Source organism: Heterocephalus glaber, unplaced genomic scaffold, assembly GCF_053883595.1.
Source record: "Heterocephalus glaber isolate CG9 unplaced genomic scaffold, H.glaber_assembly_v1.0 deba00000347, whole genome shotgun sequence".
Lineage (NCBI taxonomy): Eukaryota > Metazoa > Chordata > Mammalia > Rodentia > Bathyergidae > Heterocephalus > Heterocephalus glaber.
In genome coordinates, this window is record NW_028258143.1 from 61,973,946 (window position 1) to 62,034,893 (window position 60,948).

At 40.0% G+C, this 60,948-nt stretch overlaps 1 protein-coding gene across 2 annotated transcripts; it reads right to left on the reverse strand.

The window, feature by feature from the left end:
• Window positions 1-15,396: 15,396 nt before the first annotated feature.
• Frzb (frizzled related protein) lies at window positions 15,397-46,671 on the reverse strand. Of its 2 annotated transcripts, XM_021247140.2 has the most exons (6): window positions 45,879-46,671; window positions 38,549-38,596; window positions 24,709-24,774; window positions 20,158-20,362; window positions 19,685-19,748; window positions 15,397-16,323 (listed from the first exon to the last, which is right to left on the reverse strand). In XM_021247140.2, exons 1-6 carry the CDS (start codon window positions 46,345-46,347, stop codon window positions 16,207-16,209), a joined length of 969 nt encoding a protein of 322 aa, XP_021102799.1. In that variant the 5' UTR covers window positions 46,348-46,671; the 3' UTR covers window positions 15,397-16,206. The 2 variants fall into 2 exon arrangements, with proteins under 2 accessions (XP_021102799.1, XP_021102800.1); XM_021247141.2 differs by lacking the exon at window positions 19,685-19,748 and having other exon boundaries at window positions 16,120-16,323; window positions 45,879-46,481.
• Between the last annotated feature and the right edge of the window lie 14,277 nt (window positions 46,672-60,948).

The window sequence follows — 60,948 nt, forward strand, 5'->3', positions numbered from 1 at the left end:
GCATCTTTCCCAAATATTATGCAAACTGACAAATGTAATTTTTCATTCAAACATTTGGCTTAATAGAAATGGGACCCAGAAAAAAAAAGTTTTGATGGTTTAACATTTTTTAACCTCAGATTTTAAAATGCAACTGGGTTCATTACACATACAATTTTGGGTCTTGCTTTGTTCATTTATATTCTATCATAAGCATTTCTTTATTATTTACTCTTCAAAAACATTTAAGGGCTGGGGATATAGCTCAGCAGTGCAGCGCCTGCCCAGCAAGCTCAAGGCTCTAAGTTCAATTCGCAGTACCAAAAAAAAAGAATGCATTGACAAAAGCATAGTTGAAACTTTCCTATCAAGTGGATAAATCACAGGTCTTTTTTCCAATCCTCGCTGATAAAGCTAAATTTGAAATGTACAGGTTTTCTTACTTTAGCCCTTGAAATCTAGAAACCAATCAACGATACCTCTCTGAACTCATACCGAAAAAGCTATTGCAATCAGTAAATTACACAGCATGTCGCACTTGATCAATTTTTACCATATTAGCAGTGATTACACGTTTCTCAAGTTTCATAGGGAAATCAAATAATTGACCACAGCTGGCAATATTTTATTTTACATGGATCACCTCAGCTGGAGGAATTCCAGCCTAACCTTAACAGGGCTTTAATTGACTGCAAACATTTAGGGACGATGTCTTGTGCTGGCTGATTTTTCTCTCCTTTGCTAACCTTTCATTTTTGTGTCTATTTTCAGAAGTATTCAGAGGAGTTACACAGCCTTAGGCACAAGGAGGAACCAAAAGTCCTACAAGCTTTGTTCCAAGAATGAAAAGTGAACCCCAACCAAGCAAGATTATAACAGGAATACTCAGTGATGTTTTCAAACTCATTTTCAAAACACAATTTTATAGCTGCTTCAAATCATTAAGCAATTACTGTAACTTCAGAGAACGTGTTTTAACTACCAGTAATTGTTGCCATCCGATTTGTATAAGCAAGAATGAAATAAAAATAAGACAAACAGAAGAGAAATAAAAACTTCTATTACTAAGTTTCTAACCTCTAACTGGTAGTCACCATATTTTATTTGAATGAATCAATTAAATACAGAAGTGTTCTGAATCATGTGTGTATGAGATACAGCTTTGTTAATATTATATTTATTCATTCTACAGCAATGTTAATATGGTGCTGCAATAATTTTGGTATTGGAAAGAAATATCAAATTCATTCGCCTGACACAATCCACAAAATTTGAATTAACATGTTGAATGATTTAGACTTTAATTTTCCTAAAGATGATTAGTTTTTACTGGGTACTGTAAAAAAAATGGCCAGAGGAAACATTTCCTAAGACATATCCATGACTTACTAAAAATGGACACAGAAGCGAAGTCCAATCTTATTAAGCTGTTTTTTACTTGACAGAACAAAGAATGCTGCTGTCTACAGTGAAGGCACTTAGGGTTGACAGTTGAAATAACAAAAATAATCCTTTAAATTTTAAATAACTACAATATGTCATTCCCTAATCTTAAAAATATAATTAAGGACCAATTGGAATCAGCTGCATGGAAATATTTTCACTTAATAAATAACTGTAGGTACACATATACTTCACATAAACTCTAGCGTTCTGTAAAATAAGTTAATTATAAAATTTTGATGAAACAACAGAGTTTGTCTTTAAGTACCTAGCAAAGAGTAATTGTAAATTATTTGCAATTTTAAAATGGAAGCTTAATACATACTAATAGAATTTTTAATTAAAAAATAAAATCCACTCCCCTTAAATATAAAAAATAAAATGTGTTTTTACTACACAATATATAGTCTTCTGACTTTCTAAATAAAATGTAGGTTTAAAGTGTCTTTTTGTGGGAATGACTTTTAAATTTAACTATTTTTAGCAAACTTCAAGCTTTTGCTTTTAGTATTTTCAAAATCTTTGCTTTTTAGGGGGACCGGGGATTTAGCTCTAGTGGTTCTTCTGCCTGCCTCGAAAGCCCAAGGTCCTGAGTTCAATCCCCGGTACCGCAAAAAAAAAAAAAAAAAAATCTTACTTTTAGGCAGATATTGCCAAAGTGGAATGTGCCTCCAGTTTCTCTGGGTCATGTCTCATGGCCCTTCCTGGGACATACACTGCACCTCAGGGATCAGCGTTAAGGTATACGAATTCTCCTGGACACATTATCCGGTGAAATATGTCAACTCCTAAAACTGAGGTGTCATTTGGCACTTTGAAGGCTTAATAATTTTTTAAATGGCAAAGAATATGTCAAAATAAAAGTTATTAGTAAAAAGAATAACCACATAATTTTAAGTTTACACACAAGTTTATGCAACCATCGCACATGTAGCTGCCAGTAAACGCAGCCTTTGTTTTATTTTATTTTATTATCTTTTTTAACCCAGCCCAGATGCCTGCAGCGCTTGCCTTCCACCGCGTCAAACAGAGCTGTTGTGTTGGCAAAGTGTCTTTTGTGCTATCACGTTTGGGAATTTAGCAACCTTTTCAACGCCACAATTAGCAATAACAAAACGATATGTATTCACTCGGTATACATTCTTACCATTAATGGCTGACCAGGACTGAAGAAGTTATTAGACTGGTTCCTATCTGGCTCATTGTGTTTCCCACCTTGGTGAAATAAGCTTGCAGCGAAGGTTCTCATGCTCAAGGCTAGACGCCAGTTTACAGGGCAAAAGGCAAGAGGGCCATTTAACTTTTCGCTAAGTGTTTTTCCATTAATTGGGCCACACATTCTTACAAGCACCATTGCCCACAGTTTGGTCCTGAGAAGATTTGCAAGCGTTTTGTGTGCCTTTTGTTAGTTTGGACACACAGCTTACCCTTGATTTAGCAGAATGCAGCTACACAAGACCTTTCTTAATTGCTTTCCAGGCATAGTTGGGAGAAACAGCAGGCAGCCTTTAAGCGAGGTTTTGTGGCCTAAAATGGTAGCCTGAAGTGCCTCCTTTCCGGTGTTTATTGTTGACAGTTCAATTAGCATGCCAAAGCAGCTGTGGGCCTAGGAGGCAGGGCCAACCAGACTGCACATGCAACTAATTTTACTACCAGGGGAGCAAAATTAGCTGTGATGCATTTGTCTTACACATTTACTAAAGAACACGCCAGATGGGAGAAATCCAGCTGGTTTCCCCAAATGTAAATTCATCTTGTGAAAGTCTCAAACATACGCCGCTTTTCTTCTATTGGTGGCTGATGAAAAGTTACTGTTTTTCTCTTGAAACTTTAACAAACGCCAACTAGGCAAGAATGAGATAAAGACTTTGTATTCATTAAAAGTTTTCTTTGAGTGAAAAGTGATTTTTTTTTCAGCCAAAAAATTGCAAGCAGAACCAGGATCCTCTAAGGTTATTTATGGACGACGCAAGCAGCAATGGTATTTTGGGTAGGCACAGCACACCGAATGGTTCGGTTGCCCGTAGTAGTTCACAGGGAACTGTTGGGACAGACTCGATGCAGTTACTCCAGGTAAACTGAGGTACTGGAGGGACCAGCGGGAAAAGTTGCTAGAGTGGAAGGTGGGTATGTGGGTGGGCTCTGGTGCAGCTCCCAAGCAGAAGGTCCATGGCTGCTGGGGCAGCTGCTCTCTGGTGCCCTGGCCCGGGGTTCCTGTCAGAGCTCAGCAGGCGGGGCTCACTGTCAAGTATCTGGGCCGTGAGATTGGCTACAAAACCCATGTGCGACTGTCCAGCCTTTGATTGATCCACCAGACTCGGGTAGAATCACTCAAAAGTCCACACTCCTGGTTGACTTCCCAGGCGCTAACATTTACATTTTAATGACTTGCACCTGACTTTGGACCACACAGCTGGAGGACAGCTACAGAAAGTCTGAGTGGGAGGCAGAAGAGAAAGTATACAGCCTCTAAGGAATGAGCTGCGTGTGGCTACCTGCCCTGATTAGTTTACATACCCAGCATTCTACAAACAGGCAGAATTCAAGAGCTGCATCGCTTTTCTTTGCAGCAATATTGGCAAAGTCTCAATTTTAATCCTATCATAGTCTTCACTTCTTTTCCTGTCTTTTCGAAAACGTGACTTTACCGTTACTTTGTATTTCCTTACAGTTTAACACTCCAATGCCAAAAACTTAAACGTGTTATTCTTGCTCCTGAATTTCTTATATTTGCTTGCATCTTTTATCATTTTTGATAATTCCTCCCTCCTACCTTTTTAACTGGATTAGACTTCTAGTCAAATAAATACTACCACCAAATACATATGTAGACTTCAGAATAAATATTTCAGGAATCTTGTATATGAGTTGGTAGAGGACAGAAATGCCACAAAGATGAGACCTAGGGCTGAGGATTTAGCTCAGTGGTGTTGCACCTGCCTTGTAAGCACAAGGTCCTGAGTTCGATTCCCACTACCGCAAAAAAAAAAGATGAGACCCAAAAATCCATATAACAGCAACTGTCATCAAAAAGTAGAAAGGAATCAGCCAGACATAGTGCTGCACACCTGTAATCCTAGCACTCTGGGAGGCTAAGGCAGGAGGATCACAAGTTCAAGCCCCTGGGTAATGAAATCCACTGATAGAAAGTATCCTGTGGCATTGAATCCTAAGTGGACTCGGGCATTCTTCATACTGCACAGTTACACATGCCTCTCCTGAGAGCCTAGGAGTTTGCAGTCTCTTGATCTCCTCCAAATCCCAAAGTTATTTCAATACTGATGTACATATTCTTTAAAAGCCTATTGGAAACACTGCTTTAAAATAATACAGTTTTTATTGTATTTAACTACTTATTGTGTACACTGATCTATATTAAGGAAAAGCTAAGAATTATTTCAATACTAGCATAACAAATTACATCCCCATTATGCCATAATATTTTCCTTTCCCAGCTCTTTGAAATGATCTCTATTGCTACAAATACTATACACAAATACAAATATATCAGGAAATCATAGCCCCAGATCCTGCTTAATTACACTAAGAACTTTCAGTTAGACTTCAAAGAAATAAGAAAGCCAGATTAGCCAGTACTTCTCTTACTTGTTTATTTGCAAAAATTAGTTTTTAGCTCTGAGAAAACATCTCCTAACTGAAAGCTCAAAGTCTTAACCCACAGGCGCAATGCTGGCCACATTTCCTGGATGCTCCAGGAGCCTGACTTCGTTGATTGGATAATTTACTGTTGGTCATGTAATTGTTTCTCCCAGACCACTAAAAAATGTAAACGAACTCAGATAACGAAGTCTGATTTATGAGGATGGCACTGTGTACATATTCCACATACCTAATTCATTCCTGCACACTGGCACAGGATTAAATGATGCAGAGCCATCTCTAAACCCATAATCCTGCTTTTATATCACCTTCAAAGCAGTGTCCACGTTGAAGTGTTTACATGTGTAAGGCCAGATCTGTTGTAATATTACTAAATGCCCTGCTAGATATCCCTAATAAAGCTTTTTGTGACTGTTCTGATTCCCTGACAGTTCTTCTACCCAACCCCAGTATCCTTTACCAAGAATCTCACAGTTCCACTGAAAGTAACTCTTCCTTTAGCCTTTTACTGAATTCAGTTTAGAGGCTTTGTCCTGCTTTAATTCAATGATGGGATGTGAGACCAGTACTGAGAACAGTAGTAAGTACAGTAATAAAAACAGAAGTAGACACTGTACAGTTTAGAAATATGTTATGTTTACCAAATATCTGTTACTGACTCCTGAAATTTTAGTTTTCTCCTAAATGTAGACGCTAGGCTGACCAAGTATTTGGCATTTTCCTACTGAATACTGATAAGTATCTCAAATATATCCCAGCCAAATCCACATTCTTTAATCATCCCTACCCAATATTTCCCTTTTCCTGGGCCTTCCTCAGTGTAGATGGTAGTAGTATTACCAGCAATCCAGTGTCTCAAGTTGGAAGCCTGCTAAAAATATCTGACTTTTTTCTCTTCCCAACTGCCTACACCTAATCCACTAGCTAGTCCTGTGGTCAAAGCCTAATGTGTATGTGAAACCTGTCCACTTCCTTCCACGACTGCTACCAGCCTAATCCAGGCCACCTTATCACTCACCTCGAATACTGCAACAACCTCCTTTCTCTAATCACACCCTAACCCCGTATCATTTCTTGAAGTTCAGTGTGGGTAATCTTTGAAAAACATAAATCTGGTCATGTCATTCTCACTGAGAACATGCTAATGGTTTCACACATCGCATTGGTAGAAACCAACTCCCTGGTATGGCTTCCATGGCCCTGTATATCATTGCTGATAGTTCTCCAGTGTGTTCCTTACCTCTCTCCCACTCCTCATGCTCTCCATCCGCAGCTCCTCCAACTGTCTGGGCACATGCCATCTTCAGAATTAGCAAATGGCCTTTGAGCCCACCCGGACTTCTGCCGCCACACCAAACATGGCAGACTCCTTTTTTTTTTTTTTTTTTTTTTTGGTACCGGGGATCGAAATGGGGTCCTTGGCTTGCGCAGCAGGCGGCGAAACCACTGAGCTAAATCCCCGGCCCCCGGCAGACTCCTTTTAATCCTATTGGAATCAGTCTTCCCTAAACACCAAATGTGATTCCAAATTTTGTAAGCCCTGAAGCTTATATCATTTAAGAGAAACATGTTTATGGGATAATAATTGTTTTAATCTTTAATTTGCACATTTGGGGGGGGGGTACCGGGGATTGAACTCGGGTCCCTGAGCTTGCGCAGCAGGCGGCGAAACCACTGAGCTAAATCCCCAGCTCTGCAAATTATTTTTTAAAAAACATGACTGTGAGTATGTTCAGCCTTGGAAGAAGCCAGTACTGTGTAAGTGAAGGACCTTCAAGCTCAGCTTCATGAACTTCACAATGGTTCTAACTTTGCGACTACACTCCGGTAAGCAAGTTGACCTCCACCCCCTCTTCTCCCTCTCTCTTACTGCAGCCTAGTTATCCTTCCTAGCCCTTTTCACAGGCGGTCACCCACATGCTGTCTGCTCTTGGGCTGGGTTGTCTGTTCCAGCAGGCCAGGGTCTGCAAAGCCACCCACCCACCGTCCACTGCAGCATCTGACCCAGTAGCACTCGGTAAATTCTCATCCTCGAATGAGTGAATGATGCAGAGTCCTCTGAGATTAACAGTCCCAGAGAAAATTTTGAAATTTGCATATAGCGAAAGCAGCCTTGTTTCCCCTTTCTCTCATGGTTAGGAAGCAGCCGAGAGCATGGCACAATTCCAACCACAAAGGAAACAATGGTTGCCCCCTGTCTGCCCCAAGCCTCAAGGACTTTTAAAGCCCAAACCTAATTCCTGAGACCACAAAAAGCAAATGTCCAAGAGGTTGGGCCTGACAACCACACTCAGAGTCATTCTTCTCTGCTTCAGAGGGGACTCTGCTGCACCATCGCTCCCGGCTCCCACACAGCAGCCTGACCAGACCACCAGCTCTGTGTGGCGCCTGGACTCGCCGTGAGGGCCTCCTGCCTCCTCAGGTCCACCCTCACTCCTCACTGAGAGACATTCCCCACTCTCAGCTGCAGCCCACAGTCTGCTCACCGTGGTCCAAGGAAGCTGACCCCCCACCCAGGCAGCTGACTCGCTCTTTCCTCAATTTGGAGGAGAAAACTAAGACTTTCGGAGATGATATTCAAACCAAGTTTGAAATATTATCAAATTTGGTCAAAAGTGTTGAATAAGTACTTGAAAAAATAATAACTTTCATACTTACAGTTAAATACATCATGTAATTTGCCATTTTCTTGTGCTAAAACTTGCAGTGCAAATTGCCAATAGCAGGAATTATTGCTAAGCTTTAGAATTATCTACAAATATAGGTCATTACATGTCTTCCACCATACTTTTGCATAGATAAACCGCTATCTTACATAGTTTGTATTTGTTCTAAGACTAGGTAAAAACTACTAGGTTTTCAGTTCTAGAATGCTTCACAAATATTGTTTATCTTCCATGGAAAAATCCCTCAAAGTCCTTTTTTTTTTTTAAAAAAAAAAAAGCAAACTGTATAACTTTAGGAATGAAATCGGGGTTCTTTTGCACTTATGTGAACCAACTTCATGCCATTCAAGTGACTCAAGATCTACATCACCCACTTATTTGTAACAGGTTGAATAGTCAGCTGAAGTGTGTATTTTATGGTTAAATTAACCTGACCTAGGTTAATTATGGTAGCAATGGAACTTCAGTCCTATCCTTGCAGTCTGAACCTTAACATGACCATACTGAACTCTAAGCTACAGTGTATCAAACACAAACTTCTGATTGGAGCAGTTTCAGGATCAATTTACATTCAAATAAAAAGGCACTACAGCAAGAGCACATTAAGATGTTTAAATTATGGGGCATGCGGGATTCATCAAGTAAGAAAAGCAGTTGTACATCAAGCTTATGGTGAATGGGTTAAACACACAAGAGGGCTTTAGTGCTCTAGCAACACTTCTCAAGATTTTTCTTAGTTTTAGCAACTTAAATGAAAATCTTAAGGAAACAGAAAAGGTAAAAAAAAAAAAAAAGGGTTTTAAAAAATGACCAACCTGCAGTAAGACTGGGGGTTCTATCCCTAGTACTGCAAAGAGAACAAAAAATTCAAAAGTAAAAATGACAGCTACCAACTATCTTAATAATTTACCACTACCTCTGGCAGGCCAGCTTTAACAAATAAGTAAAAATGAGTGCTAGGGCCACAATTCTAGGGACCAAACTGGGATGAATGGAAGGGAGAGCAAGATTGAAATGGGACTAACAGTTTGAGGGATGTGAGCTACCCTTTGTTATTGTGTCTTGTGTAAATTCTGTTATCCAGGGTTATACATGGATTTTCCCTGGTAGATTATCCCACTCCACTTCTTGCCTTCAATTCCTAGTACTGTGCCTTGCACCAAAATAGATGTGTGTTGAATGAATATGCAGGAACCAAGTGGGCGCTGTCTAGGAATGAGCACTCTCCCCAGGACTTTGTCCCTAAAGAACACGCCCTTGCAGGAGCAAAATGTGACTGAGTGGCCTAGGAATAGTTTTTTGAGTAAGTGGGAGCTAATAGGTCTCTTTGGTGGCTGTTTCTCCCCCTTTCAGTCCTCATTTCTCTACTCCAGGCACTGTGAACTCTCATGAGGCTTGAAGTTAATAAGCTGGAGACTGGAAATGGTGACTTGATCTATTCCAGGAGAACTTCATTGTAAACAGATTTGTGATATGAAAAAAAATCTTTTCATCTAAAAGACTGAATCTTTAGTCGTAAGATTTCAGGCAAAGTCCCACTTCAGCACTAGCCTCACCTTTTTCAGTAGTAATGTTCCTTTTCCACCAAAACCACCAGCTAAGTCCAAAGAATGATAAAATAATTCAAAAAGTAAGCATTTGATTAGGTCCACAAGGCTAGGCAAACCACAGTTCATCCTCCAAATTCAGCTCCCTGCCTGTTTTTGTAAATAAAGTTTTATTGAAACATGGCCCTCTTTGTTCACACTTGTATTATCAGTGTCCAGTTGTGTTTTTTTTTTGTACCAGGGATCAAACTCTGAACCTTGTGCTTGCAAGGCAGGCACAGTGCCACTGAGCTAAATCCCGGGCCCTCAATGTCTACTTTTGAGCTTCAACAGCAGAGCTACATGACCCTCGAAACCTTAACTATTTACTAGCAGATCCTTTTAAGGAAAAGTTCGCTGACCACTGGACTAGATGGTTCCTTTTTCAGCTGATTTTATGGTTGTCATCTGTTTTTTCCAGTACAGACCAGTACAAGTCCTTTATGAGTTCACCCCACTTCCCAGTTTCAGTAAAAGCTGCCTCTGTTTTGAGAGCCCTCAGTGTGCAGCCTGGAATGCAGAGCCTGCACTTTTGGAACATAAACACTTTGTCTCGATATAATTTTAGTACTTCTGCAACTCCCTAGGAAATGAAAAACACTAAGAAGCTCTTCTGAAAAAAACCCAGCTCTTATCGAGAACACATCTTTCCAAGTGGTCTCCCCTTGCTGACCTAAACTATGAATAATAACCTTTTTGGGGAGCCAAATTTTTACAAACATTAAAATTGTTTTCCTTGGTTTGCTTGTTTCTGACACATAATCTATTACTTACAGTGAATAATGGTAAAGTTTTTCTTTAAAAGCCATTCCATGTAAAGGTCAGGGATTTAGCTCAGTGGTTCCACCGCCTGCCTCGCAAGTGCAAGGTCCTGAGTTCGATCCCCAGTACCAAAAAAAAACATTCCATGTAAAAGTTCAAGGATTAAATTAATTAACCTGGAAATTGACATCTATATGGACAGAACCAGCATGAAGTATTAAACATCCTATAAATTTACCATCCCCTGAATTTAAAAGTGGTTCTTTGGCTTCCAAAATAAATCATATTTGGAATAAAACATAAATATATCAGTAATTGAGTTCTATGTGGTTTGTGTAAAATCTTATGTTCTGAAAGATCAAATGAGTATTCATCCACTTTCCTGATCATGCTACTTTCTAAGCATTCCTGCCTTGCTGGAGGAAAGAGAAAAGTTTCAGTCTTCGACTTGTGGATGAGTTGAGAGAATTTTTTGAGTCTGGAATCTCAAATATGAAGAGGGCCGGGGATTTAACTCAGTGGTTCCGCCGCCTGCCTCGCAAATGCAAGGTCCCGAGTTCGATCCCCGGTACCAAAAAAAGACAATCAAAGATGGAGAAGAGAGAGCAGGACAGGGTGTAGGATCCCTGAAGAGCCACTTTCTCTTCCGGACTTGAGAAACATTCATTAGAGCCCTTCTTGGGGACTGTGTGCTGCACAGAGTGCATTTGGAAGTAACACGTGGAGCAATTCTGGTAATTTCTAAACTCCTACCAGGCTCCAGGCTCTGCTCAGTGGCCACCACCAAGCTCATCTCTCCTGATCCCGAAAGTTTCAGCATGCTGAACAACTGGGCAGATGCAAAGTGAGAATTTCAATCTAGGTATTCTAACTTTGAAGCGCTTTTCAAGATGCGGTACGCAGGTCATTTTGAGCGCTGGACAAGATGCTACCCCAAGGAGGAGTGTGGGCAGTTTTGTCCAGGTACTGGATGCCAAGAGCCGCTCGGGACGAGACTCACTGAGCTGGGGACCTAAAGCCAACCAGGGTGAGCTTCAGGGACTTAGATGAATGTATTTAAAGAACATCAGACTTCTCCTCCTATTTGCTTCATGCTCGATCTTCCAGCAGTTCTGAACACACTTACTGTAGGCACATGTTTGATTTAATCAGCCAAGCAAGAAGAGAGTAGAATAGGTGCAAGTCCAGTGGAGAAAGAGACAAATGCGTACAGAGAGGACAATGCAGTTTTTGTAGGTGCAGTGTTTTCTGAGCTTCATGATTCTCTTTAAAGCTTTGATCTATCACTTGAGCAGTGGGTCATAGGGAAAGTTTTAGAACATGGATTTTGTTCATATTGATCTCTTTTTTGGTCAGGTTAAATTATTCATCTCAAATTCTGCTTTTCAATGCTAGTAAACGGATACTATCTGTGGGAAGCCATGCTGCCCCCAGAATTACAAAAATAATGTAGAAATGAAGACATTATTGTGAATCCCACCAAGTTTACTTATTTGCTTTATTTACCATTTAGTATAAACAAAGAAATACTTTGTTCCCTGTTTCAGATTATTTCCTACCTCAGAGCTATTCTGTCCTGACTCATCCTTGCTGATAGCCTCAGTCAGACCTACAGACCTAACATCCATCCCTTCCATGATGCTGAGCGTAGGGATGGGGTGGTGGCTGTGTGGAAGGGGGCTCCAGTACAATGCCACTGCGTAATGAGGCGTCACTCCCCCCACTCCCTGGGGCAGTGGGTAGCTCTTTTCTGCGGTTGCTTTCATTTCCCGATCCGCCTCCTCACTAGTCTGTAAATCCTTCCCTTTTGGACAAACTTCCCTGAGCACATCACACCCTCTCGTCTATGGCCAGCATCTCATTCTCAACTCCCACCAAAGTGGGAACATAATGATGTTTGCATTTCACCCAAGGAAAGACATCTTCATTCATCTTGCAACATGTTGAATACTTGTCATAAACATTTCATAAAAAAAAACTACGGAAATCAGGTAATGGAGAATAGTCTTTCTATATTATGGGATACAGAGGACTAGAGTGGGAGGAGGAATAAGGAGAATGATCTAAAAATGAGAAATGGAGTTCCTAGTGGACAGGAATCACTCTGGCCCTATTTGTAATACCCAGCAAATTTTTTTTTTTTTTTTTTTGGTACCAGGGATCGAACTCGGGTCCCTCCACTTGCGGGGCAGGCAGCAGAACCACTGAGCTAAATCCCTAGCCACCCATCAACCTTTAACTTCAACTGTCCTCCAGGCCTTGCTTAACATTATTAATTTCATACTTTTCTCCAAAGACAAAAATTAGAAAATACTATTTTTTTTTACTTAGAATCACATACATTTAAACTATTACCGTCAAAAGGAATGCTGCTTATCCCTGACTACTCTGTATTCATTGAAATTCTGATTTTGTAAGAGGACAACTGAAGAGGTAAAATGACAGAATTTGGGGTTAAGTTGGGACCGTATTATATCAGCTTTCTGACAGTCGATAGACCTCAGTTTAAGAAATAAATAGGAATAGCTGCCATATGCCATGCACTATACCTTTTTTAAAAACAATGTTAGGACACATTTACCTTTTTATTTATCTATCCAACCCAGAGCCTCACACATGCTAAAGAAGTGCTCTATCACTGAGCTACATCCCCAGCTCACCAAATGTACCTTTTTATCAGCAAGTACACAGATAGAAAACATGTAACTTGGGAAATAGATTAAGAGGGTCTAAGGCCCAGCTCTGATACTTATATATCTCTGAGGTTCTGAATCTTCAACTTTTTTTCATCTATAAAATAGGAACACAACAGGGGTCAGAGATTTAGCTCAGGGGTGCCGTGCCTGCCTGGCAAGCGCAAGGTCCTGAGTTCTATCCCCAGTTCTACAAAAATAAATACATAAATTTAAAAAATAGGAATAACAATACTTCACAAACTTTCCAAGAATATGTAACACATGTGAGTGTTTTATATAGCACTTTGCCACTGTCAGACATAATTACACTAGAGATCATCAAAGGTATGAGCATACTGTTTTTCTTAATACTAATACAGCTGGGAACCATATTTTTCAACTCTACAGGATGGATTTCAGTAACACTGTGTGGAAATCTCTGCTTTATTTCATTTTAACCATCTTCTTGAATGCCTGTGTGTATTAAATGTTAAAATTCATAGAGCTAAATAAATATTAGCCTTGAAATGATATTTTAAGTCATTTTACTTGTTGAAATGCAACAGCAAATAATTTATTGGAGAAGGCAGTAAGTATGGCTATTTACTCACAGTGATTGTGACTTTTGTGTTTGCTTTAACAGGTACCAGATGTGGAAAGTCATGGGTCTGTCCCACCCCACCCCCAAATGCTCAGTGCAACATATGTCCCTGAATCAGATTACACTGCATGTGACACAATAAAATACTCGTGTTTATGGAAAAGAGAATCCAAGTTTGCTACTAATTTTTACTAGTTTACCCAGCATGCATCTGGCTTTTAAAAAATATTTAGCTAACAAAATTAAAATCCTAAAGATAAATTGAATGAATAGATCTCAATGTTACTGACAAGGATGCGTGTATATTAAATGTTTAGTGGCCTTCGGAGTTAGTACCTGCAAGAAAAGCCTGCAGAGAAGCACTAATGAGATGTCTTTGCATTATGACAACCAGAGTAGATGGGGTTTTGCAGCTCGATTAGAAATGTTACCATCATGATAAAATCATGCCATCTCCAAGAGATCTGCACATCATTTAGGAAGATATTGCAGCTATTAAACTGAAAACCCACTTTGACTTTACTCACAGACCTTCATTAGAATTTTTAAATAACTGACAGAAACCTCTTAAGATGAGCAAAATCTCCAGTCCAGGTCATTCACAAGGAAGATGGTAAAACATTGTTGAAAATAAGAATCTGGCTCTCTTTGTTTTTGTTTATACATACCACAACTGTGTATGTATTAAGCATAAACTGTGTCAAATCCCTAAATAGAAACCAATTATAATTCCCCTGCCCCTCACAAAAGAACATTTCAGGTGCTGGAAACATCCACATCTTTGATTGTACATCAGAGTATCTCATCAGTAGGGTGAAAGCACTCAGAGGTAGAGACCTGGGTTTCATTCCTGAATGTTCTTATTATGCTCTGGAAGAGTTGATGACGTTTTGGGGATGTGAGATATTGGTGCTTTGAAGTCTCCTGTGTCAATTCTTGCCCTTCTCCCCAGAGTTAATATGAAAAGCTCCAAGGGAAACACGACAAGGTGAAAGTACTCCGAAGTGCAGAAGCTCAAGCTGAGGCATAAACACCAGCAAGAGAGATTCTGGGGCACATCCCCCAGCTGTGCCCCTGCCTACACCACCCAAACTCACCTTGTTCAAAGCTAGGACAGCAGCACCTAGAAGGAGCTGTCCCTGCACTAGCTTTGGAGAATATAGTTGGAAGAGCAGACAGTAAACTTATCACAAAGCGACCATGCGGTAGACCAAAGCCCACACATCCTCCTCCAAGTGAATCTGGGACTCACTGGGCAAGCTGGCATTTGGAGATAACCTCAAGATGGGAATGTGCTATTGCTTCTAACAGACAGAATTCAGATGAATTACTATTTACCAATTTAGGAAGATTTGGTCAGAAGTGAATTTATTCCTTGTATGACTGTCCTTATAGAAGAAAATAGAGCCCATTTCTGCATTAGTGTTTCATTTTCAGCACACCATAGCTTAGAAATGTGCAGGAACGAGACCTGAGAGTGACTGGCACAAACCCCAAGGAACCATGCTGGAGGAAGGAAATAAAAATACCACTGCTGCTGGGGATCTAGCTCAGTGGTTCCGCTGCCTGCCTCGCAAGCGCAAGGTCCCAAGTTCAATCCTCGGTACCAAAAAAAAGAGTAAGATTCTTAAAAAATAAATAAATACATAAAATAATAAAAAAATACCACTTTCCCACATCCCTGGGCGTCTTGTTGCAGCTTGGGTAATGAGAATGCATATTTGGTTCAAAAGGCTGAATAACTTTCTCCTGAAAACCAAAATTCCTTTTATTAGAAAATTCTGAGCATTAAACAGCATAAATCCAAATGATCATGACCAGATCCGTGCATAAGCCTGTAATGTAGTCCAACTTGAGTAAGTGCATACACATACAGGTACACAAACACAGCCACAAACACATAGCAAAAAATATATATTTTTGCACATTTCACTGTCTTGTAAACAATGGCATTTTGTAAGCTCTGTACCTTTTTAAAATAACACCCTGAAGCTCATGTATGCACGCTTTTCCTAGCCAATACAGAAGTCCAATTTATTATGAAAGAAGAGAGCGAGGGGAAAGACTTTCACCAATGGGTTTATTTAGAAGGAAACAAATTAAACAGAACTAGGGTGACAACAGCAGATGTCTAGTTATAAGTCACCTCCCTAAAGCCGATCAATATATTCATGAACAAATCAAATATACTTCGAGAAGAAAAACGCTACTGTAAACTCCCCAAAGGCTCCTGGTTTCACTTGTGCTTCTCCATCAGGCAAAATGTTCTTTCCTCAGCTACCTACACTATTTATTTTGCTTCCTGCCAATCTTGAAAACAATTCATCTTGTGTGTCGTTTCCTCATAAATGCTTCCTGGTGCTTGATTGCTTTGCCTGTATGGCATCTGACTTCAAACTGCCATTTTACCTTTATAAACATTTAGAACTGTCTCAGCATGAGAATACCCAAACGGCATACAAAAATAAGGCTGTAATTAGATCACCAGAGTATGTTTTACAGCGTACCTGGCTTTCTGCATATACCAGAAATCTCGCCTTACATCCAGAATTGCATTCCCAGTCTGAGTGCAGATGAAATTAACATCAGGGACTCCAGCAAAGAGGCCCTAGTATCAACAAGTTCAATTTATTATTATTGCAAAATAACGGTTCTTCCGTGATTAGTGAAATAGAAAACACATATTTAGAGACTTAAAAGGGGGGGGGGGGGAGGGAGGAGAAAAACAGAAAAAGGGGAGAAATATCAGTTACCACATGATTTTTGTAGTAAACAATAGAATATGACGTGCAATAGTGCAATTTTCCTTTGCTAGTCCAGCAATGCAAGTCTTAGTAGGAAGGCCACTGATGTCACTCTTCGCACTTCAGGGTTTAGGTACGTGCTTGCCGGGGGTTAGAGGTCCTGCCGGACTTCTGATTCTGAGCCGGATCGCTGACGCTAGAGTCACTTTTACTCAGCCCGAGATGACGGAGCTTCACGTCCCAGCGCTGTGAAACACAAGAGAGAAAACAGCCACACACAGGGATCACCAGGGTCACCATTTCCATGACTAATGGCTGGCTTAGTCTGCCCAGTCAGATCGTTAAGGCATTTTACTGCGTTTCCAAAGGTATAAATTTATCTACATCCTAGGGTAACAATGAACCTGACACCACAGAAACACAATGCTCTAATTTCAAAATGCACAAAGCTGTTCATCGCTAATGTAGTCAATGATGCTTTCATATCAAACCATAAAACTAAAATTTCTGTCTGTAAATGATCCAAGTATCTACCAATATCTGTGGGCATTTCCTGAGATAACATACAAATGGAAGTTACATAGAATATTTGAATAAAGGACACTGTTGATCGAACTCGGGTCCTTGCACTTGCGAGGCAGGCAGCGGAACCACTGAGCTAAATCCCTGGCCCTTTAATTCTCTCTTAAGACACAAAACAAGATAGCCTTTTAAAACCTGTTTGAGGACTAGGGATTTAGCTCAGTGGCGCCACACCTGCCTGGCAAGCACAAGGTCCTGAGTTCAATCTCTGGTACTACAAAAAAAAAAAAAGAAGGCAGGATGATGTCCCTAATATATTTTTATAATTAATAATATCTATTAAGTGTAGCAAAGAAAACAGACACTGATTCTGCCCTTATTCTGAGGTTTTTTTGGTACTGGGGATCGAACTCAGGACCTTGCACTTGCAAGGCAGGTGGTGGAACCACTGAGCTAAACCCCTGGCACCCTCATTCTGAGCTTTATAAAGCAAGCATTGCAATGTTTTTAACAGCTAGTCACTTTGAGTAATATTTCATATTAACAATAACAATATTACTTGCATGTAGTATATGAAATTAAATGGAAATTATGTTATGGAAGTGTAGCTAAGTGAATAAGAATGATAGCTATAGTTCTCAAGATTCAATGACAGAAAACACTTGTAGATCTTGTTAAAAATGTAGGCCAGGGATTTACCTCAGCGGTTCTGCCGCCTTTCCTCATAAGTGCGAGGTCCTGAGTTCGATCCCCGGTACCAAAAAAAAGAAATGTAAATTCCTACTCTGTAGGCCTGGGATGGGGACCTGGATTTTCACAGCTGACAGGTCCCATGTAGCAGCCCTGTTGCTGGCCCAGGACCACACTTCAAGTAGAAAGATGCTAATATCAGATGGCCCAAGTTCAAATTCTAACTCCATAATTTACCCTGCAACATTTCTTGAACAGATTTGTTTTCATGATTTCTACATTGGAATCAATAATAAAATCTACTTATATGATTGCTCTGAAGATTGAAGAAAAATGAATAAAGTGTATAATATACTATTTTTCTATTACTGAAAGTCTATTTTAGCACATTTTATTCCACAATCTTATTGTTTCCATTTTCAAAAACAATCTGATTTTCCCCAAGGTAATCCAAATAGCTTGGTTTGAACAATCTGCTATAAAAGAGACTTAAGTAAACTATCATTTTCATGGAAAAACCATAAAAATGTCTTCAAGTACTTGACCTATCTACTTACAGCAAAATACAGCTGAGAAAAGCAACTTTGATTAAATAAACGACTAACATCCTCCATAAAATTATTTTTTACATTCTCCAGTTGACTAGAAAGCTGAAATAAGGATCTCAATAATTCTGGCCAAAGAAAGGTTTTTCTATCCAAACACTTTGGCCCTGAGTACGTACATACAAATTAAAAATTGTTCCAGCCATTAGTTTATGTCTTCCCATTATTATGTTTAAATCCAGACTGAGAATGTAAATGATTTCACAGTAACTGTGAGTCCCCTACAGAAAACAATGGGAAACATGTCCACTTACTGAAAAACAAGACAAACAAGCCATGTGTCCCGCTGACAACACAAGCAGTGAAGCTTGTTGCATGCTCTGCAGCTAAGATTCTGAAAGCTCTTCCAACTGATACAGGAATTTAGGACAAATTCCTGTTCTGCATTAGCAAGTAGAAAACCAAATTAAAAGGACAGTAAGACAGTCCAACATCCCAAAGAAGAGCCACTTCTTTAATAAACACCAAACTAACTGAAGAGGGATGGAAATAGAGAATGCCCACGAGTCTGCACTTACAACGCAGTACATTTTAATAAATATACTGGGGGGGGGGGTGAGGAACTTACTGGCGACAGTTTCTCCCTCCAAAGTAATGCCCTCTACATTTCTATAGGTCACTTAATTTCAAATGTCGGCTGTGTCAAGTGCCAGATGTATAAAATCAACTGCCCAAGGGTGTTTAACTTATCCCGTAAATGTTTCCCAACCCTTCAAACTGGCAGAGGGAAGAGGATGTATTATGTTTGGTGCAGTTCCCACTCCTACCCCACTCGGAACACACATCCTTTGAGTTTCTTTATCCTGCGTGCACTTCCCCCAACATTCTTTCCCTTAAACAGATTCACTCAGTGCAGTAAGAATGAAACCTTCGATAAGGTAGTAATTTACTACTTGATTTTTGTTAATGTATGTCCAGAATCCAAGAGTGAATGGATTAAAAATAAAGCTACATAATTGTTCTAAGGATGTAATTTGGTCAGATCTCTTATATAGAGATATTGTGGCTGCCCCTTGTCTATAGGAATTGGTGCCTGTGCATCGGACTTTTTCCCTACCCACTGTTTATTTTCCCCTTCTCACAGAAGTATAATTTGTTCAAGGAAACAATACACCTAGCTTTAAAAACAAAACCAAAAAATATGTCATTTCCTAGCCTCCTTTGCAGCTAAGAATGGCTGCAACACTTAGGCTCTGCCCAGAACTCCTAAGAAAAAGTTGCTAGATGGAACTCTTGGAAATCCCTTTTCCCTTCCCTTCTTTCTGCCTGAAGTTAAGTGGAATGTTGGCCGTAGAGCAGCCTTCTTCTGACCTCCAAGGAAACATGAGGACAAAAGCGGTAACTCACAAACTGACAGAGTAATACTCTATCAGAAGTTACAGTCCTATAATGTAAAAACCACCCTATTAGAACTAGACAAACTACTGCTAGACTTATTATAAGAAGTCCGAGCAACTATATTTGGATCCTGATATGCATACAGGGAACTCATTCCTTGAAACAAAATAAGCATTAATGAAGGGCTGGGAATTTAGCTCAGTGGTGTCACTGCCTGCCTCAAAAGCGCAAGGTCCTGAGCTCAATCCCCAGTACCAAAAAAACAAAAACAAAAAACAAAAACCAAAAGTTTCCAAAGCATTAACGATAAACTCAGTTCATGGAGTATTATGTATGAAAATATACATAGTCTCATGTAGTTGAGGGTAGTTATTTAAGTGACAGTTGGCTGTATTCTGCTTTTGCTTTCTCTGTACTGTATTACTTTGAATGAAATATAGGTATGGGCTTACCTTTACTTTTTTACCAAGTCGATCTTTCCATTTCTCTGCTATGGAGCCTTCCACTAAGAGTAATCTGCATTTTTTTAAACAAGCAATCAGTTTTAAAAAATTAAAGCATATTATTGAAAAATACAAGGAATCAATGCCAAAAAAACCTTAATATGTTTATTCTAGAATAGAAGAACTAAGTTTAAAAGCAGTAACTTTTAGTAATTTGGAAATCAAGGACTCTTTTAAGGAACAAATGAAGCTATAATCTCTCTCTCTCTCTCTCTCTCTCTCTCTCTCTGGGAAAATGCATACCTCTAAGTTGTACATGCATAGTCTTCTACTCAATATATGAAGTTGAGAGATTCAATTAAAGCCCTCCTGTAATCTTCGAGAAAACAGAAAGATAATGTAAGATCTTACCACAGTAAGATCTCTACCGAGAAATGCAGTGGGTGGATAGGCAAAGAAATTATTCTTAAGGCATGAATTACCTGGAGCGTTCCTCGTCTTCATAGCCCATGATGATATATTCCTCATTAACGTTAAGTGGGGGACACAGGCAGCCAGAGCTGGTGTGGAGGTTGACAGTGTCCCTTGGGATGTTCACCAGAGACGCCTTTAGAATCTCCTTCACCTCCACTACTGCAGTCACATCATGGCACTTAGTCTTCAACTCTTTAACTTTAGCCCGAATGACTGCAATAAAAGACAGCATAGCTGGTTTAGTAAAATACACACCCCCATTCATGAAAGATGGGTAAGCTTCTTTCTAGTCAACTCCTGTCCACTTAATGTTCACTGATTGGAGGGCCAGGGATTTAGCTCAGTGGTTCACCCGCCTGCCTCGCAAGCGCAAGGACCCGAGTTTGATCCCTGGTACCAAAAAAAAAAAGACTCATACAATGTTCACTGATTGGAGAGGAAAAGTCAACCACGTATTTTTGCCTTAGATGTTAGTGAGTAAAAAACGAAGCCGCATACTTCCCCGCCAACGCTCAGCCCAGTCCCTTTCCAATTTGTGTGTCTGTGTATGCATGAGTTTCATTACGAGAAATCCACTTAGATAATCAAAGACTGAATATTTTAATTTTCCTCCAAAATTTCATTTTGGTTTCAGTGTGATATCTTTTTGTTTGTTTATTTGTTTGTTTGTTTTTTTCAGTGTGCTATCTTTAATACTCTCCTTCAGTTATACGAAATCTTCCTCTTGAATAGAAGTTATCACCACTGGACCTGTTCCCTCCATCTGCTTCAAAGTCACAGCTCCATCCACCGTGACCGAGTGTGTTCTAACAGTGCTTGCACCCTGCCTGGCTGGACGCACTCAGTTCGTCCTCCAAGAGTCAACTTCACTTCGCAATATAAAGATAAATTGGCTTCAGTTGCAAAGTCAAAATATTTGACTTAGAATCCAGGGAGAAACAGTACTGCTACTTTTCTGTATCTCTCCTTTGGACTTCTGGTAAATGAACTTTTTTGTTTTGTTTTGTTTGTTTTTGGTACTGGGGATCGAACTCGGGTCCTTGCACTTGTGAGGCAAGCAGCGAAACCACTGAGCTAAATCCCCCGCCCAAATGAACTTTTTAAAGAAAAATTTTTTTTCAATATTAAGAAAGAAGTAAAAATGTCCATTAGCAAGAAGTCAATAGCAGTGGCTCGGGAACCCTCACTGCAGCAATTCAATATCCACAGATGTTACACAGAGGAAAACACAATTTACCCAAATGAATACACTTTTTGAAAGCTTCTTATGTATGAATCTGCAGATCACTTTGTCTGCAGACCTCTCATGTGTTTTAGGAGTTTGAGACTTTGTAAAAAGGATTAGAAAAAGTACTCCACGAAAGTAGTTAAGTCATTTTTCTATCACTGCATCAACTCCATCACAGAAACTTAATATTCCACCAGTACAACATGCACATGACAGAAATTAAACTATGGATTCATTTTTAAATTGTTATGATAAAAACGTATTTTTGCTTCATAGGTATTTCAGTCTAGAAAACTAGTTGCCTTAAGAATGAGAACTTGTAGCAAACAAAATATAACTGCCTAGCTGTCCCTGCCTGTTTGGTTTTGCAAGTGGAGTCCTTTCCTATTGACCTTCTCTAGATTCTGTATTTTATTTTATTTGGCGGGGAGGGGACCTTGCACTTGCGAGGCTGGCAGTGGAACCACTGAGCTAAATCCCCAGCCCTAGATTCTGTATTTTAATAAGAGATAAGATTGTTCATTTTGAAACGTCATTTGGGAGAATCAAATGATAAATTCTTAACCCTGGCTAGCAGACATTTTTTTGTGTCCTGGCTTAAATGAATGTGTTTCACAGCATCCATCAACCACTAGAGATTAGTGAACTGTGTAAATGTTCTCAAACTAATGATTTATTTACCCAATGTGTCTACTATTTTTATTAGAAATTTTTAACACATGTACCCACTCCAAAATAAATATCTCTGTCTAAGACCTACTTTATTATTCAAGTAATTTCATTTAACTTCTAGTTTTTTAAAAACTAAATCTGAATGAGGCAAAGGTTTTATCTGAAATATTCAATTATTCCAACCCTTACTTTGTTTCTCAATAGATACATGCAAATATATAAAATAAAAATCAAATTATTTTCCAGGTAAAAATGTACTTCCCCTTCAGATTTTCCTTCTAGTCCATCATTTGAGTGCCTGCCCCCCCCCCCGAAGAATGTGCAAGTCCCAGACATGTGACAATCCTTAAATGATAGGAAACATGACTGTTTGGCTATAAAAATAATTTCTTCCTTTCTCATTTTATTTTACAATATTCCCTTAGCTACCTTCTCTAAGGTCTTCTCTTTCCAGTGACTTATAACCACTGATATTTTAACTTTTAACAAAAATAGCAGTACCAACCACTACAACATTAAAGGGGATGAATAAAATAAAATTTAATAGTAAGTTAAGTAAAATACAAATTACTAAATTTCTCTGACATAAAATTATGTTTGAACTTTGAACTGAAAAGTTCACATAGCATTCTTCAATCTGAAAAAGCTAATCTCCTGGAAATTAAGAGCTTTCTTTTCCCTGAGGTTTCACACAGCAATTTGCCTAAGGAACAGGTCTCCTGTTAAGCAGCCAGGCATCTTACTTCTTCAGTATATGTAACCTTTCCACCTTGGAAGGTTGTGTCCATTACTGACTAAGAGGGGCAAGGTTCCTCTTAAAATGAGTAGTAAGCCAAATAAATAAAAATTGAGCCCAGGGCTGGGGATTTAGCTCAGTGGCACTGCGCCTGCCTTGCAAGCTTAAGGTCCTGAGTTTGATCCCCAGTACGGGGCAGGGCAAGGGGGGATCGATCCTATTGAAGAAAACTTGGGAAATTAGTGGCATTTGTTTTAAAGAGATTTAATTATACCAAGAATTTTCTACTTTATATTTTTTAATACACAGTATTTCCAAAGACATCCAAGATTACTCTTACAGTCTTATCCATTTCTCTTTCCAATTCCCAAAAGTGCAGAAGTAGAAATAAATCTGCCCTGTGTCCTATATCTTCTAAAATAGGCTATACAAACACAATGAAATGTTCATTTAATGATAAAGTTCACTTTATAAGTCTGTTTGACTGCCACGCTCACTCAGAGTCAGCATCAATGGTCTTCTAAAGAGAGTAATGAGACCTTCATTAACCTCATAGATACAGGCTGAGCATTCCTAATCCAAAAACCTAACACCAGACACATTCTGAGCATCAGTTACACCAGAGGGAGAAAATGCTACACCTGACCTTATGTGCTGGGTCATAGTCAAAACTCAGGGGCATAAAAATATTGTATAAAATTACCTTTGGGCAATACGTATAAGGTCTCTATAAAACATAAATATATTCTGTGTTTAAACTTGGGTCCCAAACCCAAGATGTCTCATTACATATAAGTAAAACTTCCAAAATCTGATATCCAAAATACTTCTAGTTTTAATCATATTGAATCAGGGATACTCAACTTGTACTGCTAGGAAAAAAAAAAATCCAAAAACTGCCTATGGAATATAGCAAGTGAAACGTGAAAATATCTATAGAATACAGTAAATCCTGACTTGTTCCATATTTTATCAACTGGAAAATTAGTAATTGCCCCTTCTAAAAATGATGACAATTGACTTATAACACGGAAGCCCACTCGTACCCAAAAGTACATTGTGAACAATTAAAGAAGGGATAACTTAATGTTCAATATTCATTGGTAAATTCATGGTAATGCAGCTCATGGAGGGCTGAGAAAATTAGACAGTGTATGGAGACCACCCAGCGCTGACACACTCAGCAGGCTTTTCATCCTCCAAAGTTACAGCTACATTCAGGTTAGTAACTCTCCAGTTAATATTATGTTTATCAGAATATCATATTGTTGGGCCAAGCTAGGTAACAAAACATCTCCTCAACTGAACGCTAACCACTTCTATTAAGTGTTACTTTGCAAATCTGTTGATATTCTCCTTGGGCTAAACTGACTGAAGAAACCCAGTTGAGCCTCTTGACCAAACTCACACAATCTAGCGTACGCCCATGGAGCTCAGCGGACTGCTGCAAATACAAGCTCAGGTCTTCCTCAGTCACCCAGGTAGGGAAGAGCCCATCTGCCTGGAAATTTAACTTAACCTCTGCGCACTGAAGGGCATGGCTCTAACACGGCAACTGCTGCCGGAGAGACTCAGAATCCAGCATCTGTTAAGAGCCTTGCCCATGTGAACCATTTTAATTGACTTAAACAAGGTTTTTTTTTTTGGGGGGGGGTGGGTCCAGGGCCCTTACACTGAGCTACATCTCCAACTCTTTATTCTATTTTTTATTTTGAGGCAGGGTCTCACTAAGTCACTAAATTTCCCGGGCTGGACTTGAGCTTGCAGTCTTCCTGGCTCAGCCTTCCAGAGTACTAGGATCACTCAGGCGTGTGCCACATAGCTTAAGCCATATTCTTAAATTGCTATACTCATTTATATGCATACAAGCGTGCACATGCAGCACGCACACGCACACACCATTCTTTACACAAGTGTGCTTACCATAGTTGTAATTGTTCCGGAAATAGGTCTTCTGTGTAGCTCTGATAGGCTTACATTTGCAGCGTTCTGAAAAAATAGAATGCTAGGATAAGTGTATTCGAAGCAAGGAGTGATTTTTGGGGCCTTAAGGCCAATCTGATTTTCACTGTAATAAATTTGTTTTCATTTAAACTTTTACTGTATTTTTCAGTCATATCTCAGAAAATAGAAAATACATGATTACCTCAGAAAATAGTTGATTATATGTAGAGTTTTTCCTAAAACAGTATCCCTAAAAAAGCGCCTTTAAAAATCCAATGGTGTTTTATCTGTTGTGACACAGAAAAGGGAATAAAGAACAAACGAGTCTGAGAAGAACAGCTGATAGAAGTTGTGTTGAAACAGTGTTTTATGTTAGCATGGGAACAAATAATAAAAAGCTGAAGCTTTTGCTGACCACTTGCGATTGCATTTTCTAATTAAAACAAATCTTATTTCAGTTGAACCTGGAAATCAGCAGCAGCAGCCTCAAGAAGGCTGGCGTCTTACCGCAGGTGGGAGGCTGTAGAAAGAAGCATGTACCCCAGGAGGGTATCCCAGCAGAAGGCAGGGTTTCTCACGCTACACACAGCACCTCCCCTCCCTTGCTCTATGTCTCATTTTTTAAATGAGATCTCTATAAAGATCCCAATCCCATAAGCAATGGGCAATATCAATGCTTGTTGCTATTTTGAAGGAGGCTGGCTACTCTAAAAGTAACTTTCTTACTAGCAAAAGTAACTTTCCATTTAAAAGAAAGTGGAATGTTACCTAATTCTTGGCTTCTCATATACATAGCTGTTCTATTTTATACCAAGATGTTATAGTTATACACATTTTTGAAGATATTCTTAAGATGAGAATATTTCTGAAGAAATAAATGCTTTAGTCTTTGACTTACAATTTATCCTCCTATAGATATGGACTTGTTGTTTTTGTATTTAAAAATAAATACCAAAAATAACACCTGTTAGGGCTGGGGATTTAGCTCAGTGGTTCTGCCGCCTTCCTCGCAAGTACAAGGACCTGAGTTCGATCCCCAGTACCGAAAAAAAAAAAAAAAAAAAAAACACCTGTTGGATTTAGCTCAGTGGTTCTGCCACCTGCCCTGCAAGCGCAAGGACCTGAGTTTGATCCCCGGTACCAAAAATAATAATAATAATAATAATAATAATACCTGTAGCCAGGCGTTGGTGCCACACATCTGTAATACCAGCACTCTGAGAGGCTGAGGCAGGAGAACTGCAAGTCTGAATTCAGCCTGGGCAACTTAGCAAGACACTGTTTCAAATTAAAAATTTTTTTTAAAAAGCTGGGCATATGGATAGGGCACTGATTTAGCTCAGTGGTTCCACCACCTGCCTCGCAAGCACAAGGTCCCGAGTTTGATCTCCAGTATCAAAAAAAAAAAAAAAGGCTGGGGATAGAGCTCAGTGCAATGGCTCTACATTCAACCAATGCCTCCAAACAACAACAATAATAATACACGCAGGGCTGAGGATGTAGCTCAATGTCAGAGCTCTTGCCTGGCATGTGTGAGGCTCTGGGATTGATCCCAGCACCACAAAATGAATAAATAAAACAGTAACACACACAGAAAAATCAACTACACAATTTTAATTCTTCAGAAATTTACCCACAATCTAATAATAAAGTCTTTTGGCAAAAAAAAAATATAGCAACTGTCAATGAACTTAATCTAATTTGGTGTTGCTATTCATACAACTTTGCTTCAAGCATAAACAAATGGATTCCATAAAATTTCGCAGGCAGAGATTCTTTTAAAATTATATGTAATTTAGGAAGATTTCACAAAGGTATTCACATAGCTATGTATACAATTACGTCTATATAGATACGGTTTTGCCTCACAGCTAATGACCTAAGCAGTTATGGTCTTGAGACCAACTTTGGCATAACTGCAATGCACTCACTGTGCCTGCCGCTGTCTCAGGGGCAGTGGCAGGCTATACATATGCTGTTTATGGGGCCCTTTCTATGCCCTGGTCCTCAGCTATTGCCACAAGCAAGAACCTATCTAATTCATGAAAGTAACAGTTCAAGAAATTAACAGAGCACTAAGGAAGAGTAGAATTTTATATCTACCAAGTTCAAATGTGGTAGAACTTCCTCTCATTTATTTATGCTCACTCAACCCAAACACATCATCTCTGAAGGCATTCATGAAAAATGTATCTTAGATCAACAGATCTGAAGCATTATTCTTCTTCTAAATTATGCTTACACATTACACATGCATCATTCATTTCATTTCGTGTGTCTTGTCACCCTAAATAGACTGCAACAAGTCTATTTTTTCTTTACCACCGAGAATTGATTTCCTGATGTTCAGACTTTTCACTAGGCCAACAGCATTACCATCATTCCTAGTTTCACTTGACTTCTCCCAGCATGCCCATAGCCCCACGTGTTTAAGTTTTGTGTCCACAGTAGCAAAATGACTGAACTTTACACAAAAATTATTAGACATTGATTTTCTTATACTCCACTGTTGAGAAGAAAAGGTTACAAAGGAATTTGAGTCTACCGTGGTGCTTATCTAAGAGAAAAAAATATATTTAAAAAGTTAAAGGAGCAGCTTTGATAAAATAGACTCAGTAGTGACAAAGACAGGAACAGTCTTAACGTTAGCAATTCACCTCGCAGTCTAGAATTAGATGTGACACCCTCAGTTGTGGAACAGAGTGTATCGCTACACTGTGGAGCAACCATGATGTAGCCAGGACCCTGTCTCAGGCAGGTCTTCAACCCCTCCATCTCTTGCTCAATTCTTTCAGCCACTCTCCTAGCATTACTGATTTGCTACATACATCTCTGCTTATGAAGCTGAAGACTGTTTATTATCCTAATACAATTATCAGTTTATCACCTTTGTGCAGATTAGAAAAATTAGAGACCAGCATCCCACGGAACTCAGTCTACACTGGGGAGCTGGCTCTGTCACACTGCCTTGCAGGAGGATGAGGTGGCTCACGGAATCCACCCGAGGCTCCTGCTGAGCCTACTTCTGGAGGGAAAGAACACATTGCTCTTTGTTCCCCATAGTATTAGTCTCATTTAGGGCTGGGGATTTGGCTCAGAGGCACCGTGCCTGCCTTGCAAGCACAAGGTCCTGAGTTTGATCCCCAGTACTGCAAAAAAGAAAAAATACTAGTCTCATTTATTAAAAACACAAGGATAATAGTATTTTTGATACAGTTTATAAGATCTCAAGAATTCTAAATACCTACAATTCCGAATTGTGATACTGGATCTTCACGGACCGCCCCAGACTTGTGACACAGCTTCCTAATGAGCCCAGGCCCTGGCGTGCTGGAAACTGAATGCTTTCGATCTCATCCAGAGTTGTAAGACTAATCAACCTCACCTGACTCCAGAGGCGCCATAACCTTTTATGTACCATGACTTTGGTGGAATACTACCTTGGGGTGGGTCTTTTTCTAAGTTTCTAGGGAAAGATTTGAAGTCTGGACTCAGGATTTATTGTCAAAAAGTAGGAGATGGAATACAATTCCATTTGTGTTAAATTTCTATTGCTATTCTTTGGCCCTTTCCAATCTGATTAGAGTTTACATAGTTTTAATTTGTGCCAAACACGCTGTCTTGGCATTCGACTTGAGACCTACCTGTGCTCCTTCCCTCCATTTTAATACACATAGGAACAGACCACAATTTAAAAAAAAAATTTTAATATAAATGTTTGTGATTTGAAGATCTATATCCTTAACTCTGACCTTATTGAGATCCATGTCTACATAATCAACTGCCTAAAGAGGTATCAGGAGTATGTTCTTAAGTAATTTTTTTTTTTGGTACCAGGGATCGATGTTCTTAAGTAATTTTAAACATCTGCTAACATCTATCACACCACAAAATTGTCTTTCTTCTGTTGAAATGATAGCGTCCCCTGACTCCTCAACCCCAGGATATGTGCGCTCCTCTAAATATGAGATGGAAAAGGGAAAGAAAACATTTGTTGTGCCCTTTAAGTCACTCACATAACAATTCATTCAGTCTCCTAATATTTATGGGGCATCTGGTACATTCACGGCTTTGTAATAGGCATGCAGGACACACAATGAACAATGCAGACAGCCCAGAAGAGGATACAAACTTTGAATGAGTAATTACAAAATAATTTATTGTCATGTGCAGTATGTGCTATAAAAAAGTGTTTAATGAGAACATATAACTTAAACATATAACGTAACATAAACATAGACAGTGTGTAATGAGAACATATAACTTATGACCTAAACTGGTCTGGCCTGCACTGTCCTCTGAGGAAATGATACTTAAGCTTCAAACCTAGACGATGAGTTACGTTCATCTAGGCAGGAGCTACATCTTGATATATAAACTAGAGAAGAAGGGCCGGGGATTTAGCTCAGTGGTTTTGCCACCTGCTGCGCAAGCACAAGGACCCGAGTTCGATCCCTGGTACCAAAAAAATAAATAAAATAGAGAAGATAAAGTCCACAAAGGACACTGAGAAGGAGCTGCTAGTGATGTGAAAGGAAAAACAGGAGGGTATGGAGTTAAAAGGGCTGGAAATCCAAAGGGCATTTCAAAGGGAAAAGGTGGGCCAAACTGTGTTAAATGACCCCAACCTCAACTTAGATCACTCATAAAATGGGGATCCTTGGGGCCAGGGATTTAGCTCAGTGGCACCACGCCTGTCTCACAAGCACAAGGTCCTCAGTTGGATCCCTGGTACTGCAATAAAATAAAATAAAATGGGGCTCCATTGAGTTTAATTAGCAACGAGATGGCAGGACCCAGAGCAAAAGGAAGAGCAAGACCTTGAAAGCCTGGACCCTTCATCCACTATGATGGAGGAAAGGAAAGAGGGACGGATGCTGACAGGGCTATAAACTTGTTGCTGGGAGGAGGAGGGAGCTCCTTCCAACAGCTTTTACTTTCTCACTGCAGGATGCAATGAGCTCGTCTGCTATGCAGAATGAGGAGGTGTGAAAGCCAAGACGTGGTGGTTTGCAGAGAGAAAGGTACTAAGCAGTTATTTTGAGCAGAAAGGCAAGCTGTCTAGGAGGTAGGATTCTTAGGCACTGCTGGTTGTCTACTTAAATTTTTTATCCTGAATTCAAAGCATATCAGTCACCCCAGTTGAGAATTTTCCAGGAGAGTATGGCAGAGGAAGGAATTGAAGGATTGATTGATTTCAGTACTGGAGGTTAACTCAAGGTCTCACATGGTAGGCCAGCACTCTACCACTGAGCTAGCTACACGCCTAACCCTTTAATTGTATTTTTTTGCTAACTTGCCCAGTCTTGCTTCAAACTTGTGATCCTGCTGCCTCAGCATCCCAAGTGCTGGGATTAGAGGAATGCACCGCCATGACCAGCTAAGGTATTTTAAAGGAATGATTATTACCAGAGATGATGAAAGTGAAACACTGGGGTGGACCACAAGCAGCTGAGTGAAGAAGTCAATCCACTAGATGGGCGATTACTGTGTCAAAATGGCAACAGGGCCAGATGTCATTGTGGAACTTGTTCAGACAGGCCTTATATGCAGGGTGAGCAACACAACATTTGGGCTTCTGGAAGGTCAGTCCCACTATGCTTCTAGAAACAAGGAGATGTAAAAATATCCCTGGATTCCACCCCTAAGACCAACTACATTCCCTCTTCCCCAAATTACAAGTCATCAAAAAAACGCTTTATGGAAAATCTGCAGGGTCTTATTGTTCCTAGGACACTAGGAAACAAACTACCTCAACCCTAGTGTCCTCATCTCACTGATGAAAGGGAAAACAAAAACAATTCCTGCAGGGGGCCCGGGGATTTAGCTCAGTGGTTTCACCGCCTGCTGCGCAAGTGCAAGGACCGGAGTTCGATCTCCGGTACCCAAAAAAAAACCCAACAAACCAATTCCTGCAGAATCAGAAACTGAGAACTATAGTAAACCCAAAATAATATTTAAAAGGCTAGAATTTAAAAATCTTATTGGTGTTATGGTCACCAATAACATTTATTATACAATAAAAACAATGAAATGATGCACAAAACTAAACAGATAAATATCAAAAAGATTATAATAAGCAAAAACAGCACATCACAAATGATGTACTGTATGGTTCCATTTACATGAAGCTGAAGATCAGACCACACTAATCAGAGTAATAAAGGTTAGAACTGTGCTTGCCTACGATGAGCAGAGGGAAATTTCCAAGAGTGATGGAAAAGTTCCTTGCCTTGGTCTAGCTGATGGTTAGAGGGATTGCCAGAATTCAATGTGACATACTCTTGGGATTTGTGCATTTTACTGTAAGGAAATTAAATCTTAATAAAGTACCATTACCATAAAAATTCATAAGACAGTTCTCTCATTTTTCCACAAAATTAAGTGTGCCATGACTTAGCAGGCATTCACTACATGTTTAAAATAATATTTATTTCTTAAATATATACACAGGGTTAAAAAATATCATATTAAATTTTATCTTGGGATAGGGCAGTATATGGAAAATGTGATGAAGCTGACTGGGGAACCTAGGTAATATAATAAGGCTTTAAAAAGCAAAAGTAACAGTTGCTCAATTAAGCTGTAAAAACAAACCTCAAATATTGTAATAAAGAACTCGATTCACAGTAATTTGCACTTTGTAAAAGGGAATTGATTATAGGTGAGAGGACTAACATTATTAATAAGAAAAGGAAATTCAATTTATTCCTTTAGGGTACATTTTTTGGGAAAATTTCAAGTAAACTATTTTCCACAAACTTGCAGGATCTAGGAGTCTTTTAAAATATGCAAATATTGAAAGAATCGATGCAATTTTGACTGTTTTCCCTTATGATACTTAAGTGCTGTGTTTCATGAGGTACTCTTAAGAAGCCAATGAACAAAAGGACAAATGGATTTCACAGCCTTCAGAATGTCATGTGTCATTCAATGCCAGGCACACACAAAAGGGGTCAAAGAGAAGAGGAACATAGCCGGGGATTTAGCTCAGTGGTTTCACCACCTGCTGTGCAAGCTTAAGGACCTGAGTTTGATCATGGGCACGAGAGAGAGAGGGAGGGAGGGAGGGAGGGAGGGAGAGAGAGGGAGAGGGAGAGAGGGGGAGAGAGAGAGGGGGAGAGAGAGAGAGAGAGAGAGAGAGAGAGGTAGCCACCTACCTCCCCTTCATCTTGTGGTCTCGGCAGGTGGTGTGCCTGGACGGTAAATGTCCGTTACACCTTTGACAAATAGTGGGATGGAAGAACTAAAACCAACTACAAATCTTCAATATTGGGGACCCAAGGAAATGATGCCGCCACATACTAAATCAAGTCACAAGGAGAAACATTTTAAATGAAAATATTATTTTAGTTATTAAATGTCATATTTGAAGTACAAATAGGATACCTAGGTAAAATTATTTATTGGAGGGAAAATGTAACACCTTACTTGGGAGAGTGATCAGAACTACAATCACAAAAGTAACAATGAACCTATGTGGATGAACTCCAGGGAGAAGAAATCACCATCAGAAAAGGTGAAAAGAGGCCGAGTACAGGAGCTTGGGCATGGGCTCAAAGCTGGAGGACAGGAAGAGAAAAACGAGGGCAAGTTGAGTAATAGTTGAAGGAGGAGAAGGACGAGGAAAGAGAATTGGTCAACAGGGTCAACTGCTGCAAAGTTATGAAAAAACCCTGTACTTATAAGCTACTGTAACAGTTACAAAAATACTATTTATCTATCATAGTTTTTTCCAGTAACCACAGAAGTTGTCCCAAGTTAATTCAGCATCTATAGTCAGTAAACATTTTCAGAAGGGAGCTCAGAGGTCAATACAATCTGACTTTATATATGGAAATAAACCAGAGATATGGTCATGCTCATATAGTTAAGTGTCAGAATTTACACACCATATTTCCTTGCTGAAGAAACTGGCCTGCTTTTAAATGTAAACACTCATATATTGTCATCACAAAATTCAAAAGCAGGAGAATTAGTTTAACTAAAAACATACCTTTTCGTTGAACCATTTGTACATCTGTCTTAATTTACTGAGCTGATTTGATAAAGTGACTCAGTGGAATGGAATTAAAATGTTTTTTCCTACACGGATTCCATGCTATGCAAATGGAGAGGGTCTAGTTCCTATTATGATAGGATTTACAACAGTAACGCACATAAATTAGAAGCTGCCCAGAGCCATTATCTCCAAAAAGAAAAAGGAAATTGTTAAGCTTTGAGGCAAAGAATAAATTAACTGGAGTGAAAGAATTTCTTCTCCAAATTCCAGACACAAACAGCTTGACACTTTGGAACGAGGTCATGACGTGGGTTACAATGTTTTTGTGCCTTCATTTCCTGTTTTATCATGATCCATCTCAGCTGTTACATTTCTCCAAAGCATGTGAGTGTGAACAAATTACCTTTTCTTTTTGTAAATGTATTAGTATAAATAATGAGTGTTTTTCACCCACAGAATGAGCTTTGGCTTTACCTGTTTGTTTTCCTCATCCCCGTTATACCAGGGAACAGGAAAACATTTTTTTAAAAAGGAACACTGAACATTGAGTCCAGGAACACTGCATTCATTCTAGGTAGTTTTCATGTTGAACTATTTTGCATATTGTTTGTAAGTGTTGTTGATGTCTTCTCTCTTTCACAGACTGAACCTCTGTATTACTATAACTGTAACTTCTGGACAAATTGATAGCACACATTTGCACTTGGCCAGAACTTTTGACTCAGCAATTGAACATTATACAAATAAGCTTTTTTGTTCTCTTTGAGCAAACATAATAGGAGTGATCCTTAAAATCGCACATTGCTAGATGCCAATGATTTCCAACTGCTTTCATGACACTGAGAAACATTTTCAATTACATCAAGTGGTTAGCAAAATAATTCTTCAAAAATTCCAAGAAATTTTACTCACTTATGTTTTTAATAAGATGATATACATTGCCTTACATCAAATACTTGTTCCCTGGTAAGAGTCAGTGGAAGTCAATAGTGAAAACTTTCCCACTTTAATGTAAATGATATTTCAAATTATTTACAACTTAATAAAATAAATGTTTCACTTCTGCATTTAAGATACCTCTTTTTTTTTTTTTGGTACTAGGAATAAAACTCAGGACCTTGTACTTGCCAGGCAGATGCAGTGCCATGAGCTACATTCTTGGCCCTAAGATACCTTTTAAGACAGGATATACTGACCAAAGGAGCAGTGAAATAGACGAAGTATATTGCAATTAACTTTAATTATAATATTCTTGTAGAAAAAAATGCAGCACTTAGTAACAGAAACTAGAAAACCCAAATATTCAGGAATATTAGCACAAATAATGTGGGGTACATTCTATGGTGGAATTCTATATAGTTAGGAAAATGAAAAACTATGGTTATCCACATCATAATGAAGAGCAAAGGAAGCCATATGTATACACAAAAAGTCTATGCTGCAGGATGGCCTTTATATAAAATTAAGATCAGGCAAAATTAATCTATGGTACTGGAATTCCTGCTTGTATTTACCTTTGGGAAGAAGGGTGGGCTTAGTGACACAGAGCTTCTGGAGGCCGGTAAACATTATAAATCTTGGTTTATGTGACGTTTACAAGAGTGTTTACCTTGTGAAAATGCGTGCTTACTTGCAGTTTTCTGCACTAATAATTTCTGCACAAAAAAATTTCTCCACAATAAAGGGTGGGTAGAAGGAAACAAAGGGATAGATCTCTTGCAAATGGGAAAGAGTCCAGGAGATCTAGGGGAAGGGAAAAGGGGAGGGGAAGGAAAAGGGAAGGAAGGAGAATTAAGATACACCATACAGGGCTGGGGATTCAGCTCAGTGGTTTCGCTGCTTGCTGTGCAAGCACAAGGACCCGAGTTCAATCCCCAGCACCAAAAAAAAAAAAAAAAAAAAGATACACCATACACAGGAAATTCATGGCTTCAATGAATGTGAACATTGTATGTCATAAGATGAGCTAAGAATAATACTAACAACAAGAATAAAAATGGGGAAAGGGGATCTAGAGGCAGAGCAAGGGAGGTGGGTTGGAGGGGGGAGGGAATATAAAAAAGAAACAAGCTAAATTATATACACGTATCCCCTCCCCAAGAGGAATGTACACTTCATGTACTGCAAACATGTATAATATAATAGAATAATAAAAATTCAATCCAAAATTGCTCTACCTATGAAAATCTCAACCTCTAAGGGAAAAGACAATCAGATGATGCAGATGTTAAATTTATCCAACAATGTTTTTCAACAATCATTATTAAAATACCCCCAAATAGTGAACACCTTGAAATGGATGAAAAGATAGAACATCTTGACAAAACATACAAAATATAGTACAGAATCAAATGGAAATTTTAGTTTTGCAAAATGCAGTAACAAAAAACTACCTGGTGATACAGAATGGAGATAACAAAGAAAAGAGTCAATGAACTTTAAGGTAGATTGATAGAAATTATGTAAATGCCAGAGAGGAAAAAATGATTGAGAGGAAAGATGACCAGAGGTTGTAGGGCAATACCAAAAGATCTAACATCCATATCATATAGAAGACAGTGTGGTGTAAAAAACTCCTTAAATATGCAGACCCAGGAATCTCAGTTAATCTTCAACGGGAACTCAAAGAGACGAATGCCTAAGCATGTCATAATCACACTGCTAAACTACAGGCAAAGAAAAGTATCTCAAAAGAAGGCAGAGAAGGGCTGGAGATCTAGCTCAGTGGTTCCGCCACCTGCCTCTCAAGCGGAAGGACCCAAGTTCGATCCCTGGTACCAAAAAAAAAGGCTTGTTGCCCTGGACCTTATTTGCCAGGGATTTGGCTCAGTGGTTTTGCCACCTGCTGCGCAAGCGCAAGGACCCAAGTTCGATCCCCCGTACCAAAAAAAAAAAAAAAAAAAGACAGAGAAAACTGATGTATTACTTACAGAGGAACAATGATTTGGATGACTGCCCATTTCCCATAAGAAACATGAGGCCAGAAGTAAGCAGAATATTTTTAAGTGTTAAATAAACTGCCAACCAAGAATTCTCTGTCCAGTGAAAATATCTTTCAGGAATGAAACTAAAATGAAGTCATTTTCAGGTGAAGGAAAACAGAGAATTTGTTGCCCTCAGAACTGCTCTCAGAAATGCTGAAGGAAGTTCTTCAGACAGAAGAAAAATGATACCGGAAGGCAAGCTGGAATATGAGAAAATAAGGAAGAACAATAAAAATTATAAACATCTGTATAAATACAGTACTGTTCTCTCAAGATGTTTAAAATATATTTAATGGCTAAAAGAAAAAATATGACACTATCTCATGGATACACACACACACACACACACACACACACACACACCCAGACTCTTGTGTAGGAAGGCAGAGGGAGGGAAGAGATATACTCAAATTATCCAAAAGACAAAAAGAAAAGGAGCAAATAAGGGGGCCAGGGATTTAGCTCAGTGGCACCGTGCCTCCCTCACAAGTGCAAGGTACTGAGTTCAAATCCTAGTACCAAAAAAAGAAGCGCAAATAAAAAACAAATAAAACGGTAGGCCTCAGTACAAATGTATCAATAATTACATTAGATTAAATGTTCAAAATACACCAACCAAAAGGCCAAGATTGGCAGAATGCATTTTTAGAAAATCAACCACAAAACACATTGACCAAAATAGGTGATGTCTACAAGAAATTTACTTAAAAATTTTTTTAAATGGTAAAATATAATGACTTAAGTATGTGAAACACAGAATGACAGAAAAAGTACACACTGCAAACAAAGTGGGAGTGGTTACATTGCTATCAAAGTAGATTTAAGAGCAGAGAAAATTATGAGAGGTAGACAGACATCACATAGTGAAAACATCAAACTGCCAACAAGACATAAAAAAATACTAAATGTGGGTGCACCAATAAGAGCACTGGAAATACATAAAACACTACTATTAGAACTGAAGAGGTTTTTTTTAAAATCCACAAAAATATTTGCAGACCTAAACATCAGAAAACATAGAAAACTGGCAAGAATATAAAAGAACTAAATAAAAGTATTAATCAATTGAATAAAATTAACATTTAAAGAACATTCTGCAGAACAAGAGGGCCCTTAATAAATTTAGAAGAATTGAAATCATACACAGTATGTTCTCTGACCATAATAGAATTAGAAAAATAACCTAAAATAACAGGAAAAGCCCTAAATAGCAACAAATTAAACTCCATAACCCTAAATAATTCATGAGTCAGAAAAGTCTCAAATGAAATTACAAAATATTTTGAACTGAAGAAAAATTTTAAAAACTGTCGAAATTTGTAGTATGCAACTAAAGTCACTCTTAGGTGGGTATTGATAGCATTAAATTATACTTTAAAAATATGAAAAGTCTCAAATATAACCTTATACCCTTTAAAAACATTAAAAAGAAAATAAATCCAGAGCAAGCAAAAGAAAATAGAACTAAAAATATTGAAAAACTATTAAAAAAAATGAATGAAACAAAAAGACCCTTCTTTGTATCTATAATATAGTCAAGAATTCTCAAAACTCCTTATTTCGAAATAAACAAAATAAGAGAACAAATCATTCACCAGAAAGAATTTATTTTTTGGTAAATAAGCTCACAAAATGACATTCAATATCATTATTATGGAAATGCAAGTGCTGAGCTATAATTACATCCCATTAAAATGGCTAACACTTAAGAAAAAAGTTGACAATACCAAGTGCTAGCATTTGGTATAGCTACAGTGCTTATACTTTCATCATTAGTTCAAAATTCTACAGCCATTTTGGATATCTGACAGATTTTTATTAAGTTAAACATATACTTAACATATAACCCAGCAATCTCATTCCTAGATATTTACCCTAAAGAAGTGAAAATTTATATTCACACAAACCCTGTATACGAATGTTTACAGCAGCCCTCTTGACAATTGTCAATACCTAAAAAAAGACCTAGCTATCCTTTCCAGGAGTGAATGAGTAAACAAATGGAAATATATTCAAATAATAAAATACTCATCCACAAAAAGGAATGGACTATTGACATTTTGAGTGACTCTCAAAGACATTATGCTGAGTGAAAAAAGAAATCCAATTTTTTTTGGTACCAGGGATTGAACTCAGGACCTTGCACTTGTGAGGCAGGCAGTGGCACCAGTGAGCTAAATCCCCAGCCCAATAAAATCCAATTTCAAAAGGTTACAACAATTTATCATTTCATTGATATAACAAATCCCCAAAAGACACTAGTACAGTCAACAGAGAACAGAGCAGTGGTTCCAAGAAGGGGAAACTTAATTATAAAGGGATACGGTGTGAAGGAGTTTAGGGGCTGACAGAATTGTCCTCTAGCCTGATCGTGTCGGTGGTTAAATGGATTTACACACTCATTAAAATTCCGTATTCCAAACTACCGGCATGTATCAAAAGAAAAGGTCTATTTTATTATATCCTAATATTAAACATGAAATTTATACAAATAAAGAAATAACTTTTCCAAAGGAAGTTAGGAAAGTTTTATTGGAAAAAAGGAAGACAAAGGGCCGGGGATTTAGCTCAGTGGTTCCGCGCCTGGCCCACAAGCGCAAGGCCCTGAGTTCAATCCCTGGTACAGAGAAAAAAAAAGAACACAAGGGAAAAAAGAGGACAAGAGCTCCTGGATTTCCAGAAGGGGTCCTGAATGGAGTGGCCCAAGAAAGAACTTTTGACCTTACTTTTAAGACGTTAGGGCACAAACTTCCACAGAGAAGACTTGGGTGTCTAGGTTACATCAAAGACCAATGACCACAAATGAAAATGAGGAAGACACTGGTATACTCACCACTGCTGGCCCCTCTACAGTTTCCATTACTAGAATCCATAGGAAAATCTGAAAGGTGAAAAGGAAAGAAGTGTAACATATTTGTTATTATGTCAAGAGTTACTGGGCCAGGGATTTAGCTCAGTGGTTCCGCCGCCTGCCTCTCAAGCGGAAGGACCCGACTTCGATACCTGGTACCAAAAAAATCTATATAAAAATCTAATTCAAATGCAAGTTTGACTTAGTAAGAACCAGTTTTCTCAAGGAAGTGAGGCTGGTACTCTTCCTTTTGTGTCGAATAAGGCTGTGATCTACTCTTCAATATGATTGAAAGGTGCTGTTTTCGAATCCTCATCCACTGTGCATAAATTTCAGGCTCTAATAAATAACTTGTGTTCAAATTTCATAAAAGTTATAAATGGTTAGGGCTGGGGATTTAGCTCAGTGGTTTCGCCGCCTGTTATGCAAGCGCAAGGACCCAAGTTCGATCCCCAGTACAAAAAAAAAAAAGAAAAGTTATAAATGATGAGTCTCCTATCACAGTGAAGTCCATGCAAGTATTAGGCACTCACCCAAACATTGTGACGTGATGACAAAGAGAATCAAGTACACCCGTGAATTAACAGATGTCTCAAAGGGCACTGCACCCAGCAAACACCTTGGTGCCTGTGGAAAACATTCAGAGAGCTTTCCAGGCCCGTTATCAACTACAGACTAAGGAGATCTTAAGCAGAAAGGAAACCTATACCCAGCAACAATTCGAGCCAATGCAATTCACAGATGTGACAATAATCAGAAATTGCCGTTGGTTCTTTTCATGATGCTGCAGTACCAGACCACAGTCACGATCAAAGTCTGCTTTGTTCTAATTAAGAAGCAGTCTCTGATTCATAGTGCCCAGGGCCCAGCAGGGCACCCTGAGGAGAGGCACATGCTTCAGCATACACGCTTTTACATAAGAGTTAACGAGTATTAACACTTTATGCTGAATGAATGCTATGCTTCTGTCTATCCTAACAGAAAAGTGTTCTTCCTGTCATTGTTCCAAGGTCATATCATAAATTAAACAAGGAGGGGTTTATAGGACTCCAGTGACCACAATTATAATTAATGAATTATTCTGTCAGGCTTAGTAACTATCAGCTGGTTTTGTTTGTTTTTCTGGCACTGAGGAATCAAATCCAGGGCCTGGTGCACACATGTGCGCCACCACTGAGCCATACCCCAATTCTCAGCTGGCATTTAAAAAGCTGTATAACAGAGACAGCAGTCCACAAATCAGTAAATAGTTAAGGAGACAACAAATACTAGTTCTAAAACATTTGCTTCCACTTGGCCATAAACCATTAACTTAAAGCTTTTATTCCATTTGAACTTCATTCGTGATAAATATGTCTCTGTTGCAGGGTAATGTGCCAACAGATTTTCTATTTTTGAATAAAGTGATAAAACCACATATGGTTTATATAAAAATAATCTCCCTGTAGATAAAGAAATTACACTGACCTATACTTCAAATGTTTACTGTACAAAGTTAAATAAAAAAGAAAAATAAGACTTCTCTTGGAAAAAGAAATCCCCTTTAAAACAGTTAAGCAGAGGAGGAAGTTTTCCTTCTTTACATCCACAGGGAAACATTATTACACTTTTTAAAATGCTTAGAAGTCAAGCGTTAGAACTGTAAGAGAGAAAGTCAGTTTTCTGACCACAAATAATCCCCCCAAAATGCTGCCAAGGAGTTACGTTTAGGCATTCTACCATCAAAATTATCCTGAACTAAAATAGTAGATTTTAAGCCACAATGATTTCCAGTGGAGATCACAAAGATTCTAGAAGAATTCAAAGTAGCTGTGAGAGCCAGGGAGAGTTTTCCAGGTAGGGGTGAGTATTGCAAAGGTAGAGTGCACGCTTGACTTACAAAGTCTATCGATTCCCAAGGGCTGGTTGTAACTTAAGTTAGCTGTAAGTCAATGCAGCTGAGATCTGGATGTTTACCCGGGTACACGCAATTGATAAGAAGAGGCAGATGAATCGTCCATTAACCTAATTAACCCAAGTTGTTTATATGTCAGGCTGGTCGTAACTGGAGAGTCCACTATACTGGGGCTGGAAAAGGCATTCTCCAGAATGCAAGCTGAACATCTCCAACATGGATGAGTAGAAAACACGGTAAGCGGAGAGAAATGAGGCTAGAGAGGGACGGAAGGGCAAGACCATGAAGGCTAGAGGGAGAGTCAGAGTATTTTACTTATTTTCATTTTTAAAGTTTTTTTTTTTCTCTGCAGTGCTGAGGATTGAATCCGAAATGTTCACACTGAGCTACATTCCCAGCCCTTTTTATTTTGAGACAGTGTCTCGCTAAATCACTAAACTGCTCAGGACAAAGCTCAGACTTGCACTCCTCTTGCCTCAGCCTCCCAGAGTGCAGGGATTACAGGCATTAAAGCAACAGGTTTTTCATTTCATTGTTGAGACAGGCAAGGCACACTGGGGACAAGGGAACCAATTATCATCGTCTGGCCACAATCCATGGAAAAATGGTGAGATCCAAACTAAGAAAATGCATTAGAGAGAAGGGGAAGGAAATGGGATTTAGAGTACATCGAGTAGCACTGACTGAATGAGAGATGAGGAAAAGGAGGAATGGAGGTTGACTCCCCAGTCCAGACAGCGAGGGTGTGCGTAATAGTCCCTGCATGACACTGGGAACACTAGCAAAGAACAGGCTCACAGGTGAGGAGCTGCCGAGGCCCACGCTGAGGCTCAGAGCTGGAGGAGCTGACATGAAACACAGCCTCTGCCAGCTCCACAGTGCACCAAAGGAGGAGTCGCCTGTCTCTTGGAATCCACTGTCCAGAGCAGAGCCCCGTTTCACTCCCTTAAGCCATATACAAAGGAGTTTTCAAAATACAGTGAAAATTGTCCCTTTAACTGTAACCAGATGGGCAGAAGACAGAATCTCTATAAAGTTTGAAGTCACATTTCTCATAAAAGAGAAAGTAGTGTAGAACAGGCCTTGATTTGAAACCGTTTTCTTACCAGCTGAATTAACTTCTCAGGTCATTTAATTTCTCTATATGCCTTGGCTTTCTTTTCTGCAAAATGGGAGTAATAGGACTTAGCATAGAGGTGCTATGAGAATTAAGTTACTGTGCATAACTCATGTAGGACAGTACCTAGAACACATCAGGTGTTGTTAGCTGATATCCACTGCTGCTAATGACCTCTGTCCAGAGGCTGGCATATCCTCTCCTTGATGTTTAATAATAACATCATCTTTTCAAAGTACAAAACAAACTACAAATCTAGAATTCCAAATAAGGACCTATAACTCTAATAGTGTGGTTTTCTCTAAAATGAGGAAATGTAGTCAATTCTTCATTATACAAAACCATGTCTGGTGCTCCCTTTAGCAGCACATATACTAAAACCACGTCTACATGGTGCCTTAGTCTCTGTCCTTTTTCGAGACAACTGGTAGAAAAAGAAAAACCAAAGACAACTTAGCCAATTTTGCTCTTTCAATGACTACCTGAAAATCAGGTAGGAAGGAGATAAAAAGTAAACTGTAATCAGATTAGCTCTGAATAAAATCAGCGCCACTTTAGGGGCTGGGGATTTAGCTCAGTGGTTCCACCGCCTGCTTCAAAAACGCAAGGTCCCAGAGTTCGATCCCTGGTACCAAAAAAAAAAAAAAAATCAGCGCCACAACAGTGAAATACTCCCATACTTCATCCAGAGTGTCCTGTCATATTTTACACAATGAGGGAACCTTAGTACTGTACCATACTTCTCTCTCATCCTAATCTAAAATTTCCATTTCTCCTTTCCATTCCATATTCCTCCTTCTTGGTATTTGGCCCCTCAAATATGTGTAGCTCAGGGCTAAAGAAAAGGCTGCCTGTTCCTCAGAGAGGGGAGAAAGGATGGAGCTGCCGTTCGTGCATGTGAAACCTGGCTTGCTCCACCAGGCGAAAGGGCTGCAGAAGGTGTTGAGCATGAGCTGAGGGACAGAGTAGCACTACATGGAGACCAGCAACACTGAGGGGTAATTATAAAGCCCTTGGCATGACCAACTGTAGCTGGTGTAGAAAGAGCTGTGAAATATCATACCATAAACTTTCTCAGAGTCTTGATTCCTGAGATAAGCTATTTATAATGAACAGACAACCATTGTCTAAGCTTATTCTTTTTTCCTGTTATTCCCAACGGGATTTACTCTTGGGCCTGAGGCCCAGGTTAATCTGTATAAGATCAAATATCAACTTTATATATTCAGAAGAATTAAGATTTGCTTCTTCAGTTAGGTCTCAGTGTAAAGCTTGTTTCCTAGAGATGAATTCATACAAGTTCTAGGCTCTATCTGTATTTATAGACAAAGAAAGAAATCATCAGTCAATTTGATATAACAATGATAATAATAGCAAAATAGCAACAGTTGAGCAATTCCTTCAGGGCTTATTATGTACCAGGTACTAGACTCAATACTCTACATGTTGTGTAACTCAATCTGTTCCAGCCCTTAGGATGTAGGGAGTTTGGTCCTTATTTTATAGATAAGAAAACATTGAGTCAGAGCGGTTATGCAAGTTTTCTATAGCAACAGTTGATGGGGAAGAGTTAAGATTCAATACTTCACCTGCTTGACGCCAGCTAGTCATATTCTTTACCCACCAGGCGATAGTCAGTATTTGACTAAATGTGTTAACTAGCTGAAATGAGATCTCAGATAAAGCATGTGAAGCAGCATATGCATCCACAGTCTACAATAAATATTGTGTAAGAAGAATAAACTTAATATAAAATTATTAGTAGTGGTCAGCATGCAACCTGTTCTTTATAAAAGTACATTCACTCTTAGTGTTTTGCAAGCGAAAAGTAGTTGAAGCATTATTCTATTTCAATAAGACTTTGTGAAGTGTCCTAAGTGTGTTTGTGGAGTCACAGTGTCCCATGAGGGGCCAGATCTCCAAGTGCAGGAACATCTGGAAGTCTTTTCAGCATTAAAGAAAGGTGAAGGCTGGTCTTATTTCATTGAGGGAATCCTCATTCTTATTTTAGCTGCATGGAGTCTAATCATAAGACACAGGACTCCATCTATAAATAGAGGAAAAAAATAATGCATCATGAACAACCATATCACACTAAATCAAACAGTATATCGCATCGTAAATAAGACTGGTCACATGTGGTAGTTCCTAAGTAACTCCAGGTGTCTGACAGTTTGACCCAACTGAATGCGATTTCCAACATACTGACCCTGGCAGCCAGGGGACCCTCAGGCTACAATGCACCCCTCATTCCCATCTTCACCTCCCTCTCAGGCCTTTCCAGCTACCATAGTCTCTGGTTCACACAGAAGGTTAGGGGAGGGGGAGCATCACTAAAATATGATTTCAACTACCTCCTACTGCTACTTATTTTTCTAGCAAGGATGCTGTCAGTAAAACAAATATTATGGCATTTTTAAGCAGCTCAGAAATCAGGTCCGCTGGACAGACAAATTGTTTCCATGCAGGTCGTGCTGGAGCGTTTCAATGAGGCAACTGTTCTGCTTTCAGTCCATGGTGATGGGTAACTCGAGGTCACTTAATGAAGCTGCTTCCCAGCCATACTGACTGTGGCTTTTTGAGAGCCACTAACCTTGCCAAACCTCACTCATTCCAGGTCCCTCTCTCAAAGAGCTTTAAGAACAAATTTTGTCTTTTAAGGGGAGGATGCATTTCAGCATGAACCACTGCCACCTCATTCCCAGTCGTTGGCCCGAGAGGAGCGCCAGCATTTAACTGATGCTAAGTGCCTGGCACACCAAGGCAGCCTCTGCACTGGGCTCTTCCAGGGCCTGCAGAGTGTGACCACACTGGGTGCAAAGGCTCAAGAATGCACTTTTACCCCCGGAGAGGAATAAGAAATACACACTGCCTTCTCATTATTTTACGCATCTCGCTCTTGGTTCTTGATTAACATCAAGAAGACAGTATGTTCATTCAAAGAGTGGTAATCAAGTGAGGGGACCATCAATAAGTTCTTGAAATCTTTCCCTTCGGTTTTGGTCTCTTAACTGTTTATCCAAGTCTTTCCCCCTCTCATTTTATGGTAATGAGTCGATGTGATTTTTCCAAATAGCTGAGAACATTTAACTAGCAATTGAAGGGCAAACAAACATGAGCCTAGGTTGAGATGATGAAGGCAGCAGAAGGCAAAGTTGATGCCCAATAAATGAACAGAGATGAGACAACTAAGCCAACACATCTCGGAACAGGGCTGATCCGGGGAAGGTACAAAAGAGGACCACTAGTGTTGAAAAAAACCTCAAAATCCTTCAATTTTAAACTATACAAAAGGTATAATTTGAGGTTTGGCTTAGTTGGCCGCAGTCATATCAAGTTAGAATTAAACGGACCACAATGAACTAGACTTAGTTAGGGTTTTAAAGTTACAAATGTCATAATTTGACCAAACACAAGTGAGAAAACAATTTGTGATTCATTCCATGAAATGTAGAGCTGCAATAGTTCTACGGTGGAGAAAACTTGAAATGAATGTGCAGATAATGCACAGAGCATTGAATGAGGTATTAAAGACAGCATTTGCAGAGTACAAGAGAGAGATAAGGGGAGAGATTATTACACCGGCACAGGAAGATAAGGCGCCTAAATAAAACTCCTCTCATCCATTTGTCATTTGCAAAGTGCCCTGAAGGCATGAGGGCATGTGAAAAGAGCCAGGGATTTCAGTCCGCCAGCTCCACAGCGGGAGCAAGCTGCAAAAAGACGCTAATTAGCAGTGCATAGCAAAGGTTCTCAGCAGTGTCAGTCCGGAATGGAAATACAATTTGACTCATTGAAAGGAGGGGGAAATTTAAGGTGAAGGTAATTGTTCAAATTGGATTCTGAGCAAACACACAGCACTAACATCTGTGGGTTGGAACAGGGTTGCTGAAATTATCTTGGTATTTTCAGTGATTAGAAGAAAACGAAGGTTTCCGTTTTCTGTTGTCTCCCTACACTCCCTACACAAAGCAGCTAAATAAAACGCTAGGTACAGAGGAAACTTGGTAACTGAGATTGCTGGAGAACAGGCAACGAAATTCAGCGACTATAAACAAACTAAGAAGAAAAGAGCATTCGCCACTTCCACGTGCAAAGCGCAGAAAGTGCAGAGGCAGGAGGTGGTGGCAGTGGAATGAATGGGGTGTTAGCAAGGCGGATCACTCAGTGGAAGGCTACGTCCCTTTGGAAGAGGACGAGGTGAGACTTTTAAAAAGTGCTCAGTAGGAGAGCGACCAAGGGAGAGAGGAAGTGGCCCCTGAGGGGAAAGAAGGGGAAAGGAGGCCGGGGCGTACACTCACCGGCTCCGTCTGCCGTGACGATGGCCTCGGGAGAGATGCACACGCCCCGGTCGTACACCGGCAGCTCCTCGCAGGCCAGGCTCTCGGGCCACGCGTGGCGGTACTTGATGAGGATGGGCTCGCAGCCCTGCCGGGCCCGCTCGCACACCGACTTGCAGGGCTTGATGGGCTCGTGCTGGAAGTCGATGGTGCAGATGGGCGCGTACATGGCGCAGAGGAAAAAGAGCAGATCAGGGCTGCAGCGGGTGCCCAGCAGCCCTTCGAACTGCTCGATGGCCAGGATGGCGTTGGCCTGCGTGCTGTGGTGCAGGTGGTTGGGCATCTTGGTCATGTTCCAGGGCAGAGACTTGCACAGGGGGAGGCGCACGGGCTCGCAGGCAGCCGCCCGGGCCGCGGGCGCGCGGAGCAGGCAGAGCGCGGCCAGGGCGAGCAGCGAGGCGCCGCGGGCTCCGTGGGCGCCGCGCGCCATGGTCCTGCGGGACGCGATCCGCCGGCTCCGACGCCCGCCGCGATCTGGGCGCCTCTCCTCCCGCGGCAAAGTCACGGCTTCCTCGGATCGGATTCCCCCAATGGGGTCCCACGGGCCCCGCTCGCGCCGCCTCGGCTGCGCATCTATTTCCTCCGCGCGCCCGGCCGGAGCAGCAGCCGCGCGGCCCCGCACCGGGGCGACGGGAAGCGCGCGAGGGGCACAAACAAAAGCACGGCGCTCGCCGAAGGTAGCGGGAACTCGGGTGTCACCTCCCCGAACTTCAGAAACGCGCCGGAGGAGCGCGCGGTTCTCCCGAGCAGGGAGGGCGGGGCGGGGCGGGGCGGGCGGCGGAAGGTGGGGTCGGGGAGGGGCGCGGGGGAGCCGGGCGTCCGGGAAGGTCTGCCTCGGCGCCCGAGTCGCGGCAGCGGGAGGTCGCGGCAGAAGGCGGAGCTCCGCCGGGGCAGCCCCTCTCCGGGAGGAAGCCGAGGCAGCGCCCTCTCGCGCGCCCCCGCCCCTCTCCGGAGCTGCGGGCCCGGCGCCGGCCCCTGGAGGGGGATTCGCCCGGCTCCCCGGGGGGGGCCCCTCAGCTCGGCGCTCGGGGACCAGTGCGGGGCCGGAGCGCGCGCCCCGAGACTGCGGGTCTGTACCCCCAGAACTGTCCACGCGGGACCCCGGGGCCGAAGTGTGCTCTGCTTTTGGGGTTTTGTTTCCCTGCAATTTTTTGTCCTTTGCCCTGTAGAATTAGAGCTTTTGAGCTCTGCCTCCTGAGTTTAAGAGCGGGAATGAACTGCTCCAAAGTGCTTGGGTTCTTTGCTTTTTGAGTTTGCTGAGTGAAATAAAATGCATTTACCAGCTACCCCTTCTCACCTATTTCCCCTAACACTTGAAAGACCCGCGCAGGCGAACTACCCCACAGAGGTAATGATGGTGAGGGAAGCACTGAAACCCTCCCCACCCGGATGAGCTCAATCCCGAAGAGAAAACAGAAAACAGCTTCCCTCCCAGCCCTTCCCCTTCAGCACCGCGCACCCGGAGCTTCGCCCTCGGTGCCCTCCCGAGGGGAGCGCGCAGGGCTGAGGACTGCGGAGCTCAGAAGACGCAGCCCACACCGGGAGGGAAGGAAAAGAAACAGGAAGCCACCTTGGCTCCTGATCCCTGAGGTCGGCCTCTCCTCCAACCCCGCGTGGTTCCTCGCTGTCAGGAAGACAAAAGCAGAATTCTCGACGGCGGGGGGTTCGAGGCCCAGCCCTGCTCACTGCGCTGCTAAAAATGTCAGCGCTAATTTTATGGGATTTTTATCTCTAATGCAACCTTAGCAGTGTGGCTGCAGTAATTGTTTGGGGAAGGAAGCTTTTTTCCACTTAGAAGGAAAGCAACCGTAGGGAATCATTTAGCTAACATTTAAACCCTACCTGGCCTACAGCTCTGCGGTGTCACAGGAGAAAACAAAGCCAGGGCCGGGGATTTAGCTCGGTGGTGCCGCTGTCTGCCTCGAAACCACAAGGTCCTGAGTTCAATCCCCGGTACCGGAAAAAAAAAGAAAAGAAAAAGAAAAGAAAACAAGGCCAAACATTAGGTAAACGAACCACATGAACAATGAGCACATAAAATGTGACAGAAAAACAAAAACAACAGTCAATAATGGAATATATTTGGAGTGCTGTTCTAGGTAAAGAAAATAAAACAGGGATTTGTGATAAATGTAAAGGAAGAAGCGAAGGTGTAAATAGACTGCTAACTATACTTTTCTGTTTCTCTTAAATTTTACAGTGCAAGAAGAAATGAGCCCTTATTTAAATGATTCTATAACTATGTGAAATAAAATCTATCCCCTAACACATGCCAGCTCTCCCGTCTAACATATCTTTTCACAACTTTTCTTTAATCCATGTTTTGTTTTTATCAAAACCCAAAATTGGGCCGGGGATTTAGCTCGGTGGTGCCACCTGCCTCACAGGTGTAAGGTCTTGAGTTCGATCCTGATACCAAAAAAAATAAATAAATTCCACTGCCTTCAGGAAGCCTTTTTGAGTAACCTGTCTGCTTCGGGTCATTTTTCTAGTTGTTTCCACAGAACGTTGGTCATTTTTTTACAAATTGTTAGGACCTCCCAACTTATTACTTCAAAATATTTCTTGTATTATTCCATCTGGGCTCTGCCTTCCCAAATAGCATGTACAATTTTTGAAAGAAGAGAATCCATCTTCTATTTCTTCTGAAACAGGTATTTGAAAAATCGCTGTGCACACCTATAATCCCAGCAGAAGCAGAAGGATCACTGTGAGTTCAAGACCAGCCTGGGCTACATAGTGTGTTCCAGGCTAGGGTGAACTACATAGCATGATCTTGTTTCAAAAAACCAAAATACCCTGAGTTCGATTCCTGGTACCGGAAAAAACTAACAACAGCAACCAAATAAACCCCAAAATACTACTACCACTACTACTAATAATAATAATAATTGCTATGGATCAAATGTGGCTCAACAGCTGCTTAGGAAGTGTACCCCAGTCCACTAGTGTGCAATCACCCTTCTTGGACTGAGTCATAGTCCCATGGCCACTGGCTCCTATGGTGATGTCAAGAACAGATAATGCTAGATATTATGACTGAAATAGTCATACAGTACTGTATTACCAAAATTTAAATTTGACCAGTCCCCTCCAGTTGCAACATCTTATTTTGTCAATAATTTAAGCAATGTTAAATAATTTAACATTTCTTCATCTATCTAAATAAACTTTAAACTTACTCTAGGTTTGTATTTATAAAACTACCTGCATCTTTCTTATAAGGGAAAGTACTGAGGCTGAGGGGTAGCTCTATGGTAGAGCACTTGTTTACCATGCATGAGGCTCTGGGTTCAATCCCCAGCACCCAAAAAAGTGCTGTATTTATAATATACAATTATTAATTGTTAATTAAAAATAAAACGGAAAATGTGCTTACATTGCTATAAGCAAGACTCATATGTAAATTACAGTGGTCACAGTCTGAACATGTTAGCTTTCCATCTCTGTAACAAATTACCTGAGATAATCGACTTTAAAAAGGCTCACAGTTTCATGGGTTTCAGTCCATGGTTACTTAGCCATGTTGCTTTGGGCCTGTGGCAGCATACAGCATCATGGCAGAAGCTTGTGGCAGAGGTGGACCATTCACCTCATGGGAACCAGGAAGCAAAGAGAGAGGAAGCTGAGGGCCAGGGTCCACCACCTCCCAACAGCACAACAGCAACCACGCCTTCAAAACATGGGCCTTTGAAGAACATTCAAGATCCAGACTCTAGCAATGCTTCAGCACCAGTCAGAATGACGGAGGCCACTGTGAACTAAGTACCTGCCCTTGGTACCCAGGGAGCAAGGGAACAATGTTTATGGGGTTCCTACTTCTGGGAAACATAACCACACAATACTTTGCAGAAGATATTAGTTCCAAAGATGAAATCAAGGCTCCAAGGAATGAAGTTTCCCAAAGTTCTTATAGATTGTTAAGGGCCTGGTAGAAGCGAGACTAGAATCCTTGCTCTTTCACAGTAATCATGCTGCTAATGGTTTGAAAGATGCCAAGAAAGGGAGACTCCAGGTTCTCTGTGAACCTGGGTCTCAGTCTGTTCCTTACCATACCCACGGTCAGGTACTGGTGCTGCCTTCCCCCAATAGAAGGTTGTCAAGGTGTGAAGTCCAGTGAGGAGCTTTGGACTTCAAGTGAGAGGGCCTCCCTGCTCACGGCTCTTACCTGAGGTACTCTGAGACCTAGTACTTCCCTAGAGTTACACTTTCCGAAAAGCATACCCTTACCTGTCTCCAAGCAAGTCAATGAAAGCTTCCCATTTGTTAGCTGCAGCAACATCAGGGCCATGATTCTCAAACTGTAGCATGCAGCAGAATCCTCTGGAGGAAAGACAAAAAAATAGATTGCTGGGTCCTATCCAGAATTTCTAAACAGTGGGTTGGGGTAGGGTCAGAGAATTTGCCTTTCTGATAAGCTCCCAGCTGATTGTGACACTGCTATCCAAGGATAACACTTTGAGAATCACCCTTTTGAACTAGACATTAAGCTTGATTTACTTAGTAAACTCTTCTCATGCTATAAAGATTTTACGGTTTTGATTTCCTTTTATCTTTTCTTACAGAGACGCTGGAAACGAAATTTATAATAAAGCAACCTAATAGCTAAATGATACCCAGAGGAAGGAAGGAATAGGTCTAGATGCCTCTCTCCATTATTCAAAGGCCTTATTAATAGCCCCAATAAGACTTAACATTACAATCAGCTGGCCTTCCAACCTTAAAGTACTTTCCTAAGAGGTCACAGCACCATTCTATTCTCACTGAAACAAAAACTCCAACTTCAAAGAAGTTTCAGGAGAAAAACCTTCTTATCTTAGTGGTGGAATGAACATCAAGCAACTAGTCCACCCCAAGCCAGCTCCACAGCCCTCTAGACCTTAATTTGAAGAGAAAACTTGAAGAGATAAAAGCATTTACTCAAAAGTCAATGGCTGTTAACTGTCCCTGTTTGATGTCCTATTTACACCATTCTCATACTCAGTTGGAAGTGTGTGTGATTTTTTTTACACACTTGAGACACAGAGTGTGTACATGAAAATATCTGATAATTAACAGCATTCAGTTTATATGATACCTTAACATCATCCAAAACTTTCCAAATAGACCCAAAGGATACAGGGTTCTATAAAGGGGTGTGTGACCTCTTCAAGCAACTCCAGCACTGTAGGTGTTCCCTGTCTAATGTCAACTGAATACCCTTTCCACCATCTTACTCTAGAATAGACCTGCATGTTCTTTCATCTTATCATACCTTTACAAGTCTTATTGTAATTCTCTTTTCCCCAGTTTCCCTCTTTATGATGATAGAGGAGAAAGCAAGATGCATACTGGCCCTCCCTCCCTCCCTGCCTTCCTTCCTGCCATGCTGGGGATGGGGATGGAACCTAAGGCTTTGCCTGCATTGGGAAAGTGCTCTTCCACTGAGCTACACCCTCAGCCTCACATTCGAATAATTCTATCTTTGACTATTGGCTTCCAGCCTGAGTTACAGTGTAAACAATTGAACAAGTAGCAGAAACCAAGGCCAAATTAGAAAATTGCCTTAAAATGATCCCTAAATGACTAGAAATCCTGCAAAACAACCAACGAGAGACAATAATATGACCAGTACCCAGTCATCTGTGTTTTGTTAACCTGAATCAGTCTCTTTGGTGGTTATATAAAAACAAGATCACAAATCTGCCAACTTGACAGATATACTGATTACTAAATTCAGCAAAAATTTTTTTGAATCTGAAAATTTTGCCTTAGTCTCGAAGAATAAATCCTAGTAGAAATGGCTGTTGAAAGATTTCTAGGGTCCAAATGAGATATTTCAAAATAAATTAACTGATGTAAAGGACCAGAGCCTTACTATGGCTCCTTCCATGCTAATTGAACTTCCCTAGCAATAGATTTCATACATCTAAACCCCCAGCCCACTAAATGGTCCCACCTGGAAATCCTGCTTTGCTGGCCTTTACTAAACCAAGAACGTTAATCATTCTGTGCAGGGTTCCACCCAGGGTCTTTCTAAGTGAGGCCCTGCACCAAAAGGTAGCCCCCAGTGTCTGACCTTCCCATCGCTGGATAATAACCTCTGGCTAATACTCTTCCAGCTAATAATTACTCTTCTGGCTAATACTCTTTCTCTCCACTCTGCCATCGCAAAGAACTGTATCACTCTAACACAACTCAGGCCAGAAGAGTCAGATCCCCTCCATGCTAACAGCCTTATAACTGAATATGGCAGCTGAGCAGTAACTAGAGTTTCCTCCTTATAAACCTCAGCATGTGAAAGCAGACATCTTGTCTCTTTCCTGACACAAAATAGCAATCATAGAATGTAGCATTATGAGGAGGCAAATGCCAATATTGTGATCCTCTTTTGTTTTTGTTTTGTTATTTCTCTGTGAAACCTGTCCCTTAGCAATCTCATTTTCCTTACACAAAAATGTATTCCTTTTTTTTTTTAACCTGGTTATTCACTAATTTGGAAGGAGAAAGAGTTAGAATTTAGTCAGCACCAGAGAATTATGCTTTAAATTTGGTAGCTTATGTAATAGTAGCAAATGCTATATAGCCTTTACTATGATTTATTATATATCAAGCCCTAAATTCTACATTTAATCATCACAGTAACCATGTTACACAATACCATGCTTATCACCATTTTATGAATGGGGAAACTAGGCCACAGAATAAATACTTTTTCCAAGATCCCACGACTTAAGAGATTATGTCAGGATTCAAACCCAGACAACCCAGGCACACACACATGGACACTATTCCTCCAACTGTGACCAGGGCCTACTCAGAACAGTTTGTATGCTTTAATACAGACACCTACTACCTTTCATGTCAACTCCTCTGAGAACTTTTTTTTTTTAAACAACAGCTGTGTTGCGATAGAGTTTGCATACCATAAAGTCTACTCTTTGAAAGAATAAAATTCAGTGGTGCTTTGCTTACTCACATATTTGTGCAACCATCACCACAATCAATTTCGGGACATTTTCATCACCCTGAAGAAAAGCCCTGTGCCTGTCAGCAGTTGCCTGCCATTTCCCAGTCACCTCCAGCCCTAGCTAATTGGTAATATTATTTTCTACTTATTAGATTTGCTTGTTCTGAACATAGATATGCCTATTAACATCAATAGAGTCATACAGTCTGTGGTCTTTGTTGCCATCTTCTTTGACTTTACACACTATTTTTGATTCATCTAATATTTGTAGTATGACTTGATACTTCTTTCCCTTTTATTGCTGAGTTATATTTCACTGAAGGATTATACCTTGCTTATCTACATGTCAGTTGATACATTTAGGTTGTTTCTACCTTTTTGCTATTATGAATAATGCTGCTGTGAAGAGACATACATGTTTTTGTATGGATATATATTTTCATTTCTCATGGGTCTACACCTAGGAGTAGAATTGCTGGATCAATGGCAACTCTGTTTTTAGAAATTGCCAAACTGTTTTCAGAGTGGCTGCACCATTTAAAACCCTACCAGGAATATATACAGTTCTAATTTCTCGACATGCTCACCAGTACTTACATACACAACATTTATTGTAGTTGTTTCTATTATAACCATCCTAGGGGATGTGAAGTAGCAGCTCATTGTGATTTTGATTTGCTTCTTTTTTTAATAAATAATGATACTGAGCATTTTAAAAGTGCTTTTTGGCTGTATAACTTCTTTGGGAAAATCTCTGTTAAGACCACTTGCCACTTTTTAATTGGATCATTTTGAGTGTTACAAATTATTTCTATATTCTAGATAAATGTACCGTATCAGATATATGATTTGTAAATATATTTTCTGATTCCGATTCTGTTGTCTTTTCACTTTAATGGTGTCTATTGAAGTATTAACATTTTTAATGTTGGTGAAACTCAATTTACCTTTTTTTTCATTTCTTTCTGCTTTTAATGTCATGCCTATGAAATCTTTGAGTAACCCAAAGTCACAAGGACTTATCCTACTTTTTTCCCAAGAATTATATATCTTCAGCTCTTAGAGGTAAGCCTATGACCCATTTTGAGTCAGCTTTTAAGCATGGTGTAGGGAAGAGGTTCAACTGCATTCTTCTGAGTGCAGCTATCCAATTATCTAATTATCTCAGTCCTGTTTATTAAAAGATTATTTCTACTCCATTGACTTACTAGCTTTTATTTTATTTTATTATTTTACTTTTGGTGCTGGGGATTGAACTCAGGGTGCATGCTAAACACATTCTCTACCTCTGAGCTACAGATTCCCTAGATATCTTGATTTTTTTCCTGATAATAATTCATGAAGACCGTCTTAGGGAATTTGACTTGTAAAGCCTGTCTTCTTTGAGCAAAGGTCAATAAGTGGAAAAGCAAGACACATTTCTTTTGGAGAGGAGATGGAATAAAATCTCTGGTGGTTTCAACAAATATTGTTATCCTAGAAAAGATAACTCATCCATTCATTCACTGAACACTTGCTACTCCCCTTCTAAGTACCAGACAATTTGGGGCTGTGGAGATAACACAAGAAGCAAAGCAGGACCATCACAAAACAAATTCTAGTCAGTTTTCTCTACAACATGGGAAAAAATGGTGTAACGGTTGACCCTATATCTTATATATATATATATTTTTTTTGGTATCAGGGATCAAACTTGGGTCCTTGCACTTGCGCAGCAGGCAGTGAAACCACTGAGCTAAATCCCCAGCCCTTCTATATCTTAACTTAGTCCTTACCTTACAGTAAAAAGATCAGAAGAATGTTCTAGTATGGTGGACCCTTGACTTATGAACTCAATTCATTCATGAGGGCTGTTTGTAACTCAAGTTGGTCAATGAAAACTCAGGCTCCTCTACTCAGCCTTCAAAGTCTCTCTCCCACAGGCAGATCTTAAGTGTCCTTGGAGAGACATTGCCCCAGGATTTCTCAGTTAACCTCACACAGGAAATTGTCATGTTCCTTCCAGAACTCTTTAAGGGTTAAATCATATCTGAGACCATCTGGAAGCACAAGCGGCCAGCATTCTGGTTGTAACTCAAGACTTTTTTGTAAGTTAAAACTAAAATTCCAGTCATAACCCGAGTTGTTCATATGTCAGCCCAGTCATAACTCGAGGATCCACTATATAGTGTTTGATAAAACCCTGAGCTGGGCTCCTTAAAAATTAAGTTATGTAGGGCTGGGCATTTAGCTCAGTGGTTCCACTGCCTGCCTTGCAAACACAAGGTCCCGAGTTTGATCCCCGGTACCAAAAAAAAAATTAAGTTATGTAAACAAAAGGAACGCCTTCCTTTTCTTTTCAAAGGATTTAGATGACACTGTCCTACAAGCCAGGCCATGAATATATCTGTTTTCTTCAGAAAAGCTCTAAACACAGCATGAAAGCTGAAGAGCTTGAAAGGTGGTCTTGAAAACACTGGCAGGTGGAAAATGACTGACTTGGCCTTGTTAATTGTGTGTATGGCCTGCTTTTGAGAAACTGCTTACATTTCACTGACTTGTTTCAATGGCCCATATTTAGTTGCTTTTCATCTAGAAAGAGCCTAAATGTGTACATTTGAAATAATTATTTGTGCTGTAGGTGACCATATTTGATATTTTATTTCACCAAATTATAGCCCCACAGTATCACTTTATTTTTGTTTCTTCTCCCACATTGCCCATGGACATGCTTTCTGCAGAAAACTGCATTTCTTCTTCTAGGTCTGAAAAATTTTAACTAGAAGCATCCAGAAGACCACAATTGCTAGGTTTGTGTGGGTCTCAGGAACTCTCTATCACTTGGTGCCACATCAACAATTCAGTGAGTACATTGTAGTGATAAAAATATCACTTATGGTGGAAAGTTAGGTGGGGAGCTTTGCAGTGCTTTACCTCTACTATGCATTTTGTTTTTAAGCCTGTTTTTCTTTAAAGGATGTAGTCAAGCCAACAATGGGCTATGATTTTCCCTAGAATATTTAAGAACTCAATAGAAATCCAAAATATTCTGCCACTCAATTCATATAGTAAGACTATACCAAAGGCAATCAAATAACTACATAGAAAAAAAGTTTGATCACATTTAGAGAGGAAAAAATTTATCCAAATAACCAACCAATAATTTTTTTTTGTACTGGGGATCAAACTCAGATCCTTTACCCTGTCCTTTGGGTCTAAGTCTTCTTAGTGCTCCACAGAGTCTAGGGATGGCTCAGCTTGCAGGGGAGATCTGCAGCGGTCCTGCTCCCTAGACTTACTTCTTATTAATCCTAGGGTCGAAAACTAGCAAAATCTCTTAACCATGAACAATAATAACAGAAACAGTAATAATGGCGGCGGCGGCGGCGGCAGCGGTATGAGTAATAATAGCCATCACTTTCTCTGCTGTGACTTGGCTTTCAATTAGTTTCTAATTTGGATCGGCAAGACAGATGTTTGTTTGTCAGCTTCTTTCAAAATTTACAACAGTCTAACTTTGTCCCGCCGGCCTTGGAGACACCTGTGTGTCCCTAGAGTCTCCTCCCTCTATAATATGGGACGCAATGGGGCCACACAACACCAAAGAGGACTCAACCTGCCAAAGGGTCCTTGGCTCCCAAGGCCCTATTCTTAACAATAATTATTTTTAGAAATAGAATCACAAAGAACAAACGTGTCACAGGACAACAGAATATAAAATACTGTCTAAAAGGCTTCAACTTTCATGATTTTTCTCATCTATGCCTTGAAACACACACACACCTCAACCAATTTTCCTCTCGTATTGCCTGTCCTTTGCCCATCTATAAACAAAAATGCCCTAGAGATTAAACCCTACATAAATATAAGATGGAACAGATGGTGTGCTGATTCAATAAACCCCCTGCCCCAGAAAACCCAAGACTGAAGGTGCTTTTGACATACAGTATGTTTTTATAAGGCTAGTTGTATTATACATTTTTATAATAGGAATATTATTCAGGAAACTGACCTGTATATAATGTCACATAATATATAAAAGGCAACATCCCTGAAAACGTCTAAGCTTCTGTGTGAATCCACTTGTAATTCAACATGTGTCCCACCAGGTTTATCATCTGCTGTCACCAATACCCTCCTGTTTGTTTTATTTGCAACTCCCCACAGATAAAACTATTGAATGTGGAGTGTATTCACATTGGGCTGTGCACCAAGACTCAAATCAAGTTATAAATCTGTTTCCCAGTGGCATGAAATGGTCACAAAATAGTGATGCTTTGAGAATAAAAACTTCTATATATTTTCATTAATATTGTACTTAGTTTATAAATTGTTTACAAAAGTTTATATCTGAGGAATGCTTAATTGACCTCTCCCAATTGAGTGCCCCCACACACACCACATTTACTAAATAATAACAATTCCAAAGAAAGTGGTGATTATCACTAAGGCATTTCAAAAATTTTTATTGTTTGGAAGGGTTATTTATCTAATTATTGACACTGGACTGTATCAAGTTAAACACTTCCTTCAAGGTGTCTGAAATATCCACTACAAAAAGCACAATAGAGCCTGTGACGGGCATTTAAACTAATAAAGGAGAACACACAAGAGAGGCAGAGGAAAAATTGAACCTGTAAGTTTAAATGTATCTCGGTATTTGACAGTGGGTGAGCTCTGGAATTATTTGCATTGCAAATGTTCCAGAGGATGCAAAACCTTCCACCCCTGTGACCATTAAAGCTCATTCTCTCACTACCATCACCCCCTAGCTCATCTTCCTCCATCACTTCCTTCTCTCCTTTCCCTCTCTCCCTATATGTACATCTACATAACATATACATGTTCTCAATCCTTTTTACGCTCTCTACTTATTTTTAGATCATTGTTATGTCTGTTTTTTAAATCTTTAAAAGACAAACAAGTTACCCATTTCTTTGAATCTGTACACTAATAAAGCAATTTGACTAAGAACAAAAGGTCAGGTTAGGTTGAATGTTGCTGAGTTTTGACTACCTGGTTGTTAGTGGTGACAGAGTTGTCTGAAACTATTTTTAATGATAACCCACATTCAAGGACGTATTTGTAGCTTAAGTCACCTTATTCCATCAGTAGTGTACATTAACTGCTTCACTAGTGACACCCTGACATCCTCTTTCCTCAAAAATAAGACCTAGCTGGAAAATAATCCACCTTGAAAACTAGATGTCAAAGATGCCAGCCCCGATCAGCCTAGCCTTATTTTCTTATTTTCAGGGAAATGTGGGTCTTTAGGGAGAGAGGGGAAGGAGAAAGGAGCAGGCAGTGGAGACGTATATAGAAACCGATGAGGGCAGGGAATTGGTGTGTAGTAATAGCAAGGAAAAGGAAAAGTTTCATCAGCTACTTAGCAACGCCACTTCCTTCCTTCTTTCTGCCTTTGATTAGATGGTCCCAATGTGACAAATGAATTACGGGGAGGTTCACATTAGATGCCAGGCCTCCTAACAGCCCTACAAAAGACAGGACAGTAAACAATGCAGTCAACTCTGGCTAAGGTCTGGCCTAGAACAGCTGGATGAGGCTTTGCAGATGAATGAGAAGCAAAACATGAGCAGATAACCAACCTTTTTCTATTCCAGAGAAAAATATACAGCAACAAATTTCAGATCCATTTGACTAGTGTAAGCTAATTAGAAAAACTGGAGTTAGACTTTCCACTGCACTTTGATAATTTACCAAACTAAAATTGAAGACTGTAATAACTTATTCACATTAAATATTTCCCAGAAACCTACAAAATATTACATTGAATGAAACATTCTTCTGGACTACGATTTTGTTCCAAGACGTGTATGAAACCACAAATTTGGTTTATTTTGTGTACTTAATGCTCTTAAACAGAAGCACATGAAGAGTTTATTTTTCCAGAAAAACCTAAAATATCAAATGACTGGAGGTAAAACCTTATTGCTACCAGTTATAGATTACTTAGTGCCATCACTTGAAAACATTGTAGAAATCTCAATTTCTTCCTTTAAAAAATGAACTTGTTGGGCTGGGGATTTAGCTCAGTGGTTCCACCGCCTGCCTTGCAAGCACAAGGTCCAGAGTTCAATCCCCAGTACCAAAAAAAAAAAAAAAAAAAATGAACTTGTTGCCAAATTCAGTGTTGCTACATTTGTCTGGTCTGAAATGGACAAGTTAGAACTTATAGTCCCAAAGATTAAGACAGCAAAGAAAACAAAAATTTAGATAAATTATGCTAGTGCGCCCTTCGATAGCTCAGGTGGTAGAGCGGAGGACTGTAGACCTGACAGACATCTGTAGATAAATTATGCAAAATTTCAAGAGCTCATTTATTTCCTTTGGGCTGCAAAGAAACGATGTGAACACTGAAATTTGTGGAAACAATAATAGGACTTATCTGTTTTCATTAAAGCAATTATAGCACTTCAGATACATTCCAAAGTCAAACTTTTGAAGAAAGACTTCTAGAAGAAATCCCTATTGTTGTTAATAGTGAAATAAAAATGCTTTCACCAGAAATAATTTTAAACTACCTATCCCACCAAATGCCACATGGTTTTTTCCTATTCAGTGAAAAACAGGCTTGTTATTAGGAAAAAAATCATAGAACCAATAACTGTAGCACTAGGCTTTTCTATAAACCATTATCCTTCAGGATGAGCCGGTGGACAATTTCAGCCCTGTGACTGCAGCATAAAGACCAGTTTGAACTTATAGATCACACTGTTTGGACATTAATTTCTCCTCCAGGGCATGCAGGTACAGGGAGTAACTAAACAACACACTCTTGGAGATTATGGAGTGAGCATATACCAAACCTGAAGCTTCCCCACTTGGCGTCAGACTTCTGCTCCCCCACATTTATGCCCTCTGGGATTTTACTACCTTCCTGGTGTTGGGATGCCCCACATTGGTGTTGTTTCTCCCCATCTTTACAGAAGGTGTCCCTTTCCTGTGTAACCCTAAGCCGGTGTCTTAACCTTCCTCAGCCTTGTTTCCTCTTCTATAAAATGGCGGTGGTAAGGACAAGTGACCTCGAAGGGTTGTTGTGAATATTAAATAAGTTAATATATGTAAACACCTAGAATAGTGCTGGGCACATAGCAAAACCTAATAGTATTGGCTATTATTATCATTAATATCATTTGTGCTTGAAAGCATCTCCTCCCATCCTATAGAAAAATCCTGCATTTCTCTGTCATGTAGGCACTTTGTCTGTACAAAATAGGTTTCATAGTACCCAACGTTTGTTTTTTGTTTGTTTTTATTTTTTGCAGTACCAGGACGTGCAACTCAGGACCTGAACTCAGGACCTTGTCCTTTCAAGGGAGGCACAGTGCCACTGAGCTAAATTCTCGGCCCATCATAGTACCCAATTTTGAGGCCTCTGCTCTTCCAAGACAACCTAAGTATTTCCTCCATGTTACTTATATTTTCTCATCAAAGAAAACAGATTATTAATAATTGCCCATATTCCTGTGTTAGAGTTTCTTACCTCCACTTGAAATCCAGGGAACCATCTATAGGATTTTGTTTCCACATAAAAATATTTCTGGTTACTGTCAGTGAGGGAATTTCTGGCTTTCAATGAGACAGCTCACCCGATGGTACCCTTCTTTACCAAGGAGGCCATCACCATGGTTTCTATAGACAGTGAGTATGTAGAGCAATTTGCATAGCTATATTTGAAATTCTTACTCCAGACTTCTTGCTGTTTGGTGCTTCTGGACTGGGAAGGGTAGGCAGATCTTTGGTCTATGCCCTGTCTAAGTGGAGGCTAAGCTGGCATTGGCTACCCTCCTCCGTGTGAGACTCCAAGAAGCTGAGTCAGCACAGCCCTTCTGGTCACATGGCCCTTCAGTCACGTTACTCTGCTGGATGGAGAGAATTTTCCAATTGTTTCAAAACATGGAAAACAGAGGTAAAGTGATCTGTCTCTATGAAAATAAACTTATTTATTCTACAAATATCTATAAAGGACCTATTCTGTTTTACAAAGTAATGGAATACTTGATTCCCTTTCTATTTCTGGACCTTAGTAGGTCCCAGAATTCCCATCCAACACACCTCCTCCTTTTCTTCTTCCCTCTCTTT

What these genes read in the sequence shown, in the direction of transcription:
- Frzb (XM_021247140.2), bottom strand. Translation starts at nt 46,347, where the DNA reads ATGGCGCGCGGCGCCCACGGAGCCCGCGGCGCCTCGCTGCTCGCCCTG. An exon ending in CCGGAACAATTACAACTATG is followed by an intron (nt 20,363 to 24,708) that starts GTAAGCACACTT and finishes CTTTTATTGCAG; the next exon opens with TCATTCGGGCTAAAGTTAAA. An exon ending in GACTTGGTAAAAAAGTAAAG is followed by an intron (nt 16,324 to 19,684) that starts GTAAGCCCATAC and finishes TGTGTTTCACAG; the next exon opens with CGCTGGGACGTGAAGCTCCG.